Source organism: Euprymna scolopes, chromosome 40, assembly GCF_053919585.1.
Source record: "Euprymna scolopes isolate OS-2025 chromosome 40, ASM5391958v1, whole genome shotgun sequence".
NCBI lineage: Eukaryota > Metazoa > Mollusca > Cephalopoda > Sepiida > Sepiolidae > Euprymna > Euprymna scolopes.
Window position 1 is genome coordinate 15,187,004 of NC_136521.1, and position 70,000 is coordinate 15,257,003.

General features: G+C 35.7%; 2 protein-coding genes across 2 annotated transcripts in view; one reads left to right on the top strand and one right to left on the bottom strand.

Annotated features, from left to right (window-relative positions):
- Nucleotides 1-10,928, top strand: part of LOC145265725 (S-crystallin SL20-1-like) — a 12,040-nt gene extending 1,112 nt beyond the window's left edge. Inside the window, exons 2-6 of the mRNA XM_080121780.1 lie at nt 1,640-1,735; nt 2,543-2,658; nt 5,833-5,973; nt 8,815-8,910; nt 10,700-10,928. Coding sequence (XP_079977906.1) covers nt 1,640-1,735; nt 2,543-2,658; nt 5,833-5,973; nt 8,815-8,910; nt 10,700-10,864 — 614 coding nt within the window. The 3' untranslated portion in view covers nt 10,865-10,928. The remainder of the gene's footprint in view (nt 1-1,639; nt 1,736-2,542; nt 2,659-5,832; nt 5,974-8,814; nt 8,911-10,699) is intronic.
- A 13,371-nt stretch (nt 10,929-24,299) lies between these two features.
- LOC145265726 (S-crystallin SL20-1-like) lies at nt 24,300-55,620 on the bottom strand. The gene is made up of 6 exons (XM_080121781.1): nt 55,488-55,620; nt 49,162-49,257; nt 41,205-41,320; nt 39,785-39,925; nt 33,738-33,833; nt 24,300-24,566 (listed from the first exon to the last, which is right to left on the bottom strand). The coding sequence occupies exons 1-6, from the start codon at nt 55,618-55,620 to the stop codon at nt 24,402-24,404; spliced, it is 747 nt and encodes a 248-aa protein (XP_079977907.1). The 3' UTR covers nt 24,300-24,401.
- Between the last annotated feature and the right edge of the window lie 14,380 nt (nt 55,621-70,000).

Genomic DNA, 70,000 nt, shown 5'->3' on the forward strand with positions numbered 1-70,000 from the left:
ACGAACTCACACACGCACATACACACAAACAAAGGTCGTTATATATATATATATATATATATATATATATATATATAGAGAGAGAGAGAGAGAGAGAGACAGAGAGAGAGAGAGACAGAGAGACAGATAGGTAGATAGATAGAATGATGGATATATTATAAAAATGGCTGTAGAAAAGATGATATTTATTTTGTTTCTCTGATTAATGGAACAATAAATTGATTTAAACTTGAAGGTTGAATGCTAAGGTTTGTGGTTACTTCTGTATATTATATTTCTCGCTTCTTCTTTGTGGAATTTTAGCCTTCAGTTCGTTAGCCAATTGGTTAACACAACAGCCCTGACAGGGTGTATATCTTGTTTTAAGCACATGTTCAAAATATTGTCTGAGTATCGTTTTATTTATTATTTTTCAATTTTCTTTATCTGTCTTCAGTCTCGTGGATGATATTAAAAGTTTATTTAAGGATGTTACTAAACGTAAACAGAATATCAATAAAACGCACAGAGCTGCAAAAGATATCTTGTTGAAAATAAGTCTTAATGTAAAAATTTATATATCTACTAGCGTGGGTGGGGGCGCCCGGCTTTGCCCGGTCGTAAAATACGCTTAAATATGATATTTTAATTTGTCCAGATTTCGTATATATTATTATAGAAGCCACTCCGTGTAAAGTGCTATAATACTACTTTAAAATCAAGGATACATATAAGATGAATAAATTCGGACTTCGAAAACAGTGATTATCTCCCCTTTTTAAAAAGACATCGCTCATGCAATATGAAAAATAAATGAAAAATAAGGAAAACGAAAGTTACAAGTAAATATGAAACCGATACTACACTTTGCTTTGAGGAAATTTGAGGACAGCAGGGTGAATATCAAAGAAAAAAAGCGCAGCAAATAAACGGAGCTGGTCAGAGAGCTGAAAGTTATATGGATGATGAAGAAAATCAAAATAATTACCTATAATAGTGGAAACCTTAGGAACAATCCCGGAAAACTTTGAAAAAAGAATGGGAGAATTTTTTTTGTTTTACATGGGGGTCATCACTTATCCAGGCCCGAATGCCACTCAGGGATAAGGATTATTGCGTGTACAGTAATCAATAAGATAGTATTGTAGTAATCATTAGTATTGGGGGTTTTGATAGAGTGTCTTACTTAAGGGGGCGGTTTTTCAGGAGTTTGTTTATGTTGGACTTGAAGACGTCCAAGTTGTAGTCAGGTGGAAAACAGGCAAGCGGCAAAGAGTTCTACTGGTGTGCAGTTCTAAGAAAGAAGCATTGGAATCAGAAGAAAGTCCTCAAATTTTCTCAAATATGGCATACTAATATTTGGGGTCTAGGTTTCCGCCGTACGTCCATTTAATTGAAATAGCACAAACTCCTAGCGAAGTTTTAGATTTACTCTCAAAATCCGATTTATTCTGAAACCGATCTAACTATCTATATAGACACGTATTTTTCAATTTGAGCCAAGATTGTACCATAATATTATGGATTTTGTGTTTGCACCGGGCGGCTATAAAATAAAATATATTTAAAAAACGGTAGAAATAGACAATAGCTGTAATGTAATACTGTGGAATTTCCACGAGTCCCACAAGTAATTATTACTTAATTTTCTTTTTTCTAGATATGCCAAGTGAGAGTTTGCCTGTTTTGGACATCGATGGTAGTCACAAGATGCCCGAAACTATGGCCATTTGTAGGTATTTGGCTCGTGAATTTGGTAAGTGCATAAAATTTTCTTTTTAGTCCAACATTGGATTTGTACGTTAGTGTATGTTTACCTGCAGAGACACTTATTTTAATGTAACTGGAATGTATTGGAAAATTCAAAATGGCGCCCGACACTCTCTTTAACACGGTAAGTTCGGGAAAAGGTGTTATAAATAATAAACTAGACAAAATACTATTAAAAAACCACCGAATATATGTCAACCTTTGTCACGCTAATATATATTGAGCGAGTTTCTAACAGTATTTTGTCTAGTTACGCAAATCTTTTTCTGTAACTTTTTCTTCCATCTTCTATGTCTTTCTATCTTCTTTAAGCCATTTATTCTTCTCGTTATTTCTTTCTTTCTATTTTCTTTTCTTTTTGTTCTTTTTTCACCTTTTTTTTCGTCTTATTTATCTTAGTATAATTTTACATTATTTTACAATTTTAAATTTAAAATACAATTGTAATTAAAAATGTAATTATTACATATTTAAATTAAAATTAGCGTATAATTTTGTTATTATCGGAAGATTATATATTTTTAAAACTTATATTTCCACGAATAAATGGTGTTTCCTAATTGTAAACACCATAAAATATAATAATATAGTAATAAATATGGTTTCAGAGATTCTCTTATTGAAAAGTGAGGATTTTAAATAATACCTGTAGTATATTGCCTATACCTTCAATCGTTCCTATCACATCTGATCTTTTAACCTCGCTAGACAATGTTTTCTTCAGTTATTAATGACCCTAATTTTGTTAATTAGTGTTGCTTTTATTTTCTAACGATATATTTTTTATATGTAGGCTTCTATGGGAAGAAAAATATGGAGATGTTCAAGGTTGATTACATCTGTGATTGCCTCTACGAGATTCTTCATGATTACATGAGATACTACCATGAGAAGAACGGACGTTTCAGGGTGAGTCAATTTATTTCCAATTTAATAAACACATCCTTACAAATCACATCCTTACATTATTTGTAGACATCTATGTTGACGACACTACCATTTATGGTAGCACATTTAAGACAGTAAACGACCAAGTTCTCTCCGATTCTCTCTCCTCTGATCATGAGCACGTAGTACAATGGGGTAAGGAGTGGCTGGTTACTTTTAATGCATCTAAAACCAAGCTTCTCTCTTTACATCATCAACATTCTGATCCACATCTGGCATCAATTGAAATGAATGGCTCTCGTCTTCAGGAGGCCTCAAGTTTTGACAAGCTTCTTGGCTTGACCATTACTCCTGATCTTAAATGGAACACGTACATCAAATCTGTTGCCAAGGCCGCTGGAAAAATGGTGGGATCTTTCTATCGATCCGGTAAATATCTCACTGCTGATGCTATTCTCTATCTATATAAGAGCCAGGTACGTCCAAGGATGGAATACTGTTGCCACATCTGGGCAGGAGCTGCTAGAAAGGACTTGGCCTGCCTTGATAGAGTTCAAAATAGACTTCGTAGCCTCGTAGGAGATGTCCTTTTCTCTTCCTTGCAACCTCTATCTCACAGAAGAGATGTTGCGTGTTTGTCTCTGATGTATCGTTATTTTCATGGAAAGTGTTCGACTGAGCTTCAATCTATGGTCCCCCCTCGCCAAATTTTCAAAAGAAACACTCGTCTAGCTGTAAACACTATCAATAATTCCCCCCCCAACTCTTTATCTGTGCCTAAACCTAAACGTAGATTCCATGAACAAAGCTTCTTTCTTAGAACTGCACGCCTGTGGAATTGTCTTCCGTTTTCTTGCTTTCCGGCTGAATACAATATGGCTGTCTTCAAGTCTAACGTAAATAAGCTCTTGATGAGCCGTTTCATATAAGTTATCAAATTTACCAAATTTTCATTACATCTGAAATAAGGACGAAACGTTGATTATTTTAATAATTTCATTGGGGTTTTCTATTTTTCTCAAAACACACACACACACACACACACACACACACACACACACACACACACACACACACACACACATATATATGTATATATATATATATATTATGCACTTATCTCTTTATTATGTAAATTATGAAACAACGTGTATTCTTATTTCTTATTCAACATCATTTTAATACTTAATAATAATAATAATAATAACAATAATAATGATATATAATACATATAATATATATAATTAATTTATTATTTAAATATTTATGTAAATGTTTTCTACGTGCATAATATTACGTTATCTATAAACTTACAAATAAAATAAAATAATAGAAAATATTTACATGAAAATATTTTAATAAATATTTAAATAATAAATTAATTACAAATAATACGTCTCGAAAATGTGGGGGAGACTAGAATATAAACAAAGGGTAGATACCTTGCCCCTTTGAAGCACTCAGGGAGTGAAAAAAGAACACCATAAAATCGCGTATAAAATAATAAATAAACAATACTTTCTTTCTGATCAGAGGGTAGGATTTAGCACAATGCGGGATCGGATTTTGCTTGCAAAAGTATTTGATGAAACTACAAGTAAGTCATAGATCTTAATTGGTAACAAATAGTGACGCAGAGGGAATATGGTGAAGAAAAAGATTATTTCACGTGAATAGATAGTCTGGCGAAGGGTAAAATATTCAATAACGGTAAAATCCACAAATCCAAAATCCAAAAGCCCAAAAATCCAAAATCCAAAAAAGTTGGTTAAATTTCCATTTCCACAAGTAAAATCCAAAGGAATCGTGTAACTGGAAGATGATTCAAAGTAACCCAAAAAGCAGAAATCCGTGGAATAATTCACAAATGGGTGCAAGGAAGAGGGAATGAGTTCAAATAATATTATATATATATATATATATATATATATATATATATATATATATATATATATATAAACTAACATTTGGGAAGACTATATAATGGCGTAAAATCTAAAGTCCATATAAATATTAGTATCAATATTCATAAGACAACCTCAATCAGATAAAAAAGCTCAATATTCGACATAGAGCAATAGCATACATGAAAAATTTGTAATTAAATTCAATAAATTAAAAAAAATTTAGACAAATTTATTATTCGAAAAGAAATACAAAATTAAAATTTTTTACCTGAATCCAATAATTCACTAAATCGTTCATCTCCTCAAAGGAAATGTTTTTAGCAAAATACTATTTATAGGCAGTCATAAATTTTTCTATTTAACACATAGATTGAAAAACTAAAAAAAACTTGCCTTGAAAATCCTAAAAGAAGCCAAGATTAAAAACGGATGTTCCATGGTGTAGTTAGGTTTAATAAAGAAATATATCATTTCTTCGCTGAACATAACTACATTTAACAACACCTGGGGGCCACTCGGAAATAAGGGTTAATACGTGTAAGGGGGTCAGTGAAACAAAAGCGCAATGATCAATAGTGACAAAAATTAGATAACGTTTAATTATTTAAAGGGGCAGATCAACAATAACTTGTTTACATTAGACTTGAAAACAACCACGTCAGCTGTAAAACAGGCCAGCAGTACAGAGTTCTACAGATGAGAAGTTCAAGGAAAATTCGTTTATGGAATTTTCGTTTAGATTTAGACACAAATACAGAGAGTAAAGGGACATTGTTGGTAGTGGTTGTAGAAGACGAGTGCTTGTTGTGAATGTTTTGCAGGGGTGACAAGAGATTAAAGCTGGGCCGAGCACTTGCTATGAAAATAACAACAGATTAAAGATAGACTAGCAACGTCTATTCTGTGAGAAAGGGTTTGTAAAGAGAAGAAAAGAACAACACCCACTAGATTTCGAAATCGTTTTTCAACCGTGTAAAGACAGAAAAGGGTGGGTTTAACATTTCCTCCTCGGATGTGGAAACAGTAATCTATTTTATGACGTATTTGTTATTCATCCAGGTAGAGGGGTGCGTCGGAAGTGAAATAACTTCTGGAGCGATAGAGTGATTCAACCATTTTTCTCAGAATTTAATTCTGACATAAGTGCCCTCTCTACACACAAAATAATTAACCTCTGCTTTAAATTTAATAAACTAAAGGTTTTAAACTGATTCATGGATCTATTCGATTTATTTAAATAATTAAATGCATTTCGATAAGATTTAGAAAATCTTATTTTTAATTTCAGTCATACGAAAATTCTAGCAAAAGTTCCAGTTCTAGCTCGAGTTCCTCTTCGAGTTCAAGTTCCAGCTCTTCTTCAAGTTCAAGTTCTTCCTCGACGACAAGCTCTAGCAAGAGTACAGACCAGAAAAACGGAACCTTTGTGGTAAGTTTCAAAATTACTTTCTATTTGTAAATGTACATTACATTGGCATCTATTGCTTATCAAGTTTTACACACACACACACACACACACACACACACACACACACACACACACACACACACACACACACACATATATATTTATATATATGTATATATATACACATATATAATCAATTATATCATCTCTTAATATCGGTTTTCCTCGCACCTGGCCTAAAATTTTGCACAGATTTATTATGATAAGATACAGCGAGCTAACTATTGTGATCTCTATTCGATGCACAGTTAATAGCGATTTGTATTTAATGCAAAATTGAACGCAAATGTAACCCTATTCAATCATCAATTTGACATACAGCATTTAAATCAACGGGCTATAACTTTTGCTCATGTTATACGAGATAAAGAGTCTTGTTTTTTTTTATAAATATACTATTCTTTCTCTGGTTTTATTAATGTTATTTTTTACTATGTTACTTGAAGTGTGGTTATTATTTTCACTCGCAAGCGATTTATTTTTGAATGTTAGCGTTTTTCAACTTATACGTACAATTTTGTGTATCTTTATGTATATTAAAAATATATAAATACAGTTCCGTCTTAAAAGGAGTCGTCATTAATATGAAAGGCTTAATATGGTATCTTAAGTTGTCTTTCACGAAAAAAAACTGTTGAAAATTTTAGTAAATTAAATGTTTGCCTTATCTGAAAGATTGTCTATAGTTTTTCTCCGGGAATTAATCCGTATTTTAGTCACATAAATTCGTTCGACGTACAAGTCGTGTCCGTGCTCGACGAAACGTTTGATTGTTCTCAAACAGAGAAAAGGAGAGAAAAAAAAACGGGCGGGTTCGGAATTCTTGCTAACAATCAGTGTTTTATTTCTTCACCCTCGCCGCCGCTGTTGTCGTAATTCTCTTTTCATCCTCTTCTCATCTCACAGCAACCCCAAGTGCACGAGATAATCTGTTACTCCTTCCCTATCGAATAAAATAAACGTTCTTTTTACCCAGTCATGGCTGACAGAAGGAGAACACGCACCCCCCCCTTCTGTGGATTTAATAAAGGGCACCATTGAAAATTCCGTGCAGATTTCTGAGTTCTACAGAAAGATTAGAGAGTTCGACAAGATACATCTGAAGAAGGTCGGAAGTTAAATCGAGTGGGACATTGTGAAAATAACACCCAAGAATTTGTCAGAATATTCCTAATATCAAGCCTCATCTCAAAAATTCAAAAACACAACGCACCTTTTTCCATAAACCAAATAATTTATTTTGATACATCACACATTTACTACACTCGCTATCGAACAAAATAAACGCCCTTTTATACATTCACCTCGAACCACGATAGCGTCTAAATTTGCATATGTTTTTCGTATCGGACGGGTTCCAGGCTCGAATGGCAGCGCTTCTCCAGAGGACACATCAGTTATTTCCTCGCTAGGCTTTAGTCGCTTGTGGTCATGATGTCTTCAGTCGAGTTAGAGGCAATAGCCATACGCTTCACGTACTAGTTTCAGTTGTCTGTGACGTGTGGTGCTGCAAGCAGGCTGCATGAAGATACCTACTTCATCTAAAATGCACACAAAATTTATATTATTGCTGTTTTTCTTTCCTGTTGCAAAATTCATTCATTAATTTTATTTTCTTGCGGACTATTATCCTAATCTTTTTAGTTGTTATTGTTTCACGACGTTTCGGCCAATTATTCCTCTGGCCTTCGTCAGGTGGTAGCCGCGACGGGAAAGGAACTCCGAATCTCCTAACTGCATTCTCAGCCATCACTGCCATCCGTAGTTGTTGTCGTCTCTCACCACGTTTTTGGCCAAGTAAGCCTCTGCCCCGCTTTGGGTAGGATTGAAACCGCTATCTTCAGACAATTCTTACTAGAACCGTAGAGATTCAACGACTGTATCACTGCATCACGGGCCTCGAATAATTATTCGAAACGTCGTGAAACAACAACCCAAAAAATGAGGATTAAAATTAATAAATAATACTCATCTCAGTAATGAATTCCAAGTAAATAATATATAAATTAATTCATGTTCTGTAAAGTCAAAAAACAAACAAAAGAAGAACAGTTACAAAGCAACCAAACCGAACACCACAAATAAATAATTAACGATAAAAATAAGGCGAAGCAAACTTTTATCCAGAACATTGAATTTAGCATAAAATAATGGGAAGGATTATGTTGAAAAACCAAACCAAACACGAGGGATAAATATTTGAAGATATAAAGAACTTGGAGTATAAAACACTTTTATCAAAATGACAGATATTCGGCCATAAATAACTAGAAACGCGATATGCCGTACAACAAAACTATCACACCAAATACCATGAATAAATCTTTGCATATATAAAAACCATTGAAGCATTTAAAATATTGGATACCTGTGTGGCACGGAGGCGAAACAAACAAACAGATGGATTGACAGATAACATATATATTTACCTACAAAGTAATTACACTCAACCCCCACCATTAGGTGCCCTTTTTATGTATCTGTTTTTTTTTTAACTGTCACACGTAATTCTCTTTACTCCGCGAGTCACGCGATTTCCGTTTTACTGAGGTCACATTTGACATATAGGTGTCGCTCGAACTTTTCTATTCGGATTTCATTATTTAACAGTTATACTACATGCAAACCTTAATTTAAAGAATTTTCGGTATACAAAAACACTCTTGGGCAACGTCAAATCGGGACAGCTAGTAATTATTAAAATTAAATATGAATGATTTGGAAATGATTTTAAAAGTGAGAGTTTATTTTAATTAAAATCTTTTCAATTGTTCAACATATACAATGTCTATTTTCTTTCAGAATGAACTAAGGGCCAGATATATGGAAACCTGCCGTCGCATCCTTCCATTCTTGGAGAAAACACTTGGAACCCAGCAATACTTTAATGGCGAACAGGTGGGCACAATAATATATTTTAACTAGCGGCACCTGTGGAAATTTCACAGGGGACTCATTCATATGTAATATATTGATGTTGACATTCTCTAGATGTTCAGCGTAAATAGAGACGCTCTGATATTATTGTAGCTTTTTTGTTAAAACTGCAAAAGTATTTATGTAAGCTAGCACGAACGACCGGAAAATCCCGGTCGTAAAGTACGCTTAAATATGATATTTAAATTCTAGCAGATTTCGTATATATTATAATGTTTTATCGATTTTTATATATCATAAAGTCGCGATTTCAATATATATATATATATATATATATATATATATATATATATATATATATATATATATACATGACTTGCGTGCATTAAGTTGAATCGAAACTGAAATAAAAACTTATATATATATATATATATATATATATATATATATATATATATATATATATATATAACTTGAGTTCCTTCAGCCATAATCTAAACCGAAACTTATGAAGAAGCTTTGATAAAATTATTTATAAAAAAGTAGATTTTAGTGTCATCAGCTATAATCGAAACCGAAACAAAAACTTATGAAGAATTCTTGGTAAAATTATTTATAACAAGAAATAGAAGAACATTACAATTTTCGACCCAGATGTAAGCGTGACACAAAAAAGAATACACACGTATCGTATTAATATATAGATAAGAGGGTGACGGTGGTCAAGTGTTTAACGACACGATTTATCGACCATCCACTATATCCATGACAAATAGCACCCTACCTGAGAATTCTACCTTCAAACTTCTTGGCCTAACATTGCCGGTAATATGAACTGGAACAAATACATAGAGGACATTGCAAAGGCTGCTGCAAAGAAGGTGGGTTCCCTCTATCGAGCTTGAAGACTACTCACACCATGCATGGAGTATTATTGCTACCTCTGGGCTGGTGCATCTACCACTAGTCTCTCCCTCTTAAATAAAGTCCCAAAAAGAGTTGTCAATCTAACCGGTCGCACTTTATCAACTAAGCTCCAGCTACTGTCCCATTGTTGCAATAATGCACCACTGTGCCTGTTTTACGAATATTTTAATGAAATGTGTTCTGATGAACTCGTTTCGCTTGTACCCCCAAGACGTACATATCCTCGACAAACCCGCTTAGCAATAAGATCTCACCCCTTCACTGATGATGATCCTAAATGCCAGAAAGCTTCCTATTCTAATAGTTTCTACCCTCGAACAGCTAGACTTTGGAATTCCCTTCCTGTTGCCTGCTTCCCTGCCTGCACTTATATGCAGAAGTTTAAATGTAACATAAACAAATATCTTGTTAATCTTTCCTAGACATGGCCCCAAATAGTAGCCCCCTACGTCCAAGTGGCAATATACTTTGTAAGGGGTGAACACGAGAAAAAAAAGGTGTTTCAAAATTGAATCAGATTCGTTCCACAAAAGTCACTGTCACTTAAGATGTTGGCAACTTTCATGTGGCCCCTTCCATAAGTATCCGATGGATTTCTAGAAAGAGATCTGATTAGAAAAAAATATCGGTAAAACCAATGCCGAAAAAATATCGGTAAAACCAATGCCGAAAAAATATCGGTAAAACCAATGCCAACAAACGAATCTTCGGATTTACACGATATGACGTTAAGGTAGAATTTTCTTAACTCTTTTTAAGGTAGAATGTTAAAGGGGATATTCTTTTGATAAGAAAAACGGAGGTGGGGGCAGGTCCCTTGAATTCTGAGAACTTCGACTTTTAAAACCTTTATAAAAAAGACGCATTTACTCTTTTCTTTCAGATGATGCTTTGTGACATGATGTGCCACTGTTGTCTTGAGAGTCCCTATATGGAGGACCAGTCCATGTTTAGCAGCTACCCCAAATTGGTCGCCTTGAGGAACCGTGTCGCTGCTCATACTAAAATTTCAGCCTACCTCAAGAAAAGGGCTGCTACTAACTGGTAAAGAACTGTTATCCGCTCTTGTCAGAAATGGCCGCTCTTAATCCTCTTCGATTGACAATGATTTAAAGAAAAGACGTTTTACATAGGAATATATATATATATATATATATATATATATATATATATATATATATATATATATGTTTATTCAATTATATTTCACCTTTTATTTATACCAATTCTTTAATTTATGAAGCTCGATGTAACTACAGAGCATATACAAATAAATGGCAAAAGTTTATATTCCAAATTTCACGATGTTGACCATCTTACCGTTTATTTCTGGCGTAACAAATTAGAAAAATTATAACTGCGCTTCTCTCCCAAGTTTAGGATTTTGCAATCATTCCCGTATACCTTTATTTTCTTTGAAAATCGATGAGTGTTTGTTCTTCTAATGAGTTAAGGGCGGAATAAATTCAAGAATTTATATAATAATTATATGAATGATTCTGAGCTACGAATCAGGTGTTGTAAAGATTTGTGCATGCTAACGTACTCAAAGAAATAAACGGTAAGATCGTCAACATCTTGAACTTTGGAATATAGACTTTTGTGATATATATATATAATATATATATATATATATATATATATATATATATATATATATATATATATATATGAATTGTTTAACAAGGCAAATTAAGATGATTTAATAAAGATTAGTTTCACTATAAATATGCTTTTGTTTATCTTTTTTTCCTTATTATAACGGAAGTTACTGAAAATTACAATGAAAACGTGTTTGGTTGGAGAAATCCTAATAACATGCATTATCAATCCTCAAAAATTCAAAACACAATGCATCTTCTATTATATAAATCTCACCTGTTTGTTTAAATGTATGTATGTATGCATGCATGCATGTATGTATGTATGTATGTATGTATGTATGTATGTATGTATGTATGTATGCCTAAAATTTTCGACAGAGGCGACGGATTTTCACAAGATCGGTATCGTTTTGAAGCGCAACCCTTCGGACCACAAATATCGAAAAATTAGCTAAAACCTTAATTCCTTTACCCTCAGCTGGGAACTTTTCTACAAGCAGGGGTCGTTTTTTTCGTCGATATTTTCGTAAGTCATCCTCTCTTTTCGATTGACTAGCTTTAATTTAAATCTTCGCCACTTCCAGTTTAGCGATGGATACAATAGCAAAGACGTCACGTTTGTTTGTTTTTTCACATTCTTTTCCTTCTTTGCGGTACGGGTTCGAGCCTGTCTGCCTACTAACATATTTTTTTTGCTCAATCCACACCTCTGGACACCCTAGCTTGTCTTCCATAAAGCACAAATCACACAGTTTATTTGTTTTGTTATGTCACACTTTTATTGTCTCTACATTCTTTAAAAATTTACCCCAGTATTCGATAAAAAAAAAATGATTTTTCATCCCAAAGTAACAACTCCGACAATTGGGGAAAAAGCTTAACTGAAACAAATTGATTTTCATTACAACTACAATTAAAATACATGATTAAAAAATACGACTTTGATTTTTTGGATTTAAAAATATTCGACCCCGCCACCTCATTTTAAAAAAAATTTCAATATTCAGGCTCTTTGTTGATTTTGGAATGGGATTAAAAACTCGACTCCTAGCATCGTTAGGCTGTGGGGGAGCTGTATCACCATAACATGCTCCACTGATTGGAAAATTTTGGAAAGTGCGTTGTTATTAATATTCCGTTTGATGCACAGAAAAAAGAGAGATAAATGCGCTAGTTAGACGAGTTCTTGCTACAAATATCTTACAAACACTTTACAAACATCTTACAAACACTTTACACACATCTTACACACATCTTGCAAACACTTTACACACCTCTTACAAACATCTTACAAACACTTTAGGAACATCTTAAAAAACTTTACAAACATCTTACAAACATCTTACAAACACTTTACAAACATCTTACAAACATCTTACAAACACTTTACAACCATCTTACAAAAACTTTACAAACCTCTTACAAACATCTTACAAACACTTTAGGAACATCTTAAAAAACTTTACAAACATCTTACAAACATCTTACAAACACTTTACAAACATCTTACAAACATCTTACAAACACTTTACAAACATCTTACAAAAAACTTTACACACCTCTTACAAACATCTTACAAACACTTTAGGAACATCTTAAAAAACTTTACAAACATCTTACAAACATCTTACAAACACTTTACAAACATCTTACAAACATCTTACAAACACTTTACAAACATCTTACAAAAACTTTACAAACCTCTTACAAACATCTTACAAACACTTTACAAACCTCTTACAAACACTTTACAAACCTCTTATAAACATCTTACAAACACTTTACAAACATCTTACAAACATCTTACAAACACTTTACAAACCTCTTACAAACATCTTACAAAGATAAAATCTCAGTCGAATGTTGTCTATGCGAATAACAACGTTGAAGAAAATGGCTGGCAATGTTTTTCCTGGGAGAAATGATCTGTAGATACGAGCAGGAAGCACCATCTACTATGAGTCAGCAACTCATTCGATCCCGTGGGCCGGGTCGTGTTATAATGATGGGCCGTGAACAGGACGAATACCAAAATGCAAAATTAAGGAAAATTACATATGTCAACCTAAATATTTGAAACCATAATAAAAATAAACATTGAGAAATCAGAAGAATAAAAGGAAATCTAAAATTAAAAAAAAAAATAAAAAGGTCATGGATATGACTTTAAACTATATCCGATGGTGAGGCCCCAGCTTGTGGGCTTTGGGGAGTGTGGAGCCACCCTTTAATTGCCATTGCTCCCAGGTCCACTCTGACTCGGAGTGGTAGTACCTGTTAGGGTCCTAACTATGGGTTAAATAGAAATTGACTTGAAAAAAATATATTCTATTAAAAAACTTTTCTTCAAAATCACTGGATTCGGCATTAAATAACCTGAAAAGGGTTGATATGCCGTAAAACAAAAACAACCAACCAAAAATTAAAAAAAAAACACCTAACAAAAATTAGTTTGCTCCAGGAATAAGCGATAGGGCTCGCTGTTGAAGGAATGAAATAAAAAGTCGACTGAGAGAACGTTGTCTCTTTGAAACTGGATGAAGTTGTTTGCAACTAATGTCTGTCGTCGGTCAAATCAACTTTCAGTTTTTTGTTTATGTTTATGTTTTCATTTTTTTTACTTAGAAATAGAAGTGATTGGGTTTTGATGATCATAGCATGCATATTCGGTTGGGTGGTTGAAAGGACGATAATAGCAGGTCTTCTGTTGAATTTAAAAGCATCGTCTCTCGTGTTAAATATAGCAATGCCTTGCGGGCCAGTCAAAATGTCCTCGAGGGCAGGATCCAGCCTGCAGACCGTAGGTTGACCGCTCTTGATCTACTAGATTGTGAAGTCGTTTTGGTCTCTATGGAGATAGAAAAGAGAACCCTGATCGGTACCATTCCAGATGTGATAGCAATAGTCTATCTTATGACTATCTCACTCGTGATATTCAAGATTAGCGCAAGACTAGAGTCATGTGAATTCTAGAGAAATTAAAATCAAGAAGGCGATGCCCTCTTCTCCATTCTTCGGCTTCTATCTTGTTGGGATTTACACCGTAAAACTTGCGTGCAAATCTATTTCCTTCCTTTTCCCTTGCTTCCCTCCTCCTACCTACACACAGCTCTTTTTTCTCCCTCCTCCTTTGTCTCCCTCCTCCTATTTGTACACAACTCCTTTCTTTCTTTCCCACATATTCTAAGGAGGAAGAAGTGAGTTTTAGGTAACAATTTGGCGCCCTGTATTGACCACGCTATGCACAATAAAACATTTTGTTCATTCAGTTTAATATAAACAAGCAATACATTAATCTCACATCAACTCATTTTGTAATGACCATAATTTTCCATGAACTGCCTTTAAAAGAAGGAATAACTACTTCAGAACAATTATACAAGCTGTAGTTACGCTGGACGCATCGTTGTGCAATGAAAAACAGCACCGGGTTATTTATATTAGGTAAGTGGGTTTTGTTCAACGGTTGCGTTCAGAGTTTCATAAGCCTTTTCTATTGGAGAAGAAATTCTAACATCATCACAGAAGAGACATGACTGATCTTTCTCTACTCTAACGTGTGTTCGACTGAGCTTCAGTTTATGTTCCTCTCAGTAAGACATTCTCAACAAAAACATATTTAGCTACAACTAATGTCAATCTATATATCTATAAAAGTTAACGTGTGTGTGTGTGTGTGTGTGCCTGTCTGTGTACATTTCCCTACGCAATAACTCTGTCAATTTTTAGTCTACAGATTCAAAAATTGATATACAGAGTACCGAGATCTCGAAAAATCTATGTGATCGATTTTCGGCCAGAAATTTGGCTGTTAAGGGGTCAAAGTTCAACGATTTGACCTTTGAGAACTCTACCAAACTCCTCCGCCAATTTGGGGTCTAAACACTTGAAATTTAGATATAGATTACTTGGACATAGATCTAACTTAATAACTTGATTTGAGTCCAAAACAATAAATGTTAAGGGGTCATAATAGGGGTCAAACTTAAAAAATGGACCTTTTTTTGCTCAGCATACACCTCAAAATACCTGGGCAACGCTGGGCACCCGTGCTAATAAAAAAAAAAAAGATAAAAATTATCCAATAAGAACAAATAATATTTCCGTAATATCTCTGTAGTATTTGACCGGTACAGGATTACTTATAAAAGATTATATTATGGAAACTAGAAAGCTAAATAACGATATGTGTTTATGTTTTTGTTTGTCTCTAAAACAAATTATTTATTTATCTTAAAGAATAAACAAACTTTCGACTTAAAAAAGTTGACTTTTTTTTTGTAAATCATCTTTCACGTTGGAGATACAAAGTCTCTCTTGGATAGTAGTCTGTGGAAGTGTAAGTCACGGTTAGTTTAAATGCCTATTGTGCTTCACGTGTCTGTGTTTTAAGGGTTAATGAGAAAAGTACTTTATTATATATATTATTTTATATATCTTTATTATATTATACATACTATATTAAACGAACTAGAAAGCCACATAACTATGTGTGTTTGTTTCTTTTTTCCAAAAGAAATTATTTATCTTAAAGAATATAAATAAAATGAACTCATTTTTTCCCGTAGGATTTTGACCTTAATAGGATTCAAAATCAAGATATTTCATGCAAATACATTATGCACAAACGGCAGAACAATATCTGAGGTTTGTTATAGGCTTATTAGTTCTCAAATTCCTCGATAATCTTAGATTTCTATACTTTTTCCGCTGAGAAGTCACGGCCAAAATCGGTTAAGATCAATGGAAGTGGTAAAATATTTTCTCTCTTAAAAATTCAGCCTCCCCCTGCCACCACTTAACATTGTTTGGAGATCGTTCACAAGGAACAGTTGAGAAGAGAGCACCGGTTTGGCTTCGTAGTTCTATCATGTGAAGTAATTTAAAATCACTAAACTAAGCTGCAGTGCTCTGTGGCGTAGTGGTTAGGGTGCTGGACAATTCACATTATATTTTCACGTTCGCGCCGACCTACCATAGTGTTTTTTTTTTTTTCCCTAAACAACTGGAATGGACTTTTCTTGATGGCCGAACTGTTAACGTTGCAGATGTTTTTTTTTTTTTTTTTTTTTCACACTTTATTTTCCTACTTTTACTCATGACTCCGGGTTTGATCCTTCCTACTTACCTACCATAACATTTTTTAAAACTCCCCCCCCGTCCCGGAAACAAACACTCGGGCAACGCCGGGTACCCCCGCTAGTCTTAAATAATAAAGTAGCTTTTGACTTTTAAAAAATATTCCCCAGTTTTCACTTTTTTGTAAATCATCTTTCGCATTTTCTTTTTTTTTCTTTGTTGAGAAAAACACAAACACACATTGCTATTTGGTTTTCTAATTTCTATAATTCAAATACAAAAAGATGTGCTAATACTTTCCTTATTAAGATAATTGTCTTTCATTCAACGGTTGCGTTCAAACTTCCATAAGCCGTTTTCTCTATGCAAAGAAACGTTCGCATTCTTACAGAATAGACGTTGCTAGTCTTTCTCTACTCTATCGTTATTTTCATAACGTGTGTTTAACAAAGCTTCAGTTTATACTCCTTCATGTAAGACATTCGCATAAAAACTCGTCTCGCTACAATCACTGCCAATAAATTCCATTTATCACTCTGAGTACTCAGAACTAAGTAGAACTCAATGAACAGTGTCTCGGTAGACTTTTTGTATTATCAGATTTATCAGTGTCTGAAATGACACACATCTTGATATTTAATTCTCTCTCTAATCAGCTTCTTGGCCTTTTGGTCAAGATCAAAGTGTAGTATCTGTTCCGGCAGATGCTGCAGGCTATGACTAGCTATGACTAGCTATGACTGGCAAAGACCGGATGTGGGGGCGACCCCACATGCCTGACCATTGACCGGCTCCCATTTCCCACCTCTCGGGAGCTGGTCCCCTTTTTCCCTTCCCCCTCCCTTCACTCCTCACATTAAAAATCGGCCTTGTGCCTAATTTGCTCGGTGGGGGAGCAAATAAACACCATCTGTTCCGGCAGATGCTGCACTTGAGATGGTTTGTACCAGTCAATGGAGGGGAAACCCTCCATACTGGGACAATTATTATTTTTGGTAACCAGAGTGCCCCCTTTTTGCCTACTTTTAGGGGAGCTGGTTTTTACCTCACATTAAAAACGGCCTTGTGCCTAATTTTCTCAGTGGGGGAGCAAATAAATACCATCTGTTCCGGCAGATACTGCAAGCTATGACTAGCTATGACTAGCAAAGACCAGATGTGGGGGCAACCCCACATGCCTGACCATTAACCAGCTCCCATTTCCCACCTCTCGGGAGCTGGTCCCCTTTTTCCCTTACCCCTCCCTTCACTCCTCACATTAAAAAATTGGCCTTGTGCCTAATTTGCTCGGTTGGGGAGCAAATAAATACCATCTGTTCCGGCAGATGCTGCAAGCTATGACTAGCTATGACTAGCAAAGACCAGATGTGGGGGCAACCCCACATGCCTGACCATTAACCAGCTCCCATTTCCCACCTCTCGGGAGCTGGTCCCCTTTTTCCCTTACCCCTCCCTTCACTCCTCACATTAAAAAATTGGCCTTGTGCCTAATTTGCTCGGTGGGGGAGCAAATAAATACCATCTGTTCCGGCAGATGCTGCAAGCTATGACTAGCTATGACTAGCAAAGACCAGATGTGGGGGCAACCCCACATTCCTGACCTTTAACCAGTTCCCATTTCCCACCTCTCGGGAGCTGGTCCCCTTTTTCCCTTCCCCCTCCCTTCACTCCTCACATTAAAAATTGGCCTTGTGCCTAATTTGCTCGGTGGGGGAGCAAATAAATACCATCTGTTCTTCAGATGCTGCACTTCCATTTCTTGTTCTCTTTAGGTGGAGGAGAAATCCTTCACGACTGAGACAATTTTTATTTTTGTACCTTTTCTCCACGTTAAAAAACGACCCTGGTGTCTAACTCTGTCCCGTGGGGAGGCATAGTAAATAGGCTCTCTCTAACTCTTTGTTTAACGCTATTACAAATAACCCCCCCCCCCCAAAAAAAATTATTTTTGCGTCGTCCTATTCTATAATCAAACCATACCCAATTTCCACCATTACTGATCATTGCGATGTTGTATCACTGTCTAAAACTCATTGAACCTTATCCTCGAGTTGCTTTGAGGACTGGAGAACTTAAAAGCAAATAACAAAACTCATATTTATGACTTAATTTTATTTAAATAATGCTTCGGGGTGAGATATTTTTTACATTTATTTATACACTAGCAAAGCTACCCGGCCTTGCCCTAGGCAAACGTGTAAAATATTTATACAAAAATATCAAACTTTTTCGCTTTTCTTCACATCCCATTTTTCAGTTCATCTTCCCATTACACCTCTCTTCTCTACCCAGCCCATTCCCATCGCTGGATATACATACGCACACAGATGACTGAGAATCCGGGAATTAGTTCCCTCATTTAAAAATAGAGTTACTTCCCCTTAATTAGTAAATAATATGCCTGGAGAACTAACCCCGGTTATGAAACTGCTCTTTATATTATAGATAAGTATTTTTGTTAAGATTTTCAAATTCGAATAAAGCTTCAGAATCGAGTTATCTCCTATTATTTTGATTATAAAGAAATAACTAAAAATATCAATAATTGTGAACTGCCAGCTAAATTCCTATTTAATTAAAGTAAAAACGTGACATCGATTTCATCATTTGTTTCTAAATACTAAAATTTATATGCAGTACTCTTTAGCTAAACAGACAAGCATTTATTTCTGCCAAACGTGAAACGCTGAATAAACGATTTGATACTAAAAGTGAAAAAAGAAAAATATGATTTTAGTGCCATTAACTAGAATCGAAACCGAAACCGAACGCAAGATTTAAAGCACCTCCGCTGGAAAGGTTACCCGGTGAGCTACAAAGCTGCAAATATTACATTAACGTACACATCTTATTTAATGTATAAATTTGTAATCGATTTATGATGGACAAGTGTTGATTTCTTTTTATTTTGACCCTTTTTTATCCCTTAGAAATTATTTTAGCCGAGCAAACTCGCATAAAAAATGACCTACAAAAAATGCAATCATCTGAGCCGTCTCACATCGTTCTTCGACTTACCGTTCCCACCAGAAATATAGTTTTAAAAGATGGAGACAGAAAGAGAAACATACGGACAGAGAGACACAGTAAGTTTTATAAATGATATAATACGACACGATATGCTACCTCAGCAACAAATCCCTGCCCACATATAATATCGTAAGCATCGAACATGTTTAACGGTTAACAACAAGAATGGTGATATGATTCTTCATGCTTAGCTAAAACGAATGGCTTCAAAGACTAAATATGTCCTCACTTCATCAGATGATACCATGAGACTTGATTCTGCCATACACCATCATCAACAGTAATACAAATATATGTCTTGAAGAGTTTTTACCACAAGACATCATCACCATTTCTGCGACACTCATACAAGATGCACCGTCATCTTTTTCGTCTCAACAGAAAAAAATATGATTTTAAAAAAATTCAATTTTCATCTCAAACAAGGCAGAGTGCCACTTTGAAGTAGGGGATTACTATCGGGGACATAAGTTGCAGGGATATTATGAAGGGAGTTGAGCAGCAAGCTGTCTGTTCACATTACGTTTGAACTATTGCATGTCAGTACAGTTGGGAAAGCAGAATCCCAGAAGAGAGTTCCAAAGTCTTGCAGTTCTGGGGAAGAAACTATTGGAGTAGAAAGCTTTCTTGCATCTAGAGATCTCTACTGTGAAGGGGTGGGATTTAGCTGCTTGTCGGGTTTTTAGGGGGTGTTTACGTCGAGGGGGCATAAGTGCTTGCAGTTCGTCAGAGCATTCACCATTAAAATACATGTAGAACAGGTAGAGGGACGCAACATCTCGTCGATTGGACGTTTAGATGACAGTTGATGACCTATCAGGTTGGCTACTCTCTTTTGAACCCTGTCCAGGAGTAAGAGACTAGTAGCAGATACACCAGCCCAAATGTGACAACAGTACTCCATACATGGGCGAATGGTGGCCTTGTAGAGGTACAAGATACTTTCAGGCGTAAGTAACTTTCTAGCCCGGTAGAGAGAGCCCATCTTTTTCGCAGCAGTCTTGGAAATGCTCTCAATGTATCTGTTCCAACTCAGGTTCCATGTGAACGTTAGGCCAAGGAGTTTAAAAGAATTACTTTAAGTTAATGTGTTTTTAGCCATTGCCATTGGTGGTTGAGAAGTGCCTTTTATGGAGCGTTGTGTCATCAGCAAATTGTTCGTGTTCTGTCTCTCTGCAACAAGCTGTAAAATGGAAACCCTAATGATACCTACTGTATTTAAAGTCGCCTTGAACGTAAAAATATGTTCCCAAGTTTGTAACGTTGTCTGGGAAATATGTTGACAAGTTTGTAACGTTGTCTGGGAACTAACATATGTTGTGTGCAGTTTAAGTCACAGAGGTGACAAGACAAAGAACAGGTAATAACTCCAACTCGCTTGTTCCTTATAGCGACAACATTTGATTTCTCATTGTTACAACCGTGACGTCACCAAAGTAATCTAGAACGATCTCCACGCTTCTCACTAGATCTCAGACGTTACCTCGTTCCATGCTTTACGTTTCTCCCGTAATCGTTCTCTCTCTCTTTTTTATAGTCTTTTTTTATCGGTGACGTCATTTCGCATGTATTTACATTCAGCTATTCCCACTATCACAGGTTGAAATATACAGTTTGTGTTTCAACGTGCCGATATTTGTCTGTTCGTGTTGTTAACCCAAATAAAAATTTTACTCTTCACCAACTATCCTTGGTGTATGATTACTAGGGCTAGGACAACAGCACATTCTTTTCATTTTTGGGACTCTCGAATGTGAATCCGTTGATATCTTATATGCTTTTATATAGAGTGATGTGGTTCTTAGTTGATTAACTGTGTTGGATATATACTTAAAAGTCAAAACAATAAAAAGAATATGCTGTTTCATAACCCTAATTAATATTTCTCGTTAATTTCAGTTTTATATGCCCAACTGTTTATAAGTTTATCGGTGAAATATTTATACACAGGCACACATATGCATCTACTATTCTATTTATATAATAATTAGCAAAATTATTACTATATTCACACTTCATTATCCAAATAAAACTAAAAAAGATTTCAACTCAAATTCTGCGTAATCCCACATGTTTGTTTTGTCTTACTGAAGAATGAGCAATTATTATCTTCTAAGAAAGGGACACATTGTTAAATGAAAGTGATGGAGTTTATAATCGCTGTAAATAACTCGATGTCAATGAGTGACCCCTTCAGGTAACATTTTCGTGTACCTCGTATAGTAAGATGGTTTACAAGAAAGAACTCATGTAACACAATTTTATTCGTAATCAAACACATTAAAAGTAAATATTATTTTTCAGTGTGTTGTATTTGCAGTAATTTAGCTAGAAAAGGTTCTCTTACCACCCATAAAAAATCTATCAGCGCCGTTTTCGTCTCAACTGAAAAAGGCGGAATTCTTTCTCCATGTTTCTACACTCTGAACCAGCCTGTCAAAGGAGGCCGTAATGATGCTTAGCCTATCCAGGTTTAAAGTCGGTTTGGACAAACTTTCAGTACATAGATGCAATATTTATTAGCTTCGATTTTAAATGCTTGTTGCACCGTTTTACCAATAATAATAATGCTAGTCATTATTTTCATGGCAGAAATTCGATTGTGCATCAATCTAACGCGCCCCCTTCGGTAAAATATTTACAACAAAACTTGTCTAACTACAAACACTGTTAAAATTTCCCTTTCTTCCTTTGTGTTTCTATAACTAAACAGAACTTCTATGAGCAAAGTTAAGGTTTTTAGTTTTGGACCACCTCAAAAATTTTGACACCAGAGTCGAAAAGTGGGATTAAGAAGACAGTGACCTTGAGGAAGGTCACTCTGACCTGTAAAATGTGGCTTTCCCGGTAAGGGCGCCTCGGGCGCCTCGGGCGCCTCGGGCGATTATCAATAAATTAACCCCTTCTGAAAGACAGAAGGCAAAGCCTAGGAAGGTGGACATACTAGAACTGCACTGAACTAACATCACACCACAATCCACAGGACCAGATCATTACAGGAATGGTCTAATCTCTGTTGAGTTTGGGGTCGATGATAAAATCCCTGGCCAAGTTCGGAAAATGGTCCGTCTATGGAACATAATACCACAGGACTACTTCCCGTCCTACTATAATAAGTTCAATGCAACCAAATCTATTAAAGAATCATCTATCTGTTAAACTCGATAAGCCTTATCATTGAGCAGCGCGTTAGTCTTTGTATGTCCTGAGTTAGTCTAATTTGGACATTTGAATTCACCCTCGTCCGTTCGTCCGTTCATTCCTAAAATTCTCAATAACTACTCATTACATTTTTCTGAAATTTTGCATGAAGTTACATCTACCTACTTAGGGGTAACAGTTCTACGACTGATTTTGGCTAACAGTACAAGGGAAGCAACTTTTGTAGACTCGATTTTACAAATATTGATTATATATTCGTAGATTGAACTTTAATATATGTGATTTGTTTACAATATATAAAAGCCAAGTACGTCAAAGGATGGAATACTGCTGCCATATCTGGGCAGAAGCTGCTAAAAACAGCCTATCCTGCCTTGACAGAGTACAAAATAGACTTCGTGGCTTAGAGGGGGATGCCCTTTTCTCTACCCTGCAACCTCTCTCCCACAGAAGAGACGTTGCGAGCCTACCATTGTTTTATCGTTATTTCCATGGCAGGTGCTCGTCTGAACTCCAATCTCTGGTCCCCCCTCGCCAGTCTTTCACGAAAAACACCCGCCTAGCTGAATCCACTATGAAAAATTTCCCCCACTCTATATCTGTGCCTAAATCAAAACGCGGATTCTATGAACAAAGCTTCTTTCTTAGAACTGCACGCCTGTGGAACTCTGTTCCGTCTGCCTGCTTCCCACCGAACTACAACTTGGATGTGTTCAAGTCTAACGTTAGCAAATTCCTAATGAACCGCCCCCTTAAGTAAACACTTCATCAAATCTCCACACTAACGTAATGTACTTGCAATAATCCTTATCCCTGAGTGGCTTCCGGGCCTTGATAAGTGGTGATCACTGTGTAAAAAAAAATACAAACTAGTAAGCAGGTTACCCATTTTTTAAGTGCCTTCTACACATGAAGATCCGACCTTTATCTAACTATACCTTCGAGGAGAGGCAAGTAAATAAAAACATGTAAATTAGGATTTGTTTGACCGTTCGAATTGACTGGAATTATTTATTCCAGTTCATGATTGTTACTAGTGAATGTTAGGCTGAGCAGTTTAAATAATAAACTCTAAGCTAGTGTTCATAGGCAGTCATGAAGATTTCATCAGTGATAAGAACCTTCAAATTTCTGTATTTGTACGTAGATCATTTAGAGTTTTATCAGAAAGGGTCTTTCTTGATCTGCCATGAAAAATAAAAAAAAATGAAAAGCCATGTGAAGCGTGGTACCGTTTATTTTGTTGGCTGCAGTATCAGTGGAAGCTGCAACAAGAACAGCTGAATGTTCCATATCATTGGGAGAAAGTGTGCGTTTGAGGTAATAAACTATAAGGTTAACGACATGACTCTTTCCAGTCCAACCCCCAAAGCATGACCATATAGTTTTTGGCTTGTTTGTAAAGAAATGATTGGTTGATACGAAAAAGAAAACAAAATATGATATGGTAGAATGCAAGTAAGTTTATACAAAAGAAAATACAACTTTTATTTTTAGAGAGAAACTAATTTTTATTGAAATATTTTTTATATCTTTGAACAGAATTTATTATTTTAATTTTAATACATTAAATCCTTTTCCTTCCAGGAAAACCGCTCACGTTTTTAAAGCTATTTCAGTCGTGGTGAGAAAGTCATCAACAGCTTATTACGCATTTTGTAATTTCTGTAGAATTTCGTTAAACAAAGACGGATGGTGATTATTTTGTTTTTACCAGTTGGTGGCAGCCCTTTTTTTCAGATAGGCAGAGATTTTGGTATGGGCAGAGACGCGTGTCCTCAGGGCAACCAACTTGGGATAGTTGGTAAACATTGACTGATCCTCCATGTATGGGCTTTCAAGACAACAGTAGCACATCATGTCACAGAGCATCATCTGGAAAAATAGAAAAGTAGACTTTATCAGCGGATTTTAAATTCTTAATTACTTAACAGAAAGCTTTCATAAACGCCAACTTCCTAATCTGAAATCTGCAAATGCAATCCGTTTCCTGTGATATCCGAGTACCACTTATTGATTGCAAAGTAATGTCTTTGTTTTATGTTTGGCATGTTTTTTGTTGAAAAGATGTTTTACACAATTGCTTTTTTCTGAATAAATACAAAAATTCCTCCACTACTTTCATATTTTTATTTTAAAAATTCCTGAATACTTTTACGTTTCCAATAAGAGGCTTGTATGTGTGTGTGTGTATGTATGTGTGTGTGTGTGTGTGTGTATGCATGTGTGTGCGTGTGTGTGTGTGTGTGAAAGAACACTAACCCTATTTACGTTTAACAGGATTTCTCCGAAGGAGGAAGTTCTATGGGAGTATGACATTCACAAGCTGTCCCCAGTCGCATGTATATCCCTGTCAGGGGAGATGACGACGTTAGGTTTTTGCAACTCTTGCAAGGAGGTGTCGATGCCCTCCTACCTATAGTGTCTGGAATTCCCAAATCGGCCATTCATTTTAGTAATGACCAGGCTCAACGTTGCTTAACTTACTTGAGGAAAAAAGAGGAATTCATTTTTATTCTTCTTTGGCAAAGACGGGCAGAATGTTTGCGTATGTGGGCATGTGTGTACTAGAAAGGACTGTCACCCCCCTACCCACCCCTCCTTACCCTCACCATCAACTGACCAACGACCCGGCATTTAACTCAAGACAGGCGCCCAAATAGGGACGTGTGGCGCGTTCGTGACAGAAAACGCTTTTAAAGAAACCAACGAAATGTGAGTTTACGTCCTTTTTTGTTAAAAAAAAGTTAAATGTTACTTCGAATTTATTTCAGAAAACATTCTGTTTCGATATAAAGGCATAATTCTGTTTGTCAATGCAAATTTAATGAAAATCCTCTAAAAATGAAAGCAAAAATAACCAGACGGGCGACTGTCGAATTATCTACTGAAATGTTAGTTCGAACTTATAACAGAAAGCAGTCCTTTTACCGATATAGACGTAGAAATTTGCCTCGTCTCTGAACGAGGGAATTAAATACTAGTCGCCTTCCTCTTTCCCTATCCAACATTTCCAGCGACTAAGCAGTATGGCGTAAGGTAGACCTATCTTCAAACGCCCTCTTTCAGAGCATTACTTTTGACTTTTACTAAGCAGAATACTTAGTTGGAAATTAAAATTTTTATTTTATTTATTTATTTATTTTTGTTCATGTCCTAAATGTATGTGTGATAGTACACGATACCTCTTGTATACATGGGAGCTTTACACTATCCCCGCGTCAGAACCACAGGTAAAATAGTTCTGGGCTCGGTGCTGCCACAAACACCAAAATATGAAACATGTCAATTACAAATTATCCAAACCATGGGACACAGAAGAAAGATCTGGGTGTCATGATCGGAAGGGACCCGGTCATCATCCTGCGAATGTTGGCCAACTTTCTAGTTTCAGAAACTCAAATAACATGGAGGCTGAACAGGTAAGTATAAACTCTAATTTCAGGGAACAAAATGATACCGAACAAACACAGCATAGCAAAATTTAAAAAAAAAGGGAAAGAAATGGACAACAAAAGAGAATAGACTCGTAATGGAATGCTATTATCTTAAATATAGATATGGAGGTTATCGGAACGAATGAAAGAACTATGGGACCTATCCAGTAACTACCATACGACAGAACAAAGAATTGCGGACCAAGCAAGACTGATACTCAAGAAAGGTTGGCTCTCTAAACTAGAACTAACAGAAATTCAGCGAAAAATAAATGATGAAACTGAACAAGAAGCATCCCTCAACGGAACCGCATGTAGAGCAACCCCACAAGTTGAAGCCTTACAATTAAAAACACCAAACATAGAAACGAGGACCAACATAGAACAAAGCCTACAAACGTGGAAACCGAAAACAATGAAACAGAACTAACAGACAATGAAGCAAATAAAATAAATAAAATAATACAGCTGATGAATGAGGAAAACAAAGCTCCCATCGTTAAGGAACCAAGGGCAGAAGAAATTAAAAACAAAAATAGCTCCTCTCACACATCCCAACAAATACAATCACAGACTTAAACAATCTGATTTACTCAGGCGCCAAAATGATAAGTATGAAACTCAAATCAGAAAAATTACCGGAGACAAGCGGACCGACACAACCTGGATGGGAAATAAGACTAGAAACCCAAATACATAAACATAAAAAAGAAACCAAAATGATCACCAAGAAGAAAGCAATGTGGAGAAAACGGAATATTGGAAATGTAACTGGCAGGAAGAGGCTAAACAAGAAACATGAAGAACTGGACCAAAAAATAAAAGCAAAAGAAGCGAGATTAAGACGATATATATATATATATATAGAAATCTGAACAAGGCAAACAAAACATTTGAAACTAATGAAAGCCAATTCTACCAAAATATGAACGGAGGAAAAACAAAAACAGAACAACCAAATCCGACAGAAACAAAACTCTACTGGAGTAAAATATGGGAAGAGCGACGAGATCACAATAGAAATGCAGAATGGCTGAAAGACATGAAGGAAGAGTTACAACAAATCGAAGAAGGAACAGTGACTGAAATCAGCAAGGAAACCCTAAAGAAAACCATAGGAAAAATGGCAAACTGGAGAGCACCAGGGCACGACGGGATACATGCATACTGGTTCAAATAATTCACAACCTTACACGAAAGGCTAGCCCAAAACCTGAGAAGATGTATACAGGAAGCAATCGTACCAGACTGGATGACAGTAAGTAGAACCACACTGCTACAGAAGGACACGGAGAAAGGAACCATCCCTTGCAACTATAGGCCAATCACGTGCTTACCAACTATGTGGAAGATACTGACAGCACAACTGAGGGAACAAATCTACTATTCCATGAATAAATGTGGACATCCTCGAGGAGCAGAAAGGATGCCAAAAAGGAAAAAGAGGAACACATGATCTGCTATATATAGATCAAAAGATCCTAAAGGAGGTCAAAAGGAGGAGAAATAATTTAGCCATGGCATGGATCGAATACAAAAAAGCGTACGACAGGATCCCCCAAGCATGGATAATATAATGCCTAAAAATGTATATAATACCAAGCAGGATCATCAACATAATAGAAAATGCAATGAAAACATGGAGACTGGAATTGACAGCTGATGGAAAATACATAACAGAAATTAACATACAAAGAGGCATCTTCCAAGGAGACTCACTATCACCACTACTGTTCATCATAGCCATGATGCCCTTGAACAGTATTCTGAGAAAGTGCCAAGCTGGATACAAGTTCTCCAATACAAAGGAAAAAATGAACCACCTGATGTACATGGGCGATCTGAAACTTTTTGCAAGAACCGAAAAGAAGCTAGAGACACTAATTAACACTACCAGGATCTTTAGCCAAGATATCTAAATGGAATTCGGAATGGAAAAGTGCGCACAACTAATTATAAGAAAGGGAAAACTGGAAACGACAGAAGGCATGGAACTACCCAATTAAACAGAAATGAGGGCACTAGGGAAACAAGACGACTATAAATACTTGGGAATTTTGGAAGCAGACACCATCAGAACAACAGAAATGAAAGAGAAAATTGGAAAGGAATACCTCAGGAGAACAAGAAAACTCCTCCAAACGAAATTATATAGCAGAAACCTAATAAAAGGTATAAATACATGGGCAGTATCACTAGTAAGATACTCTGGACCGTTTATAGGGTGGACAAAAGAAGAACTGAGACAACTCGACCAGAAAACCAGGACACTCATGACCATGCATAATACACTACACCCAAAAGACGATATTGACAGACTCTACGTGAAAAGGAAAGACAGCGAGAGATGACTGATCTTTATAGAAGACTGTGAAGGACACGAAAAAAGAACTAGAAAAATACATAATGCAAAACACTGATAGGATAATTATGGCAGCGAGAGACACTGAAAAACAACAAAGCAGAAAACAGAGACACAAACGACAAAACGAGAAAAGAGAAATGGGAAGAAAAACAACTCCACGGAAGATTCATGAGAATGACAAAAGACGAGAATAACGAAAACACCTGAACATGGACCCGAAAAGGACATATAAACCGAGAAACTGAATCTCTAATAACTGCAGCACAAGATAACTCGATAAGAACCAACCATATCAAAGCAAGAATCGATAAAACACAAGAAAACAGCAAATGCAGACCCTGTGGACAAAGAGACGAAATGATAAACCATATAGTAAGTGAATGCAGCAAACTTGCCCAAAAGGAATACAAAAACAGGCATGACCAAGTGGGGAGGGTGGTACACTGGGAATTGTGCAAACGACTGCATTTTGAGCGTACAGACAAATGGTACAAGCATAAACCCGCAACAGCACTCGAAAACGAGAACCACAAAATCCTATGGGACATGGACATACAGACGGACAAACCCATCCAAGCAAGAAGACCAGATGTCGTAATAGTTAACAAGAAAGAAAAATCCTGTCAAATGGTAGACTTTGCAGTCCCATCTGACCACAGAGTGAGTATAAAAGAAAAGGAGAAACGAAGCAAATACACAGAGCTAGCCAGAGAGTTAAAAGGGATTTGGATGATGAAGAAAATCAAAATAGTACTGATAATAGTAGGAGCACTATGAATAACTCTGAAAAACTTCGAAAAAGAATGTCAGAAATTGGAATCAGAGGAATAACTGCAAAAGTACAACGACTAACGATAATGAAAACGACTAAAATATTAAGGAAACCTCTTGAATGCGGAGAATAATACAAGACAATATAACGAATAAGCATTACAGGGAATGAAGAACACCGAAACTGCATATTTACAAGTTCTACACCCCCCATCATGCACTCCCCCCTATTGTTTCATCACCGGTCCCTCCAATAAAAAAATGATACCAAAGGACCGAGAGTCAATAAGGACTGAAAGACCGAAGAGCAAGCGCCAACCAGACATCGGCTGGACAAGCGCAAAGAGAACTGGTACCTTGGGGAGGCTGAGTGCCACTCAAATTCCAGTATAAACCAATGGCCACTACCAGCGAGAAATCAATGGTAAGCGGCTGTTCCGATGATACAAATTCATTTGCAAATGCTATCGAAGGAGGTGGAGAGAGCTGGACGTCTGGGGAGACTTGTGGTCACTCAGTTTCCAGAGAACACCACAGGTTTCCAATCAGATCGTTTGCTGACTTGTGTGAAAGCTCCATATGAGCCAATAATAATAAAATAATAATAATAATAATAATAATAATATAATTAATAATAATATGAATAAAAATAATAATATAATAATAACAATAATGATAATAATATTATAATGCATAACAATATGAAAAAAATAATAATATAAATAATAACATAAAAATAATATAAATAATAACATAATAATAATAACATAATAATAATAATATAAAATTGTAATAATAATAAAAAATCAAAAGATAATAAAAATATAATAATAAATCAATAAGATAATAATAAAATAATATTAATGACTAAAATTATGATAAATGTGAAAACAATACTAAAAATAATAATAACAATTACAATAATAATATAATGATAGTAATAATAATCATGATCATAAATGTGGATATAATATTAATGACAGTGACTACATTAATAAAAGTAAAAATATAATGAAAATAAATTGCATATATATATAAATATATATATATATAAACACACACACACACACACACACACACACACACACACACACACACATATATATATATATATATATATATATATATATATATATATATATCAAAAAAACAAAAAAACGGGCAGGTGAAATTATTAAAATTTCCTTAAGGCCTTATCGTCTGACCCTCTAAGAGGAAACGTCAGAATGATAAATTAAAAACTAAGAAACGAATGAGGAAAGAAGGGAATTTGGTTTCAGTTGGAAGACCAGTGAGAAAAAAAATTATCTTTATCTAAAAATACCGAGTTCTTAGCTTCCTTTGACATTAATAGTCTTTTTACTAATATACCTTTGGATGAAACCATTGGTATTTGTGCTGACTATCTATACCGTGGCCCCTCAAAATCTCCACAATTTCCTGAACGAATTTTCGTTGAACTGATGGAACTTGCTACTAAATCAGTCTCCTTCAGTTTCAACAACATTATGTACCGGCAAATTGATGGGATATCTATGGGTAGCCCTCTTGGTCCTTCGCTAGCCAACATTTTCGTTGGATTTTTGGAAAACGAATTATTTTCCCAAATTACTAAGCCAACATTCTATACACGCTACGTTGATGACACTTTTGCATGCTTTCCCTCACGGAGTGAAGCTGAACAGTTTCTTCGTCTTCTTTGCAACTTGCATCCATCGTTACAATTTACTATGGAGGTCGAGGACTGTGGCTCTCTCCCATTCCTCGATGTTCGTGTTTCTAAAGTTGGTTCTACGTTTGAGACCTCTGTATACAGAAAACCTACATTTACAGGGCTCTATCTTAATTGGTTTTCCTTTGCCCCTCAGTCTAGAAAAATAAACCTCATTAGCGCTCTTACACATCGTGCACTTATGATTTGTTCAACAAACCATCTTGATACGGAACTTGGTGAAATTACAAATATTTTTCTTAGCAATGGATATCCCATAAATATAATAAGAACTACTATTGAACGTAAAATTGCTACATTTAATAGTGTTAAACGTATTGGTCCATCACGTTGTCCCATTTATTTAAAATTACCATGGTTAGGTCCTGTTGGCCTTCATATTGTTAAAAGGATTTCTTCTGCTACTCAACGTTGTTTTCCAGCTACTATGCTTAGAGTAGTTTACACAACGCGAACCTTTTTCTCTTCTTTTCGTAAAGATGTTTTGCCAACCATTCAAAAGAATTCTGTTGTTTATAAATTTGTGTGTCAGTGTGGAGCTGACTAAGTTGGCAAAACATCCCAAAGATTAGAAATGAGAATATCCCAACATATCCCTCGGGATATTCGACTACACCAGGTTTCGAGAACATCCGGGCACTCCCAAGCTCATGAGTCCGCCATTGGTAATCACCTGATGAGTATAAATAGGTGTTCTGTTCCGATGGGTGGTTTTCTGTTTTATACAGTGCGAGGTCGAACTATCATCTCAATATCATTGAGGCGTTAGTCATTAATAACTCTCGACCTAGCCTGTGTAGACAAAAGATTTTGAAACATCAGTTGGAGATATTTATTGATTTAAAACCACCTGAACAGTGAGATTTTTTTTTCTCACTGGTCTTCCAACTGAAACCAAATTCCCTTCTTTCCTCATTCGTTTCTTAGTTTTTAATTTATCATTCTGACGTTTCCTCTTAGAGGGTCAGACGATAAGGCCTCAAGGAAATTTTAATAATTTCACCTGCCCGTTTTTTTTTTTTTTTTTTTTTTTTTTGGTATTTAAATTAAATTATGTTTCCTCTGAAATTTCTCCTTCCATTTTGCTGTACCAAGAATTTACTTATATATATATATATATATATATATATATATATATATATATATATATATATATATATATATATATATATATATATATATATATATTGGCCTACAAATAACATTCTTCGACTTGGTGATTTTTGCGATGATACAATCCCTTGTGGCGGCATGCCACTGTAGTATCAGTTTTTCAATAGGTGAGGTTAATGTAGTCGAGTCTGGCGGGTGTGGTCATATTAGTGTGAGTAGTTTTAGCGGTTGGGAGTAGTCGTTGTAAATGATGTATTCATGGTTGTAGAAGACGGACTTTTGTAAGTACCTATTTACAATGACCCCTCCCTCCACAGGAAAGACGTAGACACGAGGGTCGTTATTTTACGTGGAACAAAGGAATAAAATAAAAATTGTCTCTGTCGCGAAAGAGTTCTTCTCTACTGATAAAGAGCAAGAAACTGAAGTGTAACATTTGAAGAACAGGTACTACACTTTGATCTTGGCCCGAAGGTGTGAATAGTCGAATTTACTGGAGTATTTGTTGTTGTTGTTTTTGTTGTTGAGTATCATTCATTTTCGTATGAACCAGACGATTAATGTTATCATTCGTTTCCTTAATATCTTTCCAGTCAGAATTATTTTTAGAAATACATCAGGAGGGACCACGGGAAGGTTGCCAACATCCGTAAGTGAAAGTGAAACGGACTAGATTCGAACTTGGCATATGGAGGTCGTCAGTCCGAGTCGTTAACCACATAGCCACGTCACCATCTGAAAGTGGTCGGCGGAGTGTAAATAGTCGGGGCAGTCCAAGTAGCTGTAGTGGTTGCAGTGGTAGTAGTGGGAGTAATCGTAGTGATTAGAGTGGTAGGAGTTTGATGGTATAGTGGTTGCGGTCAGAGTGGTAGAAATGGTGAGAGTATTTATTATTGTGCGAGTTGTTAAAAAGCAGTGGTAGGATTATGAGCGTTGTTCTGTGGCAGGAGTAGTCGGTGTGGTCAGTGATGTAAGAGTCAGAGTGTTTTAATCACAGTTTTAACGTGGCAATCAGATACGCCATTATTACTACGTCGAGGATTTAATCTGGACAATCAGATCGACGGGGAACTGGGTCATTATGACAGCTAGTAGCAATTACACGTACGAACTGGTATATGATTCTGAGTAGTCCTTAGCAGTCCACTCTCTAAGACCGTGCCTCCTCTCTTTGGGGTTGGAGGCACCCTTACCGAGAAATGTCGACGGAGCTGCCCAGGTATTTTTTTTTTAAGTGGGGGTGGGGTGAAATGGTCCTACTTTAGGAGGTGCTTGTGCAATTCTCCACATTTTCCGACCTTGCGTCACATCTTCTTGCGGTGAGAAAAGTAGTAAATACCAGTCGTAGTGTCGGGAATAGTCGATGTAGTGGGTGTGGTCGAGATCGTGAAAATCGGCATTGGTAAAGTGACTGACGTAATCAAATTGTAAGTGCAAGTTTGACAAATAACATTTAATCGCAAAATTCGCATATTAAATGGACGCACTTGATGATGTTAGATGCGCCCAAGCAACTCTTTAAGAGACTCTAGCCGTCGTTCTTTGACTATACTCATTTAAAATCATTTAATCCCAAGAATGTCGGGATAGGTTAGAGTAAGGTTGTAAAGTTTTGCCGATCCACTCACCTGTTCTCCATTAAAGAAGTGTTTGCTTCCAAGGGTTTTCTCCAAGAATGGGAGGATCCTACGACAAGTTTCCAAGTACCTGCTCTTCAGTTCTACCTGAAAGGAAATTGAGATTTTACGATTTTAAATGATTTGAAAACGTACAAAATAAATTCATTCAAATTATTTTAAAAACATTATTCGCTGGTAAACCGGAAAATACAGCTAGAAATTTCGCAATCAGTAAAGACCAAAAGTCACCGGGGTTAGAACTTCGAAATTGGTGTGTTTGTCGTAAAATTGTTCCGACGAGTCTTCATAAGCGTTGGTGAATATTAAGCTATTACTATAATATAATATATATGCATATACTAGCAAGGAAACCCGACGTTGTCCGGGATTGTAGGAGAATTAACGACTGTTCCGAATTTCATATAATTTTCGCCCAATTTTCAATCAAATCGATTGATTGCCCGGTCTAGCCGGAGACATCATGACGCACCGAAAGTGCGCTTAACATACTTCCTTCCAGTAAGTAAATCCACAATATATTGCAGTCTATATTGCACTGTAGAGAACTTCCTGTTAGTATTATAAATTTTAATGGCTTGTATTAAAGTTTAAATTATAAAAATAAGTATAATGATCTGATTGTGCTTTAAACAGAAGCATTTATGTCGAAAGCACCCCTGTCTTATCAAATACCTACTGCTGATTTTATACGCCGGGCTCTTCTGCTTGTGCGGTAATAAAACTTCTAAAATTCACTTGTGATGTTAGGCTGTTTCAGAGTGTTCATTTTTATCAAAACCGCACGCTTTCTCCTTTAAGAGGATGTTTTCTGTTATAGATTTTTGACACATCGGGGACATTCATAAAAAAAAACACCTATCTAAGGACACTGACAAACGCACGAAGTATATTTGCATGAAATTTCCAAATAAGCGACCAAGCAATTTCCGAGTCCGAAGGGAACGAACGCACACACACAGACACACAATATGCCTCACACACACACACACACACACACGGACATATATATATATATATATATATATATATATATATATATATATATATATATATATATATATATACATCTATGTATGTATCCTAAAGGGCTCCTCCAGCCTTTGAAAGACTATGGATACTCACGAAGGGGTGCCTGCACATGGAATTTTTGTGGAAGGAGGTGCGCAATCTTCAGTAACATCTTTTCTGAGTCGACATGGTTAAATACCAGTGGCAAGTGAAGTTCAGGACGACTGGAAACAAATGCCGAGATAAGCAGAGAGCACATACTGCGCCTAGAATTCTCAAAGTGTCACCCATCTGGAACCAACCAGGCTCAATTTTGCTTAACTTAGGTGATCTGACGAGAACCAGTGTGTCAACGCGATTATACCGTATATATTTACTATTACATAAAAGGAACTTTGTCTATGTGCATGTGTTTCTGTGCGTTTGTTCCCTATGGACTCGAAAACGGCTGGGCCGATTTTATCAAATTTCACACAAATGTACTTTATGTATCTGGAAATTTTCTTATGTAGGTTTTGTATCGGAATGTCTTCGATAAGTATCGATAATCAATAATCGAAATAATTCGAAACAAGCGATTTTGACCAAAGTTAATACCTTACACAGTCTAACATCACAAGTTCATTTGAGAAGTTTTCACTCACAAGCAAAAATGCCGGATATATAGAATAAACAGTAAGTTCTCTGATATGATAGGGGAGCGTTCGAAATAAATATTTATGTGTAAAGTACAATTTAACAGTTATAATTAGCTTTTTCATTTTAAACTTTAATTACAGCCATTATATATAAAATAATTTTATAAAATCGACACTAGGTCCTCTACAGTGCAATGTACGCTACAATGTATTCTGGATTTAGTCATAGCTACAAGCTTCTTCCTGGTCCACCGCAGTGATCCCCAACTAGAACAGGCAATCAAATGATTTGATTGCAGAATTAGTAATATATAATAGTAATGAAAAACGAATTACCATTAGCATATAAGCGACGCTCTTTGTGTAAACAAATCGAGCGGAGGTATTTCGGACGATATCAAAACATCGTTAAACTCACTACTCGTTCAAGCAGCCGCCAATAGCGTAATGGTTAGAAGCCTTGACTGCCGTGTAAACGGTCGGGTTTCAATCCTGGCTTGAGGTAGTTGCCTGTCTAGCCGCACTGATGAGCTGTGAAACAGCGAAACAGTACTGTATGTGGATGACTATATATATATATATATATATATATATATATATATATATACTAGCAATCGGTGCCCGGCGTTGCCCAGGTGTTTTGAGGTTAATGCTGAGAAAAAAAAAAAAGGGTCAATTTTTTAAAACTTTGACCCCTATTATGACCTTTTAACATTTATTGTTTAGGGATCAAGTAAAGTTAATAAGTTAGATCCATGTCCAAGGAATCTATATCTAAAATATCACGTGTTTACTGTTTAGACCCAAAATTGTAGGAGGAGTTTGGTAGAGTTCTCAAAGGTCAAATCGTTGAATATATTAAATATTATTTTTTAAAGCAGTTTGGCCTTCAAAATTTCTGTTTGGCCTTTTTCTTCACCGATGAAATCTGGAGACGCAACGGGAATTTTCGGCAAAAAAATGTTGTTACTATGCACATCTATGTAATGAAATACAATTTGTGGCAAAATTTCAGGAAAAACTAATGGATGGTTATCTCGCAATAGTCCGGACAATTCGCTAAATTATCTCGTCAAAACCTTAAATCTCGAATTTTTGTGCATTTTTTTTTTGGAGGGGGGGGCTAATTTGGCATAATAGTGTCCATTTAATAGTATTATCTTGAAAAAATAAAAAAATAAGGAAAATTACCAAAAAAACCAAACAAGAACAACAAAAGTGTGCCGTATTTTTAAAAGTTTTATTGCGTTGTTTTTATTTGCTTCTTTTATTTCATCGGTGAAGAAAATGGCCAAACAGAAATTTTGAAGGCCAAACTGCTTTAAAAAATGGCCAAATTCGCGAAATTTGGCCTCGCTATAAAAAAAAAGGGGGAAATCCCCCTACTTGAACTTTCTGTTTAATTTCGCTTGTAGCGTTGATTTTTTTCTTTTTTCGCTATAAAAAAATAACTACTTGATGAAATTACGTGATTTTTTCTGTAGGAAAACTTTATCCCATGACGAGTACGTACAATATATATTTTTTTTAAATATTTCCATTTTTTAATGTCAATGGAAAACTGCACACGTACCCAAACCCGAAATGTAAAGACCACGAGTGAACGCGGGTTTTTTTTTTTTTTAGTTTAGTTTCATAATGACGGCCGTGATGTCGGAGGTTCGATTGTTAGATTGTAAGTTAGTTTCGTATCTTTGTAATTTGTAAATCGCAAGTTAGGAAAAAATTAAACCCTTCCAAGATGGACAATAAATAAAGCCATAATATTTTATGGTATCGTTAAAAGCCTACGAACCATAGTTTTTTAGGAGATGTGATTATTGGATTAACCAATCAGAAATCGTCTGTGGCACACACATCTCTGTTTTTATAGATATATAGATATATATATATATAAATATATATATATATGATTAAACCTATACATGACAACCAGAGTGACCCGACGTTGCCCGGGATTTAATTATGATCAACGAATATTTCACACTCCAATATTTTTATTGTTATTGAAATCGGTAAAATAGCCCATTTTTTAATCAAATCGATTGAGTGCCTGCTCGAGATTGGGACCCATCGAGGTTTTTCAGGAGAAAGCATACACGCCTCTCACAAAAACTTTGGTCAAAATCGCCGGTTCCTTCTTTTTTTTTACATGGGGGTCACCACTTATCAAGGCCCGAAGGCCACTCAGGGATAAGGGTTATTGCGTGTACAGTAATCAATGAGATAGTATTGTAGTAATCATTAGTATTGGGGTTTTTGATAGAGTGTCTTACTTAAGGGGGCGGTTTGTCAGGAGTTTGTTTATGTTGGACTTGAAGACGTCCAAGTTGTAGTCAGGTGGGAAACGGGCAAGCGGCAGAGAATTCCACTGGTGTGCAGTTCAAAGAAGGAAGCTTTGCGCATGGAATCTACGTTTGAATTTAGGCACAGATAAAGAGTGGGGAAAATTATTGACAGCAGTTTCAGCCAGACAGGTGTTTCTCGTGAAAGATTGGCGAGGGGGGGGGTGAGGGATTGGAGCTCAGACGAGCACCTCCCATGGAAATAACGATAAAACAAAGACAGGCTCGCAGCGTCTCTTCCATCGGAGAGAGGTTATAGCCATATATATATATATATATATATATATATATATATATATATATATGAAGGGAGGCCCGACATAACCCAGAATTACTAATTCTGCAATCAAATCATTTGATTGCCTGTTCTAGTTGGGGATATCACTGCGGTGGATCAGGAAGAAGCTTGTAGCAATGACTAAATCCAGAATACATTGTAGCGTACATTGCACTGTAGAGGACTAGTGTCGATTTTATAAAATTATTTCATCAGATTATGTCGATTATCGATTATCGATTATCGATACTTATGGAAGACATTTCGACACAAAACTTATCTTGATGTGAGATATCATAAAATCGAACCAGCCATTTTCGAGTCCATAGGGAATGAACTGAAAGACGCACAATTTTTCTTTTCTATAATAACTAGCGGGGGGTACCCGGCGTTGCCCGGGTGTTTAGAGGTGTGTGGTCGGGCGGGAGAGGGTAATCAAAATATAAGAATAAGAGAAGTAAATATTTTTAAATATTAAATATTAAATTATTAAATATTTTATATAAAATAAATATTAAAACTTTAAAAAATCGAAAAAAAAACCACCAAAAAAACTAACGTAAGGCAAACAAACGATGTTAAATGTAAAAATCGGAAAAACAAAAACAAAAAAAAAAAACGCGAATGTGATGGGGGAAAACCCCAGAAAAACGAACGTTAAACCTTCTAAAAAATAGCTGGAAAATAAAAACCAAAAAAACATAGAACGTAAAAAAAATGGCTTAAATAACCCTTTTCCAATATTAAAATCGAAAAAAAAGACACCTCACACCACGATTCGAACTTACAACCTTTAGATAATGACGCCGACAATCAAGTAATCAAGTAAGCTAAGACAACGCTGACGAAATTGGGTCGGTTTTTTAAATATTTAAACTAAATCATGTTCCGACGTCATTTGCCCATGCGTAGAAGCGAACTTGTCATAAGAGGACGGTTTTTGCTACACTCTCCCTGGAGAAAACTGATGATTTAAGGGTGAAGGAATTAATGTTTTTGGCCAATTTTTCGATATTTGTCGGACGAAGGTTGGAGCTTCAAAATGATATATATGCGGCGAAAATCCGTGGCACGTGTCGAAAGTTTTTGCGAGACATATAAACACACGCACACACTTACACATATTTTGCCTTTTATATATAGGGATAATAAAGATGTTCATATATATATATATGTGTGTGTGTGTGTGTGTGTAGGTATATGTGTGTGTGAGGGTATGTTTTAGAAGATAATAAAAAGACATCGGTACCGTCGGTTCTAAATTCAAATAAAGAGGAATAATATCTGGTCCCCTTTATCGGCCCCTCTTCACCATCTATTTATACTGTCTCTCTGAAAATTGCGTCTTGCTCGCTTCATGAAATTATCTCCGATCAAATTTTCATTTTTCCAATCTCTTTTTATTTTTAATATAATGTTTCCAACCCGCAATTTTACCGACGCATGAGTGATAAAGTGAGAAAATTATTTTACTTTTATTCTTTAATTCGTAAATTTTATTAGGTTTGCTAACGACTGCCCCTTTTTACTTCCCGTCACAGGGAAGTAAAGGTTTGAATGTATGACGCAGTTTAAGCTATTTTAACTACGTCGTGTTTTAAAAAAAAAAAAAAAAATGACGAATGCAACTTGTGAATATATTAAAAAGAGCGCCCATATGAAAAATATTTATCCCGAAAATCATTTAGAAAATCGACAAGCAATATTTAATTTCCGGTAATAAATAAAATACAAATCTATAGGAAAAAAAATAATTTTAAAGCTTACCACAAAGGTTCCAGTTTTTTGGTCGGTACCTTTGGCAGAACTATTTGTGGATGAAGAACTGGAACTCGAAGAAGAGCTGGAACTCGAACTTGACGAGGAACTCGAGCTAGAAGTGTTACTTTTGCCAGTATGTTCGGTAGCCTGGAAATAAAAATATTTTTAAATAATTGATAAAAGACCACATAGAAATGTATTTTTAATTTTTATTTACTTACGCTCATATCTTTTGCTGAATCTGGACCTAGTCGTGTATTATGATCTCTCTTTCTCTCCCTCCCTCTCTCTATCTCTCTTTCTCTCTATATATGTATTTATATTATATATAAATATACGTATATATAAACACATACAATATATATAAATCTCTCTCTATAAATATAGAGAGAGATTATATATATATACAGAGAGAGAGAGAGAGAGAGAGAGAGAGAGAGAGAGAGAGAGATAGAGAGAGGAGAGAGAGAAATATTGACGATTATTCCCGTCAAACAAACACCAGAACCACATATTAACCCAAAATGGCCACGGTACCTGCCTGTCTCTGATGCATGCTTTCCTGTAATTATCATATGACTTCTTAATTTGCTACAATTTTACATCTTAGTAGCTATTTTACAGGCGAAAAACAAATTCGAAAGTGTGCTACAGGTTACAAATACCCTATATCTCAAGTTTTCACTCCACAGACAAAATATTCAGAGAAGTGTTTGGTAGAAACTTTTTGTACACACAACGACAGCGTTACTTATATATATATATATATATATATATATATATATATATATATATATATATATATATATATATATATATACTATATTAATTATTAAATACCTGCAGCCACTACTGTTCTATCCTTTCGGGAATCATCAGTGCAAGGGGTCACGATTACATAATTATTTACTATAATAATTATTAAATATCTCGAGACTCTAGTGTTTCATTCTTTCGGGAATCCGTGCGTTAGAAGGTTTTCATCTTAAATTGCATAGAATGTAGAAATTATGCATAAATGGAATTAAGCGTAATCGTATAATAAACCCGATCAACTTATAAGAAATCATAAAAAATGAATAAGTAATTGATTAACCCTCGTTTTGCAAAGGAAAATGCTAATTTGTTGACCTTCATTTCGCCGCTCGCATATGTATAACTGACTACATTTGAAAGCATGTTCTTATAATATTTAAGTAGAACAAGTAGTCTTTTAATATTAATATCAGACCGAAAAATAAGCTCAGCTTTATAGCTATATAAATATAAATGTACATAACGATACAGAAGCACCGAATGTTATGTAAAGATATCGATTTCTATGACAGACAAACAAACATTGGTTTTTATATAGCGAAATGATTGAATAAGTATGTACACTCTGTAAACCTTAAAGTTTAATTTAACAGGAAATAAATTGACTCACCCTGAAGCGTCCGTTCTTCTCATGATGGTATCGCATGTAATCGTGCAGAATCTCGTAGAGACAATCACAGATGTAGTCAACCCTGAACATGTCCATATTGTTCTTGCCGTAAAAACCTAGATGTAAGTAAATGACACGAATGTTGTTCATTATCGCTTTATCAACCTAGGAAGCGTGTGGTTAGAAAATCCAAACAAACAAGTTTATTGTACATTATTTTAAAGACATTCATTTAAATTGGAACATGATGGGAGTTGGAGTGATTATGATGAAATAAGAGAAGCTTGGTCTTCAATGCATTAAAATTATGCAGTTCACCTTTTTCCCCATTGCATTACCTTCTCAAAATCAGAAGAAAGGGAATCAGAAAAAAATCTTTTAAGTGTTGTCATGCATGGTAGTGTCATCTGCATAAATGTCTACGAATAATTTAAGAATGTGATTTGGGAGATCATTGATGAAGATCAAGAAGAGAGTTGGGATGGAACCATGAGGGACGCCAGCGTTAATACTATGAGTATGAAACTTCTACTCATCAACGACTACTCTTATAGACCTATCAGAAAGAAAGGATTTAATAATGTAGAAGGCATTTCCAACTATATCTAGTTGGTGATATTGCGAAATAGACCTTTATGCCATACCCTATCAAAAGTCATTGATGTGTCAAGAGCTATTGATTTAGAAACGAACATCCTGTCGGGAAATTCACTAATCCTCTGTGATATAATAGTTAGTACGTCAGATGTAGATATCGCAGAACGGAAACCGTATTACAAGTCACTTAGAAGGTTATTTTTACTTATTGCACAACTGATTAGTCTGTATTGAGGAATTGAGTAATCACCGGAAGTTTTATATATGGGATCGACTACTAAAGTTTTCCAGGGTGTTGAGAAGGATTTCATCCTGATTGATTGATCGATGTGTCCGTTCAGTCTCGAAAGACAAAGGATACCCCTGTAGGGGAAGTTGCGCGTGTAATTGTGAGGCAAGTGTCGCGCAATCACTAACCACACCTCTCCTGAATCGACACTGTTTGGGTCCAGTGGCAACTGGACGACTGGAACAGTGCCGAGATAAGCGGATACTACATACATCACCTGGAAGTCCCAAATGGTCACCCATTTAGTACTGACCAGGCTCAACGTTGCTTACCTTCGGTGATCCATCTGGAACCGGTGTGTCAACGTGATTATGACGTATTATTTCTCCCTAAGGCAATGCTTAAACAGCTTTGTAAGTACGGCTGATGCTTTTTGAGCAATATAACTGGATAATTGGAATACCGTCGGAGCCACCTTTCCTCTATAAAAAAAATGATAAACGTGAAATGCAATGAAGATTATTAGTCCCAAATATTATTAACTACACACTTTGTTACTACTGGTGGTAAAAACTTATGCTACGCCAACAATGGGCATAGGACAATTTTCTGTAGATGATGTACCGTGCTTCTCCCGTCTGTGAATGAGAAAACAAAAGCAAAAGGATAGGTATCAATCCCCAACTCTGTGGTCTCATGGGAACTGCTACAAGTCTTGCATCTTTGTCATTTTTTTAAGGGACACTATTCTGGCATAAAATCTAACATACAGGTTTTGAAGTTTGAGGGTTTAAACCTTTAAAACTATATTAAAAAATAATCAAGAAAAACTCCTATTAATCCCAAATGCTTCACTTGAAAATTATTTTGCGTGTAAGTCAATTAATTCTGTGCAATCACTACATAAGTTTGCTTCCAAGAATTCACACTTATCGTAATATTATTTTAAGGATCATCAGTTGTTTTCCATGAAAACTGTTTCTGAAATTTAAAAAACAAAACCGTATGTTAAATCATGGTTCCCTAGCAGTGTCGATCAAACGCCATCTCTTGTCGGACTTACTTTTTGGCTCCAGATTAATTTTGCTAGTCTATTGACGGTATCAAAGTGTCTTTCTTACCTGTATCATTCATGCTTGCCCTCCCCCAAAGAAACTGTCCATGAGTTACAAAACCGTTGTGTTTATAAAGTTCGAATGAATTAGATTCATTGTGCTATTTATCTACCGCTTTATATATATATATATATATATATATATATATATATATATATATATAGTAATTTATAAAATATATAATACATACGATACCAAATAGTTTTAAAACTAACAAAAACGATAGGAAATAAACAAATAAATAAATTAAATAAACATGAATATACATAAACGATCACACATATATGTATATATATATATAGGTGTATATATATGTGCATATATGTATGTACACATATATATATATATTTATATATAAACTAACATAAAAACACTAACCTAGTTTTAAAACAGATCAAGAAACTAAATAGAGCACACACAAAGGAACAGGTCAACCAGAGGCCAAATAGGCCTTTGTCCAATAAATGCATGTTCATTGGCTGATAGGAAGGGCGCTGTGGATATTAGAAAGCTGATTGGCTAACTAAAATCTCAATAGAAGAGGAGCATATAAAAACGATAAACAACCACAGAATTCCCGCATAAGCCTGAAGAGTCCTAGAGTGGATGAAACACGGAATATTCAGTGTAGCTTAATCGCCATATATATTTTATAAATTACTAACTAGCTCTACCTACGTATTGAGCACTTTGGAAGTAAATACTTAAAGTTTACGCATAGATCTATACATTCGTATATCAATTTTATTTGAGTATATATATAAATTATTTATTTCAAACTATACAATACAGATTCCAGAAATGTGCAATAGTTCCATTGTCACGAGTAGATGTTTACTGAGTACAAAATGCCGGGTTAGGGTTAGGTTTAGGGTTAGGGTTTAGGGTTAGGGTTAGAGTCAACGACTTTCGAAGCATCAGAATAGAGTTCGAAAAATGGAACAGTCGGCCGTGATCACCATTTTAATCGTCGGGTATCTTTTTTCATGTTGTCCCTTTGGGGGGGGGAAATTAACGTGCTTATGGAGGCGAACTCCATGATTGTTTAGAACTTCATTATTACAGTACTAGCTTGGCCTTCGGGACAAGATCAAAGTGTAGTATCTGTTCCGGCAGATACTGCACTTAAGATAATTTGTACCAGTCAATGGAGGGGAAACCCTCTATACTGGGACAATTATTATTTTTGGTAACCAGAGTGACCCCTTTTAGGGGAGCTGGTTTTTACCTCACATTAAAAACGGCCTTGTGCCTAATTTGCTCAGTGGGGGAGCAAATAAATACCATCTGTCCCGGCAGATACTGCAAGCTTTGACTAGCAAAGACCAGATGTGGGGGCAACCCCACATGCCTGACCTTTAACCAGCTCCCATTTCCCACCTCTCGGGAGCTTGTCCCCTTTTTCCCTTCCCCCTCCCTTCACTCCTCACATTAAAAATCGGCCTTGTGCCTAATTTGCTCGGTGGGGGAGCAAATAAACACCATCTGTTCCGGCAGATGCTGCACTTAAGATAATTTGTACCAGTCAATGGAGGGGAAACCCTCTATACTGGGACAATTATTATTTTTGGTAACCAGAGTGCCCCCTTTTTGCCTACTTTTAGGGGAGCTGGTTTTTACCTCACATTAAAAACGGCCTTGTGCCTAATTTGCTCAGTGGGGGAGCAAATAAATACCATCTGTTCCGGCAGATGCTGCACTTAAGATGGTTTGTACCAGTCAATGGAGGGGAGGCCCTCTATACTGGGACAATTATTATTTTTGGTAACCAGAGTGCCCCCTTTTTGCCTACTTTTAGGGGAGCTGGTTTTTACCTCACATTAAAAACGGCCTTGTGCCTAATTTGCTCAGTGGGGGAGCAAATAAATACCATCTGTTCCGGCAGATACTGCAAGCTATGACTAGCTATGACTAGCAAAGACCAGATGTGGGGGCAACCCCACATGCCTGACCATTAACCAGCTTCCATTTCCCACCTCTCGGGAGCTGGTCCCCTTTTTCCCTTCCCCCTCCCTTCACTCCTCACATTAAAAATCGGCCTTGTGCCTAATTTGCTCGGTGGGGGAGCAAATAAATACCATCTGTTCCGGCAGATACTGCAAGCAAAGACCATATGTGGGGGCAACCCTACATATAAGACCTTGGTCAATGTAGGGGCAACCCTTCATACCAATTGTCACTATCCAGCTCCCCTACTCCCCGGGGAGTTGGTCCCCACTTCCCCTTCACTCCTCACATTAAAAATCGGCCTTGTGCCTAATTTGCTCAGTGGGGGAGCAAATAAATACCATCTGTTCTTCAGATGCTGCACTTCCATTTCTTGTTCTCTTTCGGTGGAGGAGAAATCCTTCACGACTGAGACAATTTTTATTTTTGTACCTTTTCTCCACGTTAAAAAACGACCCTGGTGTCTAACTCTGTCCCGTGGGGAGGCATAGTAAATAGGTACAGTACTATTTGAATGCAATACAATTACTGATTGCTTAATTAATTAATTATTTAATCGTTGAATGTTTTTTGTTTCTATTGTGCATCCATATTTCGATTTGATGGTGTAGTTGTGTATCGCTCTCATTATTGAATGAAATTAGATACAATTAGATTATTTAAGGGGACGGCTCAATCAAAACCTCTTTACATTAGACTTAAAGACGACAATATTGTGGTCAGCTGGAAAGCAGACCAGTGGTATAAAGTTAAACAGACGAGCAGTTCTAGCTGTTCATGGGATTTGCATTTAGATTTAGACACAGATAGGGAGTGTGGGAAATTGTTAATAGTTTTTTAGCTAGACGAATGTGCTTTGTAAAGGTTTGGCTAAAAGAAAGCATAGATAGGAGCTCAGACAAGCACTTACCATTAAATGACGATAGAGCAATGGTTGTGTTCTTCTTTTCCTCGTCGATATTGATGAACGTTACGGTTTCTTTTTATCTACGTTTTTTCGCTTATTTTCATGTGATAAGATAACACAATGAATGGATCCATTAAGAGCTTTCATAATTCATAAATGGTTCGATTTGAATAGAATTTAACATAACCAATTATTTATTGCTTAAATTTATTCCCTTACTAAACGAAATGAGTGACGCAGACGGACAGATATCGTTGTACCATTCACCTAGATTACAAGTTTCCCACATTATTGGCTGTGGCTCGCTTGCACGGCTTCCACCAAAAGACTGATCCGAAAACCTTAATTTTCTCTCCGTTCGAACACGTGGCGTCATTCGTCATTGTCTCTTTGTTTTGTCTACGGCATTTGACCTCTGCATCCTTCATCAATTTTATGTCACACGTCTTCTATTCAACCCCGTGGATGATTCTGTGTTACAGATCTGGGTTATTATGCCATCTGTGTGATTTTGTCAAAGTTCACACCAGTTAATTTAATCGCCATTGACATCGGGTTCTAGTTATATAATATTTACTAGCAGTCCAACCCGGCTTTGTTCGGCACCTATGTACTGTTTATAACGTTATGTGCATATGTATATATATTAAAAAGTTTGACTCATGTTCAGGTAAACTACATTTAAATTTCAAGTGTGTAGACCCAAAATTGGCGGAGGAGTTTGGTAGAGTCTGCAAAGGTTAACTCTTTCAACGTCTTGGCAGCCACAGTTTAATCTCCAAACTAATTGCCCAGCTTGCTACAATTCTAAATACCCTTTATATAAAAGTTTAAATGTTTAGACTCAAAATTGGCTGAATAGTTTGCTAGAGACCGTAAATGTAAAATCTTTTGAACTTTAATCCCTTGGCAGCCAAATTTTCGGCCCAAAACCGATAAAAAGCGTGCCCTATGTCTGAGTACATTTTATGTAAAATTTCAAATGTTTAAACCAAAAAGTGGCTGAGTAATTTGGTAGCAACCACACAGGTCAAAAATTTTGACCCCTTAAAATTTATAGTTTTGGGTCTAAATCAAATTAAAAAGTCCAAGTAAGCTACATCTAAAATTTCAAGTGTTAAGACCAAAAATTTGCGGAGGAGTTGAGTAGACTCTGCAAATATCAAATCGTTGAACATTGACAGCTAAATTTCTGGCCGAAAACCGATTAAATACCCCTTATGTCAAATCTCGAGCCTGTAGACTGAAAATTGACAGAGTAGCTTGGTGGGGAAATGTATACACACAGAAATTTCACTTTATATTAATGATATAGATATCAATGCCAATATTGCAGAGAGCATGCGTGTCTAAAGGGTTTATTCCATTATATTATTATATCATTATTTATTCCATTATATTTATACTCCATTAGGGAGAGATGTGAAAGTCACACGCCGGTCTATAAATAGATAACACTCCACATCATCACTTCTAATTGCGAATACGCAAAAGAAACAGATAAATTTCGTAAGTCTGCAGCACATTTTGCCGTAGCTTGCAAACAATCATTATTTTAATTATTCCTATACTAATAAGATGGGGACGCACTGAAGAAGTAGTTGCATTAAGATGAATAAACGCCAGAATTATGCCTCATAGCTATCAGTTAAACTTCTTATAGAGATACCTGGCAATCACATTATAACGGACAGCGAATACACGTATGGAAATACCAAACAGTGTGTAAAGAATAAGACGCACGATCACCTTAGAGATGTTAATGACGCTCGAGGGAACATGATCACAGTTTATTCTGAAAAGTACCCGGAAATAAATGTCGTTGTTACAAATAAAAGAAGTCGGGTTATTACTTATCTAATGTTCATTGCCATGTAGACTGCATGCAACGTGTGGGTCCCGTGTGTAAACGTGTGTAACATTACACCATGACAGTAACACAGCATGACAGTAAGACGGCTTTTAATTTATAATTATGAGGCCTGTGGACAATCCACTCTTTAACTGTTGTATAGTGTTGCCGTTCATTTTATGAATGTATGGCGCGAACGCAGACACCACGATAATATTGTAGCATTTTTAAATAAATTTTCCCCTATGAAAGCATTGTTTAAAATTAAATAAAATTTTTAATTTTATTAGCTAGTACAGTGTGACAAAGGAAAGTCCGTATACTCTCATAACAGTGAGATATTTAAATGTTCCATCGGCGGAAATTAACGTGATCGCTTGATGCGAATAAGTGGAATTTCCCGCTCGATGTAAACGTTTTTTAAATTTTTATAAACTCTGTAATTTAAAAAAAAAAAACAAACAAAAAAACATACAGTAAAACGCAGGATTTTTAAAAAGGAAAAAAAAACATTTATTTTGTTATAAATTATCAAATAACTTATTATTTATAAAAACAAATCTACTGAACTTTTATATTTGCAAATTGTATTGCATTATTTTAGTTCAAACATTATGTTTAATGTATATATGATATAAACATATTCTCAAAAATCGTTGTAGGGCTCTTACGTATTTCCATTCCAGCATGAACTCAGAACCACACACTATTACTGTACATCTTAAAACAGAACAGATACCACATTTTGATCGTAACCCTAAGCCTAAGGTCCTGGATATGACCTTAAACTATATCCAGTGGTGAGGCCCCGAGCTTGCGGGCTTTGGGGAGTGTAGAGCCACCCTTTAATTGCCATTGCTCCCAGGTCCACTCTGACCCGGAGTGGTAGTACCTGTTAGGGTCCCAACTATGGGTTAAATAGAAACCGACTTGAAAACAACAAATATATTCTATTAAATTTTTTTTCTTCAAAATCGGCATTAAATAACCTGAAAAGGGTTGATATGCCGTAAAACAAAAACAACCAACCAACCAACCTAAGCCTAATAAAGCAACAGTAGATGAAACTAAAAATGGTAGTTTGTATTTTCAATTGCATCTTTAGCGATCGAGAAATCCAACCTTTTAAAAAAGTGATAACGTCCGTACGAATAAGCAAGCGTCATTGCACTGATAACCAGTAAATTGTCAAAAATAAGACATGCGGTTTCAAATTCAACCGCCATCACAACCAGCAGATGAATTCAACCACCTTTCTCTTCCCAACTTAAATGGACGTGTAACAGTTTTAAGTAATTTAAGACATTTACCAAATTCACGAGCCAAATATCTGCAAATGGCCATAGTTTCGGGCATCTTGTGGCTTCCATCGATGTCCAAAACGGGAACACTCTCGCTGGGCATGTCTGAAAATAAATAAATAATATTAATGATGGTAACGATGATGATGCTGATGAGTTTTAAAAATAACAATAATTGCAATAATAATAATAACGACGCCGACGACGCCGACGACGACGACGACGACGACGACGACGACGCCGACGACGACGACAACAACAACAACAACAACAACAACAACAACAATAATAATAATAATAGTAATAATAATAATAATGATCTATATATTAATACGCTTGTAACTATCTATCTATGTGTCACACTTTCCGGCAAATTTGATTGGTTGAGAAGATTTTATTCTGAAATAGCGGATTACACATTAAACGAACGCTCAAGGCAGAGATCAAATATTAAAAAAATACAATATTTTAAAATCTGTTTTTTCTCTCTCTGCCTTGAGGGTTCCATGTTAGTTCAACATCTCCTTCATGTCCAGGATGATCTCCAACTGGTTCAGGCAGACCAAACATGTTGCAATTCATGCCATTTTCCATGAATAAGGTATTCAGAAAGTGGAGAGCAACATTTTCAGCAGTTATGTTATCATATCTAAGCAGCAGATCTTCGATCATAAAATCCTTATTCTCATTCCATAAATGCAGAGCATTCACGGGCTGGTTGAAGACGCACATCATTTTTAATTTTTAATTAACGAAAACTGCGTTTCCCCCTCTCTCTCTCTCTATCTCTCTCACTCTGTGTATCTATCTATCTATCTATCTATCTATCTATCTATCTATCTATCTACCTATCTATCTATCGCTCCCTCCCTCTCTCTCTCTCAAACAAATGTAAAAAAAAATAAATAAGCTAAATGTAAAGAACAATAAATAATCTAAAAATTAAATAAAACTTTTGAAAATATTTTTAAATAAACATATTTATAAAACGAAGACTGCGTTTTTCTCTATCTATCTATCTATCTATCTATCTATCTATCTATCTATCTATCGATCTATCTATCTATCTATCTATCTCTGCCTTGAGCGTGCGTACAGAAAAGGGCCGAACTTGAAAAAAAAAAGATTTTAAAATATTTTTTTTTTAAATATTTTTATTTGTTTATATCTAACAGCAATCAGTCGTAGTTGGAAGAATATTTTTAATTAACGAAAACTGCGTTTCTCTCTCTCTCTCTCTCTCTCCCTATCTCTCTATCTCTATCTCTCTCTCACACTCTGTGTGTCTATCTATCTATCTATCTATCTATCTATCTATCTATCTATCGCTCCCTCTCTCTCTCAAACAAATGTAAAGAAAAATAAACAATGAAAAAAAACAAAAAATTAAATGTTCAATTTTTGTCCCCGCCCCGTGGAAATTCACCCTGTGTACTATTTTTTTTTTAAATAGTAAATTTTCAGCAGTTATGTTATCATATCTAAGCAGCAGATCTTCGATCATAAAATGCTTATTCTCATTCCATAAATACAGAGCATTCACGGGCTGGTTGAAGACGCACATCATTTTTAATTTTTAATTAACGAAAACTGCGTTTCCCTCTCTCTCTCTCTCTATCTCTCTCTCACACTCTGTCTATCTATCTATCTATCTATCTATCTATCGCTCCCTCTCTCTCTCTCAAACAAATGTAAAGAAAAATAAATAAGCTAAATGTAAAGAAAAATAAATAAGCTAAAAATTAAATAAAACTTTTGAAAATATTTTTAAATAAAAATATTTATAAAACATAAATGAAGATGTATTTATTGAGAATATTTGGAGCTCTAATATCGTGATTTTGGTATATACATATTTACATACATTTTACCTACCGTACTCTTCATTTACTATTTAAAAAAAAATAGTACACAGGGTGAATTCGTCGGCCAGGGCAGTAAAGGGTTAATGTAAATGTTTCAAGGTACGGATATGTGATGGGATAATGTGTATGTGAAAAAAGAAAAGAAAAGAAAACGTGAAATTTTCTCGGGTCCAGCTAGTAATAATAATAATAATAGACAATTGCACCTTGAACGCCCAGCTAAATAGTACAACCAAAAACCGGCAACAATACTTGAAAGCATACATCACAAAATCCTACGGGATATGGACGTAAAAACAGATGAACTCATCCAAGCAAGAAGACCAGATGTCATAATGGTTAAACGAAAATTCCTCTCATGTCGTAGATTTCTCCGTTCCAGCAGACAACAGAGTGAATAGACGGAGAAGCGGAGCAAATATCAAATCTGTTCAGAGAGCTCAAAGGGATATGGAAGGTAAAGGAAGTTAAGATAACACCATTAAAAGTAAGAGAGCTGAGGACAATCCGAAAAAAAAAAGAGATCGGAATCGTACGGATGACCGATAAAATACAATGGAAACAGTTAAAATACTAAGAAAAACCCTTGAATACGGAGACCATTTTTTATGGCAGGCAGAAGTGAAACAAAAAAGAAACATCACATAGAGTCAAGAAAACGGGGCACGTATAACTGTAAGTTAACCCCACCCTCACCAAAAAAAAAAAAAAAAAGTGTCGACATCAATTGGCGCCACAGCAAATATTCATGATGGGTAACGGAGGGCGGAAATACCGAGGAGAAAGTGCACTAACCAGACTTCCACTGGATGAGTGTAAAGAGTATTTGGGACCCTGAGAAGACTTATTCCCATGCAAATCCCAGTGAAGACGAATAGTCGCTGATAATGAGAAATCAATGTTAAACGGCTGTTGCGAGAACGCAAATTCATCTGCAAAGGATATCGAAAGAGTTGGAGAGTACTGGAAATCTGGGAAGACGTGTTGTCACTCAGACTCCAGGAAACACCACTGATTGTTCTTCAAATGAAATCTTTGATAATGACATGTGTTACCACTCGTAGTCAGCGAATAACAATAATAATAGATATGAGAATTTTCACTAATAATCGATGGAGCACTATAAATAAAAATTCTTATTTTAAAGGGCTAGAACAATATTTCATGAGTTTGTGGGTAAAATGAGGTTATATTAATTTTCCTTTCGCCATAAACTGAGAAATTGGTTTATTTTCGCAGAATTCTAGCCGAAAATGTATAAATGCGATTAAAATGTAAAATTTCAATGCTGGTAATTTGTCTATACTGCAAAACGTAGCAGCATCTGTGACACGACTAACGTTTTTTTTATGCACATTCTGCCTGTACTGTCTCATATGGGTTGTTTCTCTCGGTGTTATTCTCCTTACCTAAAAGAAAATAGGTCTAAAATTTATACTTCGAAATAAATTGGGATTTCTTTAATGCTTTTTTCGGTTGCAGAGGACTGATTTTTCATAAACAGTGGAAAATTAAACGATGTGTATTTTAAATATAGAACTAATACGAAGGTGAGCGGGGAAATGTATTTGAACAGGAATTATTTTACTAAAGTAAAAAAAAATATGCCAGGAGATCATACTGCACCACACACACACGGACACACACACACACACACGGACACACACACACACACACACACACACACACACACACACACACACACACACACACACACACACACACACACACACACACACACACACACACACGCACGCACGCGCGTATATATAATATCGGAGGTAGTGACAGAAAATCTGTTTAACGAAGCATAGTGTGTTTCTATAGTCAACAAATGTAAGTAAAACCCAAATACACATCTTCCTCTTTTTTCTCTCATTCTCTCTCTCTCTCTGTATATGTATATATATATATATATATATGTGTGTGTGTGTGTGTGTGTGTGCGTGTAGGTATGTATACGTACTGACTGCTGATGAAACTGCCGAGTTATCATTTTTTATACCAAATTATTTTAGCATTTCAACATTTCAGCACATTTTTTACATATCTGTTTTGTGACGCAGAATCAAATTATCATTATGTCAATATCGAATCTTCTCATGCACATGCTCTTCAGAAAAATAGAATACGCATATATATATATAAATATATATATATATATATATATATATATATATATATATATAAATATAGTCCTTCTGACTGCTGATAAATCGATCGAGGTATCATCTCAGCTACAGGCGCTCACCTGTCTATCCTAGAGTTAGCACATTGTTGCTTCCTTTATTTCGGTTTTTAGTCCTCATATTCCCCGAGCGATGTCTTCGACAAAACCTGGGATATTGTTGCTTTTTGGGGGCCGTAATTAACTTACACCTATTGTGCGCTGGTTTTTGACTTTGAAGTACTTTTAGATCTTTACTTCAAGTGGTTTTATTCCTTGCCAGAGCAATTTTCATAAACAACCTTTCTATTTAGCATCCCCCTATCAATCAAGTTATTGTTCAATTTATCAATGGGTCAAATAATCCATAGCATATTATCTACGTAAGTCTTCGTTAATAATAATAATGAAGTTTTATATTCAATTCGCTTCTACCTGTACGTAATAAATACGTGGAAGACATTGTAAAGGCTGCTGCAAAGAATGTGGGTTCCCTCTATCGAGCTAGAAGACTACTCACGCCTTAGAGGATCATGTACATTTACAAGTCCACCATTCGCCCATGCATGGAGTATTGTTGCCACATCTGGGCTGGTGCATCTACCACTAGCCTCTCCCTCTTAGATAAAGTCCAAAAAAAGTGTTGTCAATCTAATCGGTCCCACTTTATCAACTAAGCTCCAGCCCCTGTCTAATCGCCGCAATGTTGAATCACTGCGCCTGTTTTACATATATTTTAATGGAATGTGTTCTAATGAACTCGTTTCGCTTGTACCCCCTCGACGTACATATCCCCGACAAACCCGCTTAGAAATAAAATCTCACCTCTTCACTCTTATTGTTCCTAAATGCAAGAAAAATTTCAATTCTAATATCTTCCCTCGAACAGCTAGACTTTTGGAATTCCCTTCATGCTGCCTGCTTCCCTCGCCGCACTTATATGCAGAAGTTTAAATGTAACATAAACCCCGTGTTTTGACAAGCTTCTGGGTTTGACCTCTACTCCTGATCTGAAATGGAACACGTACATCAAGTCTGTTGCCAAGGTCGCTGGAAAAATGGTGGGATCCTTCTAACGCTCCAGAAGATATCTCACTACTGATGCAATTCTCTATCTACATAAAAGCGAAGTACGTCCAAGAATGGAATACTGTTGCCATATCTGGGCAGGAGCTGCTAAAAACAGCCTATCCTGCCTTGACAGAGTACAAAATAGACTTCGTGGCTTAGTGGGGGATGCTCTTTTCTCTACCCTGCAACCTCTCTCCCACAGAAGAGACGTTGCGAGCCTATCCTTGTTTTATCGTTATTTCCATGGCAGGTGCTCGTCTGAACTCCAATCTCTGGTCCCCCCTCGCCAACCTTTCACAAAAAACACCCGTCTAGCTGAATCCACTATGAAAAATTTCCCCCACTATTTATCTGTGCCTAAATCAAAACGTGGATTCCATGAACAAAGCTTCTTTCTTAGAACTGCACGCCTGTGGAACTCTGTTCCGTCTGCCTGCTTCCCACCTGACTACAACTTGGATGTGTTCAAGTCCAACGTTAACAAATTCCTAATGAACCACCCCCTTAAGTAAACACTTCATCAAATCTCCACACTAACGTACTGTACTTGCAATAACCGTTATCCCTGAGTGGCTTCCGGGCCTTGATAAGTGGTGACCACTGTGTAAAAAAAACCCAGATATCTTGTTAATATTTTCTAGAAATGGCCCCAAATAGTAGCCCCTTACGTCCAAGTGCGGATATGCTTTGTAAGGGGTAAACATGAGTAAAAAATAAAAAAATAAATAAATACTACAGACCAACCTATCAATCGGCATTCTCCCCTTCACGGTAGAGTTCAAAAGATACAAATAAATAAATTAGAATAAGATTTATCCCGCCTGATACAAAAAGCATCTCTAAATTAATAAGTTCTGAAATGTCTACCAAACTTCAACCTGCTTCCATTTCCGCAGTGTTGCATGTATGTACTTGTTTTACAAGTATGCTCCAATAAACCAATTGTACTCAACTTGTAACCCTACTAGGAGCCAAATTCCACCCTCTTACTGAAGATATTCAAATGACGTAAAACTTCCTACTTCTCTTGAACGGCTTGCCTTTGGAATTCCCTACCTGCCTCGTATTTCCCTCTCAGTGTCAACATACATAAATTTTAATATAATCAGTAGAAAGGTATACACGCACAGTTAGGACGCCACCTTTAATAAGAGTAGCCCTCTTACATCTCACTGGCAACGTGTCTTGATTGTGAATAATATAAAAAAAAACAATTAGAAATACATACTAACCTTTCCTGTATTTGTCCCATTCGTTGAATTCGAACCTCTTGTCGGTGTATTGGACGCCGGCAACAGCGAACATCATACGACAGATCTCGGCACGTCCGCGGCCATTAAAGTAATACAAAGTGTATTTAGGCATAGTGGTTTTCCGGGGTTACGAAATATGTGAGCAAATCTGCTAACAAAGTGGCAATCTCAAGATTTGCACTGACAATGGTGCATAGAACGGCGTCGACTGGCTTGATATATATATGCACAGGTGGTGACTCACGTTAATTACTTTGTCTGCGACGGCCAAAGAACATAATGCAAACTTACTGACTATCTGGTACATGTCCAGGTCTTGAATGAAAAGATTTTTCTTTGCACTTCTGGCTGCCTTTTGTGTATTTCTCGTTTAACATTATGCAAAGGTATTGTTCTGTATTCTTTAGATGTAATAGGTGTTTAAAGCACCTTGCATTTCAAGTGACCGTTCATATTGTATGTGTATGTGTGTGTGTGTGTGTGTGTGTGTGTGTGTGTGTGTGTGTGTGTGTGTGTAGAGTCCCATGAAGAGGAGGATGCCGATTGATAGGTTGTTCTGTAGTATTTAAATCGACAGGCACAAGCGCAGTAAGTTCATCATTCTATTTTAATATGTCTAAAAGAAATGTAGGAGATGCAAAAGTGTGACCGTTCGCCATCAGAATGGAACGTAGTAGACAGAGTGGAACACATGGAATTCTAGGAGTTGGAGCTTTAACTTTCAAACTTTGCAACTTTCTTTGTTTTTAATTGGAAAAATGCCTTGTTTTGCATATTTAAAGAAAATACACCTTTCTTAGCTACTAGCATTTCATCCCGGCGTTGCCCGGGTGTTTGGAACTGTATGTTGAGCAAAAAAAAAAGGTCCATTTTTTTTTACTTTGACTCCTATTATGTTCCTTAAAATTTATTTTTTGGGCTCAAATCAAGTTATTAAGTTAGATCCATGTCCAAGCAACCTATATCAAAAATTTCAAGTGTTTAGATCCAAAATTGGTGGAGGAGTTTGGTAAAGTTCTGAAAGGTCAAATTGTTGAACTTTGACCCCTTAACAGCCAAAATTCTGGCCGAAAATGGATCACAAAGATTTTCCCAAATCTCAGTACAATGTATATCAAATTTTGAGTCTGTAGACTAAAAATTGACTGAGTTATTGCGTTGGAAAATGTACACACACATACACGTTCACTTATATATATATATATATATATATATATATATATATATATAGAGAGAGAGAGAGAGAGAGAGAAAGAGAGAGAGAGAGAGAAAGATTTAAGCAAGAAAGTAATGATGAAATAAACAATAAAGATGTCGAAAGAACACTGTATTTTCGACACAATATGATCTATTCGGTACTTTTAAAGAACAGATATGTACAATGCAACATCTCCCCCAAACTTTGAAAAATATTTTATTGAATGTGTTGTGTTTGTGTGCTTGTCTAAAATTCCTCCTATATTTAAAACGAAAATAAAGAAAAAAATCTGTGATGTACGTACCCGTGACGGGAAGAATATATTGTGTTCCAAAAATCACATAAATTGATCACGTAGTTTCATTTTCATAAATAAAATCATTTTTAAGCAGTAAATGGGAATTCGTAGGTATTACAGCATAAATCTCGAAATAGTTCAAATTATGTTTATTTATTAAGGACTCTTTTTAGATCAGTCTAAGATGCTAGGGTCAAGTGACTAGTCCACCTGCAATACTCTATGCACAGGCGAATGGTGACTTTGCAGGGACGCAGGACACTGTCTTGTGTGAGAAGATTTCTAGCCCTGTAGAGAGGGATTACCTTCTTTGCAGTAGAGTGTATTCTTTCAGTCATTTGAAATTATTTAAAAAGATTTCAGCATTAGTCTCCACAAATATATTATTACTTAACTAACTGGACCTGTGGAAATTTAGCAGCAACATCTTTCATATGTAATATATTTCTGCTGGACATTCTGTGGACGTTCAGCTTGAATGGAGACCCTGCGATATTATTGTAGCCATTTTGTTAAAATTGTAAAAGTATTTAGCTAAATAATCAGGTTAGTATAGTGTCAGAATATATCTGGTTATTACGGTTTATCTCCAATATCCTTATAGGAGTCTGTGACATATTTCCACTGAATAGACGCCCGGTGCAAACGGACACCCCACGATATAGTTATACCATTTTAGACAAAATAGATAATACACTTGGATCCCAGCCAGAAGACCAGAAGCTATATTTAAGGTTTCGCGTAAGCGACACCATTTTTGTTTTATTTAAATTATGTTTTACATTGCATCTTCGGTGATCGGGAGATCTTATTTATTTAAAAAAGAATAAAAGATGATAACACATCACGAACATTAATTAGCATATCTATATACTAATTTAATGTTCGTAGTATATTATCACTTTTTATCCTTTTATTTAATAAATAGTATCTCCCGATCGAATAATTTAATATCTGGAAACCGTGATACGTACACCTACGTACTACAATATTACCTTTTTTTTATTTTTCTTCCTTTGAAGATTGTAATGCTGGGTATGGGGCAGCACAACCAGCTGCCAACATTGCCCCGCTTTTTTATTGAAACCAAACGAGGATACTAAAAAGAGTATCCTCGCTGTTCCCTTAAGTGCAATTGTCTGAATCTCTTTTGCACTTAGTTCACCAGGAATATTAGTTTGGTAGGACTTCAGGTTCTTCTTCATAAGTCCTGTGGCACCTATGATAACTGGTATGATTGATATCCCCTTTAGGTTCCAGTTTCTTTTCATATCATACATGAGACCTTGGTATTTGGTATGTTTCTCTCTTTCAGCTCTGTTAAGACCGCCATCATTAGGAACACTCACTTCAATCAAGGTTGCAACTCTCTCTGACTTATTCCATATAACTATGTCAGGTTTCACAGCAGCATTTTCAAGGTAGGTGGCTGTAGGGATTACATGGTCGTAATATATAGATTGACTTGTGACATATTTGACCTTTTTTTCGGGTGTGCAACGTTACATTAAACTAAAAAAAAATGCCTTCTTGTACTTGCATTTAATCATTCGCCCGGCATTTCTAGGAAAATATTCTCCTTTCTGACTGATCTTCGCTATTATATATATAAAAAAAACTTTGTATTTGCGTGTGTCTGAGTTCATGTGAGTTCATTCCCTATGAACTAGTAACGGCTGGGCTGATTTTTATGAATGTACTGTATGTGTTTGACAATGTTCTTTAATAGTTTTATTTGTTAAGTATCGGAATGTCTTCGATAAGTATCGATGATCGATAATCGAAAACAATCTAATGAAAGAAGGAACGTGCGATTTTGACCGAAGTCAACACATTACACAGCATAACATTACAAGTGCACTTGAGAGATCTTATTACTACACAAGCCGAAAAAGCCGAACATCTGAAATCAACAGTACATTCTTTGATCTGACAGGGAGGACGTTCGAAATGAAAGTTTCAGTTTAGGATCCAATTGAAGCATGATACTAGACTTTGACATTTTAAATTTTAATTAAAACCATTGCATATAAAATAATTTTATAAAATCAGCAGTCGGTTCTGTACCGTGAAATGTAGACTAAAATGTATTGTGGACTAATGACTGCGAGAGATATGCGACCTTCTTCCTGATGCACTACGATGGGTCCCCCACTAAAACAGGCAGTAAATCGATTTAATTACAAAACGAACGATTGCACGACTTTCGAGGGGAATAAAAATATGGAAGTGTTATCATCATACAATCCCAGGCAAGGCGGGTCTCACTGCTAGTTTACAAATAAAAACTAAAAAAAAAACGAACAAAAAAAGCTTTGTGCACAACAACAATCACTTATGTTTTTTTATTTTACAAATCTCACAATTATTGATTTCAAATTCCACCAACAAAATTCTTCATTAAATTCGAAAACTTTTAGTCGCAATTAGTGATATTTCTTTAAAATAAGATCAGTGGGTCTCGATTCTGCCGTTGGAATCGTTTGTTTGAAAACAAAAAGCAAAATGTCAAAAATATTTTTGTAAAAATAAGATCGGTGAATAGAGCTTGATACACACCTGAGAATCAGAATTAGTGTGAAGCTTCAGTCGTGTGTTGTGATATATTTCTGTTAAGTATTTACTAACATGTTGTTCATCCGTTGGAACGGCGAGGACCATCTGATCATCCTGCACGGTGGGGTGGGAGAGTCATCATCGGTGAGTGCGGATATGGCTGATAAGCCCAATCTTTGCTTGAAAAGTTCTACTGCAGTGAGAACAGGGAATCGCAGTAGATGTCGAGGGCCGCAAAATATTATTCTTCCTGCCCTTTCTGCGCTTCTCTGCAGCAACTTTTCGGTTACTCTCAGATTTGCAGGCACCGTCATGAACAGCGCCCCCCCCACTTGGCTCTATCTAAAGCTGACTACTCCCATGATGACGGATCAACGTTGAAGGCCTTCAGTGATGCCTTCCGCATAAAATATGCGCGAGTATATTACAAGTTCTACTAAAAATAAATAAAATAAAGGAAACAAAAAAAAGAACAATATAGTTTACCAATATTATTTTGCCATAATTGAAAATTATTTTGTCACGTAATTTTTTATGTAAAACTAGCAATGAGACCCGATGTTGCCCGGAATTGAATGATGATCAGCCCCATGTTTTTATTGTTGTCGAAATCGTCGAAATAGATCATTTTTCAATCAAATCCATTGATTACCTGCTCTTGTTGAGGACCCATTAACAAATTCTCGATGGATGGAGGAAACTTCACATGCCTCCTCACAGTGACTTAGTCCACAATACATTGTAGTCTCCATTGCACTGTAGATAACCTACTGTTGATTTTTGATGTTGGAACCACGGAAGGAAAACACGGAACACGAATTAGATGTAAGAAAAATATATTACACAGAAGGCTACAAGGATAGGATAAAGAGAAAACGGAATTTACTATCCGGTTGTGTCCATTATGGGTTGTTGTACGTGCTGCGTACTACTAGTACTCCTGCTGTTTCTACGGCATTACGATACTTCCTCTCGAGAGTGTTATCTCACATCGTAATATAGTACTGGCAGAGTCTATGATGCAGATAAGTTTCAGCCTCACAACAGTTTTATAAAAATTATTTTATACATAATGTCTTGAATTAAAGTTTAAAATGCAAAAGTCAAATATCATTCTTCAATTGTGCCCTAAACAGAAACATTTATTTCGAGCGCACCCCTGTCATATCAAAGAACCTACCGTTGATTTTATATGCATGACCTTACTGCTTGTGTGGTAATAAAACTTCTCAAATGCGCTTGTGATGTTAGGCTGTATAAGGTGTTAACTTTGATCAAAATCGCCTTTTCCTTCTTTCATCAAATTTTTTCGATTATCGATTATCGATATCTATTAAAAACATTTTCATACAAAACCTATCTAAGAACACGGCTAGGCACAAAAGTACCTTCGTGTAAAATTTCATTAAAATTCGTTCAGCCGTTTTCGAGTCCATAAGGAAGAACTCTCTCTCTCTCTCTCTCTCTCTCTCTATCTCTCTCTCTCTCTCTATCTTTGTCTCATACACAAAATTCCTTTTATATAATACTAAATAAATTTTTGAAAGCGTTTGGAAATCTAATCTTAAAATTTGAATTCTATTTTTTATAGTTTGAGTTCGCATTTGCGTATATAAGAGATGTATATATATACGTTAATGTTTTACAACTTACGCAGTATATACAGCCATGTGGTATAGGAGGATTAAAAAAAAAGAACATTTATGTCAACGGGCAACGCTGGTACGCGGGTCCTGCTAGTTTACTAATATTTTACAAAAAGCAACAAGGTAAAATAATATTTATTGTACAAAGTTTTCATCGCATTATATTTAGGCCACTAAACTGCGGTTTTACCGAATACTTTTAACAACGGACAAATCCAGGCAACCACAAACCGCATATAAAAAATGAAGACTGCAGGGTGGTTCAAATACGTTTTAAGGAAAACTAAGTATGGCGTTCTCTTTCGTTGCACTAACATTCAACTTTAATGGCGAATAAAAACGTTAATTAAATCATTTTGAGTCGACCAAACAAAGGACGTTGTTGTTTAATTTGCGTCGCGACTAAAATTAAACGAAAAAAGCATTCGGCATCCATCCAGGCTAAATGAATTGGCGTTTCATTTATTTATTTGCGATGGCAGTGTTATTGTCTTGCAGACAGCTTTGTTTACAAACGGCTGGTACAATTTTACGCCTTGGTGTCACCTGCTTACCATAAATACGAATCTTTTGCAACTGTTGCAATAATAGTAATTGAATAGTTTTAAAGAATTAGACAGATTTATTTAAATAAGGAGTCTATTGTCGCTGTCGTTGTCGATGCCTCCGCTCAGTCTCGAAAGACAAAGGATACCGTTTGCAGGGGCAGCTGTACGTGTAAATTGTGAGGCAAGGATTGCGCAATCTCCAACAACCCATCTCCTGAATCGGTACTGTTTGAGTTCAGTGGCAAGGAAAAATCTAGGACGACTGGAAACAATGGTGAGATAAGCGGAGAGCGCATACAGCACCTGGAAGTCCCAAATGGTCACACATTTAGTACTGACCAGGTTCAACGTTGCTTAACTTCGGTGATCCAGCGGGAACCGGTGTGTCAACGTGATTATGCCGTACCAGGAGTTTATTAATAATCATAAAAAAGACGAGGATTCTTTCTCTTTTTTTAACCGATCTAGCTATAAACTCGAAAACCTCATCCAATTAGAACACACACACACACGCACACACACACACACACACACACAATTAGTAAAGTCCTAAAATATTGAAAACACACACACACACACACACGCGCACACACACGCGCACACACACACGCACACACAGAATGCGAATTTCCTGCCTATGTGAGCTGTTAAACAGTGCGTTAATTGGTCAAATAAAAGATTTGTATATTCCTATGTAATTCAAAATGGTTAATTGTGCTTTTTATTAAGGAATGAAAAATAAAGAAAACTTCACGATTTATTTAAATAAAAAAAATTTCGTTTGTAATTTTAAAAGCTCGGACGAGAAAGACTCTTGTATGTGCTTTTCTTTTTATTAGTCATCTCTATTTGTATATAACATCCAGATCATGTTGTCTGAAAATATCAATTTCCTGACGGAAAATGCACAAAACATTGATCTTTATTGTTTCTCCTCTTTACTTTTATAAAACTCAAACATGTTCTCCCCCCCCCCAAAATAAAACACACACACACACAAAAAAAAAAAAACAACAGAAAAACAAAAAACAATTTTCCCAACAAAACAACTCAACCAAGCCAAACCAAACCAAACCAAACCAAACATTATGAATGAATATTCAAACGAGCTGGGATAATTTTCATTGTTTATCGTCTGTGAAAGAGTTGCGATTGTACTTCATTTTGGCGTTGTTTGTATCACATACTTTTCTCACTACAGCTATTTACAACTAATCAGTGTATAAATAATTACAACATTAACAAACATTAATAATAAGTTTGTAACAAATTGGTTGAATTAATAATCAAATAGTTAAGCGATACCGATATGACAATTTGACACAACAACATAATTATAAAAATAAGAAAAAAAATATTCAAAGTATCAACATTCCCGAGCAACGTCGTGTAGTTACATGTAATCTTAATAATTATAAAATTCTGTGAACTGTCCGGGCTTGATTGAATCTTGTACAGTAGAACCCTATTAAAAATTAGTAATAAAATACAGTACAGTATATAATACAATTGTATTTAATCAAATAACATTATAAACAACCCCGTGAGGCGGAGCAAATACCGTAACCAAAGGCCCCAAAACATCGTATTACACATCGTAACCTGCAAAGACCGTATCCTAAGGCCTCGGTATCCCGGGGTTTTACTGTATTATATTAAAGCCGTACTTTTGTCTGTTTTTTTATCACAATTTAATTAATATGTACAAAAGATACAATGCTTATCAAATTAATTTCCATGCTAAAAGCGGACTTATATACACCTTTATTCAAACATGATTCGTATATATATATATATATTTAAATAATTAATTAATTAAATAAATATATATATATATATATATATATATATATATATATATATATATATATATATATATATAAATAAGGGGGGATCACCAACAATGTGTATTTTTTAACATTATTTTATTATTCCGTGTATTGGTTTTTCATTGAAAATTATGTTTAGATAATTGTAATAATGTTTTTAAATCATTGAAATCGTTTTTAACGCCTTTCAGACGTTCAGACGTATTTAAAATGTAAGATATTTAGAATATACTCAAGATGTGTTTAAAATATAAAAGAACATTTTCGTAGTTGATTTGAAATGTTTCTGAGCAGTGGAAACATGTGTAAATGATTCTGCTTTTCATTCGTATGTTCAATTTTTATTACTGGTTCGTTGTGGTGGACTGTGGTCACTGATGTCTTATGTTTCTCTCTTTCTCCCTCTCTCTCTCTCTCTCTCTCTCTTTTTCGCGCTCTCTCTCTTTGCTTGTGTTTCTACTTATCTTTCTTTGGTTTTTCTCATTTTTTTCCTTTTTTACTCTTACTTGAGTGGAGGTGAGGAGCCCATTGGGTGGATAGGGCAGTGTGTATGTGTGTGTGCGTGCGTGTGTGTGTATGTATGTGTTATTTGCAGTTCATTCAGTCTAGTCGAACGTCTTCCCCACACTAAGAACCGATCCTGGATGTGGACATACCCCCATGGGGAGACAAATAAATAGAAACATTAACAAATCCCCTACGTATATTTATAAATAAACCTCTTTATCTAAACAAACATAATATTAAGAATGCCCGAACAGTCTAAGACTGAAACGAAAAATCACAATACTTAAATTTAAGAATCCAAAAAATAAATTTCAAAATTGAATGAAAACACCCCTACCCTTATTTTAGAGGCGCTTCCCCCGCCCCTCTTCACACACACACACACACACACACACACACACACACACACACACACACACACACACACACACACACACACACATACCAGAAACGACTTTGGATCACAGTTGCCTTCCTAGGGAAGCAAATAACTTTATAATACTATAAAACAGAACACACATTCTACAAACCAATACAAGAAAACGAACACACATTCACCCCCCGCGCGCGCGCACACACGCACACACACCCTGCCCTATGCATCCAGTTGACCAAGTACCAATTAGCCCCTCACTTCCACTCAAGTAAGAGTAAAAAAGGACAAAATGAAAAATAACAAAGAAAGATAAGTAGAAACGCAAGCAGAGAGAGAGAGAGAGAGAGAGAGAGAGAGAGAGAGAGAGAGAGAGAGAGAGAGAGAGAGAGAAACATAAGACAGCAGTGACCACAGTCCACCACAACGAACCAGTAATAAAAATTGAACATACGAATGAAAAGTAGAATCATTTACACATGTTTCCACCGCTCGGAAACATTTCAAATCAACTACGAAAATGTTCATTTACATTTTAAACACATCTTAAGTATATTCTAAATATCTTACATTTTAAATACTTTCTGAAGAGGACGCTTCACAGAACGTCTGAAAGGCGATAAAAACGATTTCAATGATTTAAAAACATTATTACAATGATCTAAACATAATTTTCAATGAAAAAACAAAACACAGATTAATAAAATAATGTTAAAAAATACACATTGTTGGTGACCACCCCCCTATTTAAATATACATCTTTCTCTCGTTGGAATTTCTTAACCCATTATATATATATATATATATATATATATATATATATATATATATATATATATATATATACTATGTATTACAGAGAAATCTAGATGTAATTAGTACCCTCAGTTGCACATCACATTAAAAAGGGTCGCTATTTAAAGTTAATTTATTTTTAAATTATTTTTAATTTAATTTATTTTCATTAATTTATAGTTTGCAGCGGTTGCGTTTAAAACCGGAAGTAAGCTTATCTATTTACGCCATGGGAGTTATTTCCCCTTTAAGCTATGGAAGTTATAGCGCGTTCGATTTTCGTAAACCAAGATGGATATGTTTTATGCTTCCTTAAATTCAACACGTGATCATTTTTCGTAACAAGTTAGGATATTCGGCGTATCTTTAATAGTATGTGACTAATCCCTCTGCCCGGCAATATATTTCGACCTTGCAAAGTCGTGTATATTAAGTTAGTTATTTACAAAATTAATAATCATATTGTAATCTATAAAGAAAAAAAAAACATGAAATTGACTATACTCTCAGAATATTCGCATTATTAGGCCGACTTCTTCTTCAATCAAACGTCTTAACTTCGATATGTTCTTTTTGCAGTCAAACTACAATAGTTTCTTTCTCCTCCGCAATTCGTCCTTCTTATCGTAGCCACTCCCCTATTATGCAAATTATATTTTAAAACGACATTATGATATCTTCATTACATTTTGACGAAAAAGTTGAAGCATTCAAAGGGTTACATACTACATTGACTTAGGGTCTTTCCACGACCTCAAATATACTAGAATCTTGTCAAGTGTTGAAGTGGACTTTTCGCTGTTAGTTGAGGTAGTTCTCAGAGGTTTCTCGACCTAAGCTTTACCTTCGCCGTTTTTGAGAAACGGTTAATTTATTGCCTATTGCCTAAGTTTCTCCATACGGGATAATTTACGTTCAGACACCGGCACCCGTTAGATTACCGAAATTAATCAACTTTGAACCTAGTCAGTACGAAAATGTGTAAGCACTTGGGAATTCCAGGTGTTGTATGTACTCCCCGCTCATCTCGGTATTGTCTCCAGTCGTTTAGCATTTCTCTTTGCCACTGAACTCAGCAGTGCTGATTCAGGAGTGATACCGTTTGAACTTGCGCAACACTTACCTCACAATTACACGCACAGTTACCCTTACAGTGGGTATCCATTGTCTCTTGAGACTGAAAGGAGGCATTGAATGTGCCCCGATTTGGGATGTCTACGAGGATACCTAATCAATATTTAGACGGCCACAGTGCTTTTTCTATAGGGCGCTACTTCTTCAAATTCGACTTTGTGAACCTAGTGTTATAGAGCGCGCACGCCTGTGTGCAAATTCTGAACCGTGTTCGAAGAAACATTCTATAAAAAGGGTGTGTCCACAGACCGGCAATCACGTTCAGCACGTTCAAGAACACGTTCGAAACGTAGTTCGAGAGGGCAGAGGTCAGAGAGAAAACTCGCAATCACGGTTTATTCGGAAAAGTACTCGGAAATAAATTACGTTGTTACAAAAAAGTAGTTGAGTTATTACTTGTGCTATGTTCCTTGCGACACACTCTGCTACAACGTGTTGTGTCTACGTGTGTAAACGTGCTTAACGGCATACTTGTGTAACATTTATCGCTGTGAGAGAAAGATAAATAAAAAATACTGAACTTGAAACTTTTGTTTAATCATTTTTTTGTGTGTGTCTGAGGGGATGTCAACCAAAAATTCTTGAACAATGTCGGCTATGAGTAGTAAGTAACTTATATAGATAAAGAAATGACTAAAATTTAAATGTTTATATGGTTTTCACAACTTGACCCAGTATGTCAGTGGTTTTGATTGATTTCTGGGAAATACCAACTACACTTTAATGTTTACCAAAATAATATAATAATAATTATATAATATTCTACTTGTCTCTTCCTTAGTTAGTCGTATATAATGTTTTGAAAAATACCGAATATAATTTAAAAAAAAACTGTTACAGAAAAGGCCAAATTCACGAAATTTTGCTCTCAAAAACCCTCGACAAAAATAAGAAAATGACCTTCCTTCGATGTAGCGTCGGTTTCTGATTATCATTATAATAATATACTAGCTGTACCCTAGCACGCGTTGCTGTGGCTTGAGTTAGTGTAATTGAAGAATCCCCATCCCCGCTGTTTTAGCACCCCGAAATCTACCCAGTAAATATGTTGTTATATACGAACGTGAGACGAAAAAATGGGTTCCTTGTGCCGTCTACGGAAGAAGAAGGAATGATTCCATGTAATTTATTTTTGTTTTTTTTTAGTGTTAAAAAATCCGGCTGTATTACAAAGGAAGAAACGATATTAAACTTGCTGAAGGAAGAGGAAAAACGGAAAGAGAGAAAAATAAATAAACAAAATGTAAAGTTCGTAGAAAAAGAAACAGAGGAAAGTTTATAAAAATAAAAATGAATGAGTAAATAAATAAATAAAAATGAAAAGAAACGATGGTGAACTTGCCGAAAAAAAAGAGGAAACAAGGAAAGAGAGAAGAAATAAATTTGAGAAAGGGAAAGATCGGGAAAATGAAAAGCAGAGGGGAGATACACGCCCCCCCCACAAAAAAAGCAAAGAAAACAATGTTGTAATTGCCGCAGAATGCGAAATAAAACAGAATTGGAGTATCATAAGTTTTAATGCACTGTAAAAAAAATTTGAAGTTTTTTGGTCTATGTTTGTTTTTTATTTTTAACCAACGTAAAAGTTAGCGTGGTGCGTTTCACCTAAATTGCAATCCAGTTTTTATGTAAATCTAAACCGGCGTTTGTCTCCTGTGACGGTGTAAATGAGTGGCGGTGTAAGTATGAATTTTTTAGAGAGAGATGACGTTACTACTTCCATTGATCGTAACCGGTTTTGGCAGTGAACTCTCACCAGATATAATATAGGAAGCTCCGATCTGCGAGTTAGTGGATAGCTAATATGCCTATAAAACACCTCAGATATCGTGATACAGTTTGTGCATAGTACATCGGCATAAAATATCTAGATTCTTAATCCTATTAAGGTCAAAGTCAGACGGGGAAAAATGAGTTCATTTTATTTATATAGAGATGATGATTTTTGTAATCGTGTGAGAGGGGAGCTCATAGCAATTTCTATGTTCAGCAGTTCTTCACAAAATAAAGAAGAGAAATATTACGTAACAAAAGTGAATATTCGGAAAAAACAGGGAAAAACTAAATATTGTCAGCCAAGAGATGCTGGGCCGATAGAGAAAATTAAAAATTGTTGTTTACAATGTGATTTTATTATTTGTATTGAACTATGTAGCACAATATTATTTCTGCATATTTATTAGTTCTCATTAATCTATCTTAGTTGACTCTGTTCTATAGTTAGAATACAGTGCACACTATTTTTATAGGAATATTAATAAACCCATATTTGCCACGCGTTATTAGTTCTTCGATCCTAAAATAAACGATCATTTTTTCGCTATCCAGAAAAGAAAATTTATTAAAACATATTTGTTAATTAAATCCATTTTTCATTCCGCGGAATCTCCACGGGTCCTGCTAGTAAAGGAATGCTGCTGTACGTACAGCACCTCTCATAAAATCAATACTGAATATGCCCCCCCCCGTCCTCTAAAATTGTAAAAAAGATACAAAATGAAAAAGTTTGATTTAATGTCATGGTATGTAGGTAGGCGAACATCCATTGCTTAATTCAATTATTCCACTTGTTATTTCATTTACGCTCTTTCTAAGAGGTTAAACACAAGATCTAATATACGATTCATAAAAGTGTGTCTGTTGACCGAATTGGATTCGAACTTCGGACAGCCAGGTTTTCAGTCTGTCTGACGAACACTTAAAAAACATGGTCCATTCCCATTGTGTTCCCATGGGATAACAACGTTCAGTAATTATAGTGGTTCATTCTCACTGTTCCTATAAGAGTCCAAGATTCAGTATAATAGTCTATTCTCAGTGTATTCCCATGAAATAACAACGTTTAGTAATTATAGTACTTCATTCTCATAGGAATCCGATGGGATGAAAACGTTCAGCAACTGTAGTACTTCATTCTTATTGCGTTCTCTTTGGATAGCAACATTCAGTAATCAAGCCCTGTGTATCGCTTTATTGCAGTTCAATGATTTTTTTTAACTTTGAAATTGTTATGAAACGCAGAGACGTGAAATTCAGGATACTAGAAGAGCATAACAAGGTGTCTTATTTTAATGTAATAAAAAAAAATATTGACCTGCAATAAATCGATACACAAGGTATATAGTGGTTCATTCTTATTTTGTTATTGGGAAACAACATTAAAACAGTTAAGTATTTATTCTGATTGTGTTCCATGGGGCAATAACGTTCAATAACTATGGTAGTTTCTTCTCATCATATTTTTATAGGATTAAAACGTTCAGTGATTATAGTAGTTCGATTTCGTTGTATTCCTTTGGAATAACAACATCAGTTGAATAGCAGGGCGTTAATTTTTAAGGATAACGGGGAATTTGTATTTTGTATTTGGACACATATATAACGATGATGAGGGGGACATTTATGTAGTGCTTATATTTCTTTTGGAGACTTCATATATAACAGTTCTTATATTTGGAGACTTCGTATTAACCGTTCTTATAACACCGATATAAGAATGATAATGGCATTTATATGTATTGCATCATGACAACGATTGTGACAATTCCTGAGAGGAAGACATTTATATATCAGACAGGGGATTGTTCTTCTTAACATATATTAGAGGA

What these genes read in the sequence shown, in the direction of transcription:
- LOC145265726 (XM_080121781.1), bottom strand. Translation starts at nt 55,620, where the DNA reads ATGCCTAAATACACTTTGTATTACTTTAATGGCCGCGGACGTGCCGAG. An exon ending in ATGGGACAAATACAGGAAAG is followed by an intron (nt 49,258 to 55,487) that starts GTTAGTATGTAT and finishes ATTTATTTTCAG; the next exon opens with ACATGCCCAGCGAGAGTGTT. An exon ending in AGAAGAACGGACGCTTCAGG is followed by an intron (nt 39,926 to 41,204) that starts GTGAGTCAATTT and finishes TTTTATTTCCAG; the next exon opens with GCTACCGAACATACTGGCAA.